Source organism: Lissotriton helveticus, chromosome 11 (assembly GCF_964261635.1).
Source record: "Lissotriton helveticus chromosome 11, aLisHel1.1, whole genome shotgun sequence".
NCBI lineage: Eukaryota > Metazoa > Chordata > Amphibia > Caudata > Salamandridae > Lissotriton > Lissotriton helveticus.
This window is the reverse complement of record NC_136072.1, coordinates 331,734,633-331,806,721: the sequence shown is the minus strand read 5'-3', so window position 1 is coordinate 331,806,721 and position 72,089 is coordinate 331,734,633.

Below are 72,089 nucleotides of genomic sequence, written 5' to 3'. Positions count from 1 at the left end.
GCTGTTAAGTCAAAAGATTTTGTAAGGCTGCAGTTTAGCTGTACTAAAGTGGGATTAAAGCACAGCATCACCGCCTGCCTACAGGACCTTACTCCTTGCTGGTTAAAAAATGGTTTTAACAAGGTTTTCCCTATGTCCCTTAGGTTGTTACAGATACAGATGATGTGAATGAAGTTCTCCGTGTCCCACACACACAGATGGCAAGGCTGCTCTTCTTTTCCCAAGGCGGTAAAAAGAGACTGATTGAACCGACTCCCAAGCGGGCCTTAAGAATTTTTCCTTAGTCACAATCTTAGTTCCGTTTTGAGATAGCGTTGAGGTTTGAGGACGTCATAATTATTGAGGACAACCCAGCTGTGATCTTGTTTGGATATTGCTTTCTTGTTCTCTATGGCTGATAAGAGTCTTGTTGACTTTGTTAGTAATTTTATTAAAGGATGTATGTCAGTACAACACGATCTTTTAGATCGCGGTACATGACAAAGCTGCCATTACAACGCAAGTCGTTACAACGACTTGCGTTGTGGGGCGTGGATTGTGGAATATTATAATTTTATATTCCAACACCAGTCCACGTAACAGTAGGGAAGGTGTTGGAATATAAAATTGCAATATTCCTTATACAACAGCGCCATCCAGCGCAAGTCGTAGTAATGACTTGCGTTGTAATGTCATGGTTGTAAAGGCATCGCGGTGTTTTCACCGCGTTGTAAACGATGTTCCCCTTTTTAAAACCTTGTGGCTCATTGAGGTGTTCCAGGCATCTCTAAGACCTAGAGTGTAAATAGATTCCTCGAGGTACATGTTGGCTGGCAGTTTTCCAGTACGGGTCAGCTCAACCCAAGGACCCTATGTCAGCAGCTCTAATTTTATGCCAGCTTTTTTATAAAGGCTCCCTTTCTTTCTATGCCTGATTTTGGAGGCCAAATTCCAGCCTATTTTGGGCTGATGAAACATATTTGGGAAGCTGGAAAATCGTTTAGTAAGAGGTTGCTGTTACGCTATTGAGGATTGCTGCGTCTCTTCCAGTCAGAGATTCACTCCCATAGGTGATTGTAGGCTGCAATTTGGCTCGCAGGACTTTTAAAAAGGGGTCTAGTGTTAGCAACTTCTTTAAAGGTTTTAGTGCTAAATAGGTCATAGCTCCCTTCCTTCATAGGAATTCAAATTGCGGTTTAAAGGAGTTGTTTTGATCTAAGAGCACGCCCAGATATTTATAGTTTGTTACTTGGTCTAGACGTTTACCGGCCAAATACCAGTGAGGGTTTGCCTTCTTATGATGGTTTACTGCCATAATTTTGGATTTTTTGAAATTTATTTTTAGAGCATTCCATTGCAAGAATTTGTAGGTTGCATCTAGGAGGTGCTGTAGTCCAACAGGAATTAGACTAATCAGGACTAAGTCGTCAGCATATAGCAAGTTAGTCAATATCATGCCACCTTCGGGGCTTGTGAAGAGCAATTGTCCAGTTCTGCCGGTAAGTCAGCCTGAAAAAAGGCTAAAAAACAAGGGAGCTAAAACGCATCCTTACTTTAACCCTTTAGTTGTGGTGATTCTGCTTCAAAGATGCTTTCCTGCGCCTAGTTTAATTCTGACCCACGTATTATTATGCAGTTGTATAAGTTGGTCTAGGAGGAGTGATGGTATCCCCCATCTTTTCAGCTTGTGCCAGAGCCTGAAACGGTCAACGTGATCGAAAGCTGCTGAGTAGTCTATGAAGAAGAGGTATAGGCGGTATGTACCCTGCATCGCATCATCCATAAGCATTGTTAAGGCCATAATATTAGTTGTAGTTCCATGCCCTTTACGGAAAGCTGTTTGAGTTATTGGTATAATGTGGTTCATGGAAGACCAGCTAACCAGATCGTTTAATATAATCCCTGTGCTGTATTTGGCCTCAGTATCTGTAAGGGCTATCAGGCGGTAGTTGTTCGGAGCAGACCTCGCTCCTTGCTAATGATTGAGCCTCTCTATGACACCGGGAATGTGGTGGTTCTTAGAGCACGTCCTATCACAGGAGCTAGTGCATTGCACCAAAATTCAGGATCCTGTTTGTACAATATTGGTGGTATGATGTTTGGGCCGGGTGGTCCCGCCCGTCTACCTCTGGCTATTTGTTTCCTGACTGCTGTATCCAAAGGTCTGTTTTTCTCATCTGCTGCACTTAGTTGGCAGTGTGGGCTTGATGGTAGTGCCGTCCCCAGCTGCGTGGGCTTAAGTTGCCTACTGTCGACATCGCTTGGCGGTGCTGATTTGTTCCTGCCCTTGCTAATTTGTTGATATAAACGTTTCCCAAATAGACTAGGGGAGTGGCTGTTTTTGGTTACTGATCGTTAAAGTGATTGAAGAGATATTCAACCCAGGTAGCTTCAGTGATAATAGAGTCTATGTCTAGGTGATTAGGCTGCTGCAGTTTGTTAGCTGATTGCCAGAATTTGGTGCTGTTTTTATGGTTTGCATCATGGAAAAGTTTTGCCTATTATTCGTTTTCCTTTGCTTTTTTGTTTATCCATCCCATCTCCTCCATTTTAATGATGTCTTTAGTTTGCAAAGAGTTCCTTGCAGACTCTGGTTATTTGGAGATTTACATTGTAGCTTTAAGGTTCGGTTTATGGTTCGCTTTACGTTTTTTAGAGACAGGGCTCTTTGCTGCCTTGGTTGGAGTGGCAATTACTTTCCTCTTTTTCCGGCCGTGGCTGTTTGAGAATTTTTCTCCTAGGGATGTTAAAAACATTTCCTAGCTTTCCAAAGGCTCGGCTAGATTACCACGTCCTTGTCCGTATAGAGCTTTAGCTGTTGATTTTATTTCCTCTACATTGCTAGAGTTGCACCTTATTCTTTTAAGATTACTGATTTCAAATAGCACAATAGAGTTTCTAGTTTCTGGTATTTGGCAAGGTCTTGTTTGAAGATACAACTCTTGTGGCAAAGGATCGCTAAATTCGTTATTGTCAATCTTGAAGGTAGCAATGTTACTGAACAGAGTTAGAGTCGTAAAGGTGTAATCTAAATGAGATGATGCTGTAGTTGAATGATACATAGCTACTGGAGGGTTGTCATAGGTAAGCCGATCATTTATAGCTCTCATATTTAAGTGCTCCAATTCCCGGAGCAGGCTCTTTGCAATTCTTGAAGGCTTAATGGTCTCTATTAGGCCTTGCGTTGGGATACCCCATGCGCCTGAGAGCTCCTGCGTTGGATCATTGTTATGAATAAACCCTAGGAGATGCATGTTAAAATCTTCAGCCAGGATGATGAGGTCAGTTTCCTCCTGTTCCATTACTCTCTGTAGCGCCGTTAGCAGCTCCTTCACTGCTTTTGATTTTTGTTTAGGGTGCACATAAACATTTATTATTATTATATCCTGTTTGATCTGATTGAGCATGAGCGTTACTTTTGCTGCCTGGATACAGCATGGAGGTGTTAAATGTATTATTACAGGAAGAAACTCTCCTATTTCAGTTATTGAGGCAAGAAATAATAAGCCTCCCGAGCAGCTGCCAAAGACAGATCCCTTGGTCGCCGGAAGTAAGTGGGAGGTGTAACCTTGCAGATCAAAGGGCTTGTCTTCCCAGGTCTCCTGGAGCAGAATTATGTCAAAGGTTTTTAGATAGTTTAGAATCTCCTGATCGTTCATTTTAGAGGCTAAGCCATTAATGTTCCAGACAAATATGGAGGTTCCGTCTTGTTCTGTTTGCGGTAGCTGTGCTACGACTGTCGCCTGTCAGTTTGGACGTGCAAATGTTATTAGCCGATGTGTGCCTGTCCAGTTGTTACTTGTTGAGGGATGTGATAGGTCAGGGAGACCTTGAGTTGGTAACAGGGGGATTCTCAAGTTGGCCTCAGTTGTTGTGCCTGGTCACTTGCTCCTTGCTCCTTTCAAAACTGAAAAGGTCGTCCGACTTGGATTGTTTGCCTCTGTGCTAAGGAAAGGTGTTAGATATAATGGCTTTGCGATTGATTTCAGGGTTATCCCCCAGTTTTGAAATCTGTTTCTTTCCCGTAAGATTCTGCCTGCAACCTCTGAGGTTTGCCATCTTGTTCTGGTCTCTTCAGGGCTCTGGATAGTGTTGGATGGCAAGAATTCTATTGACAGTAAATCAAAAGTTTTGATGTTGGCAAGGGGTGTGATGGAATGTACGAGCCGTAAAATGTCCCCTCTATTCAATATGTCCACGCGACCTCGTGATTTATGATGAGAATGTAATATTAGAGTGTCGGCCTCTTCTGCCTTGGTTGAGTCCTGATCTTGAAGCTCTGTGCTGTCACTGCTAGTTGCTGTGTGGGGAAATGAGTTCCCATTTTGGTACGGTGAACCTGTGCCTTTTTTTGCGGTGTAGACAAAAGGCCCTTGATGAGGAGAATGCGCTTTGGTTATTTCTGGGTTTTGATTGTATGTGGAAATATCAGTTGGCCAGATAAAAATTAAGCTGTGTCACGCACTCTTGGCATCCTTCTCTTGATTTTGAGTTGAGAGCAGTGGGTGCTCTCTTTGAACGTCCTGCGAATCTAAGCCTTATTTTGGTGGTATTACTTGTGTTCCTCCAGTAGGCATCTTTTTATCTGAGATAGTTGTTGGTGGCTCCTGCCTTGGGTTAGTGCTTGCCAGAGTCTTCTTCTGAATAGAGGGACTTAAGGAAGAGATACTGCCAGACGGTTTCCCTGATAATTCATTCTCGACCTCTTGCTTATTGCTAACACTGTCTGGGGGGCCAGCACTCCTTAATTGTGGCTTTGTGAGATTGGGTCTTCTGATCGAGGCCCTCGTGTGTTTTGCCTGTGCTGGCACTACTGCGTTTGATATTTAATTGCCTGTTAAATCAATTGTGGCTGGGCCAGGCTGGAGATAGGTGGCTGAATGTTAGACTTGAACTGTTGGTTTCTTGTTCCTACCTTTCCTTTTTTAAATAAATCATTTTTGTTTAATGATTCGGTTTTTATGCGCTGTGAGAGACTACTTCCTTCTAATGAAAGTTCGCTGCTTAATGATGTCGGCCCTGTTGGTTGTGGTCCCAATGCTGTCTAATCAGCCGTCAGGTTGTCATTATTGTCAGTGTTCTGGGTTATAGCTGTTAATTGCAGGGCAGTCAGCAAGTCACCCAGTATTGTCTGGAGTGTTTGTAATGTATCCACAATTTGGGTGCAAGAACATTCTTGTTGCATGGGCAGTGTTTTAGAGGTCGCTTCCTGCCCTCTCTTTATTAGGCCATTCAAGTTGCCTAGCTTACTATCAATCCCTGAGGTGAAGTTAGTAAAACTGTGAGCTGAAGGTCTAGTTTATGAGACTGATATTGCAAAGCCGCAGTGGAATATTGCATGGTGCTTACTAACGATTCCCAAATTAGAGTTTTGGTAATGTGACTAATATTGCTTCTTCCTGTCTGCACGATTTTTGGGAGGTTACAAGAGTCATGTCTGTAAAAGGTGACTAGTTCCTTCCACTCTTGGGAGGCTAGGAAGGACATGTCGCCATTGGAAGCAGACCGGCCTTCGTTTTGGAGCGGCTATCCTTGCACTGAATGTGATGTTTCATTAGGTTTGCCAGATACCAGCAAGCCTGCCACAGGGAATATTTAATCAGAACTGGTGGGTGATAAGGGTTGTAGGAGAGAGTTATTTGGTTGTAATGCAGGTTTCCTTGGTTTATGCTCCTCCAACTGGTCTACTGCCAGTGAGAGGCATTGATGAAGCTTTTTAGGGCAGGTCCCATGTCTGACCTCGTTTGTTGGTTGAAGTGAAGTGTAAGCACCCTCGCCTACAGTAGACCCGGCTGCATAGGGGGAAGTTTGAGGACTCTGGGTGTCTGAACCTGAGGTTGATCCCCCTTGCTGGTCAGGTATTGAAGTTGCTGACTCTAATAGGTCCTCGGATGCTGGCCTGACTACTTGAGAGTACAAGGTGGTATTTTGAGGATTGCATAAACTAACCAATGGATTATTGTGTAAGGAGGTGGTATGCTCTTTGTTGATGTCCATCTGATGAGCAAGTTGGTGTTCCAGTTGGTCACAATCATACTCCTTATTTGTAACTGGTGTGTTTGATTATTTGACTGCTTGCCTTGCATCGTAATTCTCCTTGGATTTGGATTGCGGACTTACTTGAAGTCTGTCATTAGGATGAATGTGTGCAGCGGTTTCCTTCATTGCCAGTGGGTGTAGTTTTTTATCAAGGCTGCGTGGTTCTAGGGGTAAAAGAGGAGATTGCAACCCTTCTATGGTGGCACTTTTTGAGAATATTACTGGTCCGGGATCTTTCAGAAAGGAGAACTTTGTGTATATTTTAGGCTGGAACAAGTTTTCCTCCTTGGTGGTGTACCTACTGCCCAGGTTAGATCCTGTACTTCCAGACCCAGCCTCGTGATGACTTTGTTGTTCCTTGCTGCCACATTACTGCCTTCCAGGGGTAATAAGACGTTGTTGGCGGCGCTAGGATGCAGGCTGCTCTGTGGATTATGTGCTCTATTGGCCGTCGAGTTGTTTTGCGTTTCATCAAACTTTTCATGTTTTATCTTGTGACTATCAAGGTCAAGATTCAGTGGGCAAGTGTCCCTAGGACCTCTCCTGCCTTCGTTCTTCCGTTTGGTTTCTTTGGATTGTGGTTGTGTTTTTGATTTCATTGGGGCTCTTCTTACTCTGCCCGATCTTGTGGCTCCTAGCCCCGATGTCCGATTCGTCTGTTGGTTTACCTGTATGGACTGTATGAGGCTGTGGGCTGAAGACTGTAATGGCACTGTTGTGCATACCTGGGCCCCCTTTAGCTTTCCAAGTGAGGGCTGTGGCGGCAAAGCTACCAGAACTACTGAGGTTCAACAGATACCATATGCATATGCTGTGAAATCCTGCAAGGGAACAATGGTAGTGGTAGCGGAGCTAGAAGGAAACTGCTCGGGCCCCCTACTGTTGCTCCAGAAGTTCCAGATGCCCCAGGATGGTGGGCTGGTCCGGTCAGGGAAGATGTAGGTAACATGAAGGGGGATGAGGCAGCGGTGGAGCAAGCGGGGCTCTCGAGGCCAGTTCGAAGGCTGCACCTGATGTAATCAGGCCGCCTCAGCGATCCCGTCAAGGGTCACTCTCATAGCAGCCGCCGTGCTAAAGGCAGCTGCGCTTGCATTTACCAGAGCTGTTAGAAATGGAATCCCCACCTGGCTGAGGTTTGCGCCCCAGTCCCGTAGGAACCCCACTCCCACGTACAGGAAGGGAGGGGCCCTTCCCCCAATGATGCCTGCTACCCTTGGGAGGATGGTAGCGAGGGCAGGCAGGCTTTATTCTCTAGTTAGCGGGCCAAGTATTTCGGGTTATAAGTAGTAGTCGAGGAGACCCCCAACAAAATAGACATGACACAGAGTTCTAGTAAAAATATAGGGCTCTTTATATAACTCTCTTAATAGGTGAATAACCATACAATCCGCACAGTGCCTCCGATGAGGCAGTGTTTCTAGTCTCTGGGTTCGTGGCGCACCAACGGTGTGGCCGGGAGTATGCTTCGTACTCCGGGCTCTGTCCTCAAAGTTCGTGGCGCACCAGCAGTGCGGCCAGGAGTACACTGGGTACTCGGGGTGGAGTTCTCACAGTTCGTGACGCCTTCAGCAGTGCGGCCAGGAGTGCGGAACACACCCTACGTTGCTGCTGGTCAGTACAGGTGGAAGACAGGCGTGAGCCGCGACAGGATCTGCAGGGCTCGGGTGATGGTGAAAGCTTGGAGCCGCGACAGCATCAGCAGGGCTCGGGTGATGGTGAAAACTTGGAGCCGCGACGGCGTCCGCAGGGCTCGGGTGATGGTGAAAGCTTGGAGCTGCGACAGCGTCAGCAGGGCTCAGGTGATGGCGAAGGCTTGGGGCCACGACAGCGTCAGCAGGGCCCTTGTGGATAGCGAAGACTTGGAGCCGCAACAGCGTCAGCAGGGCTCAGGTGATGGCGAAGGCTGGGGGGCGCGACAGCGTCAGCAGGGCCCTTGTGGATAGCGAGGACTTGGAGCCCCGTCAGCAGGGCTCAGGTGATGGCCGAGGCTTGGGGGCCGCGACAGCGTCAGCAGGGCCCTTGTGGATAGCGAGGACTTGGAGCCGCGACAGCGTCAGCAGGGCTCAGGTGGTTCCGGGCAGAAGTCCTTCTCTGCCAGGTAGGAGCTGCGACGATGTCAGCAGGGCTCAGATGATGCGAAGACTTGGAGCCGCGACAGCTTCAGCATGGCTCAGGTGGTTCCGGGCAGAAGTCCTTCTCTGCCAGGTAGGAGCCGCGACGACGTCAGCAGGGCTCAGAAGATGCGAGAGGCACACTCGTCGTGCCTTAGGAGGGCTCCCGGGGGTACCTCTTTGGAGGTTCCCCTAGCAGATCTGATCTCTAGTTCCAGTGTTCTTCTTTTATCCCTCAAAATGTCTTTGATCTCCTTTCATGTAGGCCGGGGGTTTCCCTCTCCCAGGCCCGGTTGGGGGTGGTCCCCGCCAGGGGTCACCTCATTCTTTGAAGCAGGAAGGCAGGGTCGCCAGCCGCCCAGCAGGAAGCGGTGCCGGCATTGTGGAGGACAGGACGCAGCCCCAAAACTACTCCTCCCCTCTAATCTAAAGGGCAGACAGCAGATACCAGATGGCGGAGTTTCCCCAGGCCCTGTCACGGTCTCTAGACGGGGAATACACATCCTAGCAGTATCGTCCAGCAAGAATGCCTGGAGGACAGTCCCGGTCCAGAAGTCCTATTTCTAGACCTAGGAGGTGAAGAGCACTCTTCCTAAAGAGTGTATCGCGTAATTCTGATTCTAGGGGTGTCAGTCTCATATTTTCCTCTGTTCCATGGGTCAGATAAATAATAAGGGGAATGGATCGGAAAGCTACTAAAACAAGATGGCTGCGAACCACTACGAGGTCAGGCCACCCGCACCTAGGCAGGGCCAGGTCCAACAAGATCCTTTTCTGCTCAAGTGCCTGCAATGACCTGCAATGGCATGTCCAGATATGCACCAGTAGTCAGGGAAACAGGAGTCAGGACTGTCGGGGTGATCAAGGAGAACAGAATTGGGGTTTTGCTACTGCTGTTGCAGGGGGATTACCTTATGCGCAGGGCTCCCGGCTCCACAATCCCTCAGCTACTCCTCCTCCTCAGCTCAGCTCCTGGCTCCTAGCTCTTGATTTGTTCACATTCGCCGCCGCTGCACTCCTGCGCAACACCGTGCACCTTCTCCAGACTGCTCCAGGCTGCTCCAGGCTTCAGACTTCACCAGCAGTCCGAAAGCCCAAATAGCCAGAGCAAGTCCAAGAGCTGGCTGTGGCCGGCAGTGGCCCGCTATGAGGCTGCACACTGCAGGGGTCACGGGGGCCGCGGGGAACTTCAGCGAGGCTCAGCGGAGCTCAGCAGCTCCTTGAAGGGTTCGGCAGGGTAAAAACAGATAAAGCAGCGAGGAGTGGCGTGGCTTCTTCCACCTCCTTGCTCGCACTGCATCTGCAGCAGGGAGGGAGCATTGAGGAAAGGGGGGGCCGCTCAGCCCTCCCGCATGTATGGCGGGGTGTCAGACCCCCTTTCCCCCGCACCCTCGGTGGTGGGGCCGGCCCCTTCACTGCGTCTTGATGACGCGGCAGGCGAGCCCCACCCCCCGATTGGTGCCGGATACCCCGTTTGACCCGGAAGCAATCTGATTGCTTCCGGGTCAAAGATGGGGAGCTAGGGGGGGGCGGGCCAGTGAGAATTGGTCCGACCCATTGGGGTTTAAATGGCTGGGAGAGCGCGGGAGGCTCCCTCTTGTTCCCGCGCTCTCCCAGGCCTGCACCGTGCCGCGGAGGGCTCAATAATCGTCCACACCCACCAGCCCCTGAAGCAAATGTTTTGTTTTCTGTGTTGTTTGGTCTTGCCAATTTGGTTCAGTTTTACTTTACATATTGTTTGGGTGACTTATGTCCTTAGACCTTTTTTCCTGTTTACAGGATTGTAAGTATTGGTGGTTAGCATTTGGTGCACATTGTAGTTGGATGTACATGTTTTCTCCTTAGGCCTTTTTTCCCGTTTGCAGGTGCATATTGTCGTATTTATTGAAGTATTAGGTCAAGCGGTAAGGTCATGATCGGTGAGCAGTTAATTTAAGGTCCTTAGGGGGCATCACCATTCTTGAAATGGGGTCGCCCAGGAGGAGGGGCCAATAGTCTCTCCCAGAACTCCAGGGGCAGGATATCCGCTTGGTTGGATGGGTGCGGGGGAAGCGGGAGTCATGCTTTCTTTGGGCTGGTTAGCCACCCTGCACGTACACTATGACATCATTAAACAGCGAAGTGAAAGGGCCCTCTTTGAGTAATGGAGTACATGGAGCGTACCGGGGTAACCGGGAGGGGGGGAAGTACTCTCCCGGTAAATGGGCCCTCTGCGCATGCACACTCGGACGTGAGTGCGTAGCTGGTTAATAAGGATCTGACACCGGTTAGCGACCTTGCCGTAGGCCCAAAAGTTAGGATATGCAAAAATCCATACGTAGGATGTTAGATTCTATTAGGAAATACGCTGTATTAGACATTTGCTAAGGTTAGCCCTTTTGATACCTGTCTACATTGCTTGTAATCTAATGTCAAATTTTTGCATATTAATGTTTGTAAATATTTTTTATTTCCACCATTTTTAATTTGTTTTCATGTTTTAATAAATATGGCCGGGGGGTCGCGAGACCCCCTGCCTTTGGAAGAAACTCCTCGCATGTCTATTTGACTTAATGGTTTGGTGTTGGTGGGGCACAAGACAGGGAGGGGGTGGTTGGTAGTCCCTGACCATACGGACATGCGGCCTGGATACTGGGTGACATGCGATGCAGACGGCGAGGAGAGAGATCGGCCGCATGGAAATAGTTACATTGAATCATGCGCAAAGAGGATAAGATTGCCAATTCAGTGGGGCTAAACAGCCTTCCTCCAGTCATTCTCATCAAGATCTCCCACCCAAGCTGCCCAAGTCTGTCTGAGTAGGTCGAAGCTGATAGAGGCATGAATGACCAGAGAACTGTAAATTGCAGAGATGGCCCCCTTTTTCAGAAGGCTTGAGAAAATCTTAGCCTCAAGTGGGCTATATTCGAGAATCAGGGTTTCCGGTAGAATGTGTGATCACAGGGCGTGCCGCAGCTGAAGATATTTTTTTTTTTTGCGGGAGCAGGGAAAAGGGGAATCATTTTGGGCACTTACATCAAATTTGCTGGTTAAAAGAAGTGCTGGCAAGTTGAAATTGGCGACACTGTCAAGAAATGAAACTCTGGTACCCATTAGTATTTTAAACAAATTATCCTCCTGGTGGGTGAAGAGGGCACCCCCACTCCTTTGCTTGATTCAGTCAAGAGAAATTATTTCTGCCCCACAGCACAAACCTTCATTCAAATAAGAGCAGAATAACTCATTCAGAAAAATAAAAAGACCAGTGCAAAGAAGCATGCTTGTCACGCCACCACATCTGCAGAGGCAAAAACATAAACAACCACAGTGCTTCAACTAGTGAACAGCATATACTCACCTACTCGACTTCACAGGCTAGCACCACTTAGAGCGAGAAAAAATAGAAGCACCTAATTTTCTCTAGAGAGCAACGTGGTCAGATTGCGTGCTTCCACAAATTAACTCATTATTTAATCATCAGTGCTTTGCAGTGTTTGGTAGTATATTGGACTAACAACGCGCCCATATGGCCACTCCGAAACTGTAAAATCACTAACTGCTATGAAAGGGGGCAGAAAGCGTCACTTTAGGCACATCTCCCAACTATACTTGGTACATCCAGCGATGGACTCAATTAGTTTACTAAAGAACAGAGCTAGAATGAGGGTCCTGGTGGTGTCATTCAGAGGATGTTCAACCCCAGGGTATTTCGGGTACGTGTTGTGATCCAGGCCAGGGGTCGAGCCCTATAGGTCAATTTAGGTTCAGGGGCGGGGTTTAATTGACAGTTTAGAGTCCCTGCAGCAGTTAGGGTTCCAAATATTTTAGCCCATGTGGTCCTGGAGGATGGCAGGTATTTTTTGTTGTCCCGTGTAGGCCATAAGTGGGTTATATACTTAGATATATTTCCTTATTATAATTATGGAGGATAAGGTGAAGCATGCCTTTCAAGCATCATGCATTGGGTGTGACACTCACGCATTTCAGTGTGGTGTTCCGCAACACCGCACTGAAATGCATTGTCACGCATTAATGCCACACTATGGAACTCTAGCTACCCAGGGTGCCAGCGCACGCTGCAGGCACCTGTGCCCCGGCTCTCAGTGCTTCTCCGAACGTGCTGCCAGCAGCTGCTGGGCTCAGCAAGTTAATAGTTAATTGTTTGTCCGCTCTCAGCTCGAGTTGCTGAGAGAGTGACTGCTACAATGTTGCGATGTTTTCCTGGCTGCATATTTCCTGCCGCCGGAGCCCGCTCTCGTGCCGCCCTCCTCACATCCGGGGGATGAGAAAGTGAGAAAGCCGGTGGGCCAGAAACCAAAGCAGCGGGGGATCCAAACTGAGTTGAGGCATTGGGCAGCCCCGCAGTAAATCCCCTCCTCCCCCGACTCCCCCATCCTCCCCCCCCGGCGTGCACGTTGCCACAGAAGACCGGGGGGACTCTCACCTACAGTACTGTGGACACTGAGGGCCGCCAGCGCTGCGCATTAGAGGCATCAATCATGATCGCGGGCGCAAATTAGAGCAGACGGACCAGGTTGACAACGCAGATACAGTAGACTCTCAACTCGTCATTAAGTTAAGTGTTAATTGGGCACAGTGCGTCATGTTGCCTCTCATGGTGCTCCGTTAGCAGGACTGCTGCTGACTCTCGTGCCTCGCACCAGCCGGGCCGCCGCACAGTGGGGCCTAGCTATTTTATGGCCATTGCTCGGTTGCCGCCAGGATAGACTCACATGGACAGGCTAACGCGGGTGCCGGCGGCAAACCAAAATGATTGCCGCGAGGGCTGCTCGAGTCAGCCTGAGCCTGCAGTCTGCTGCAGAGAGTCGCCGATGTCAGTCATGCAACGCTGCCTGGCTGAAGATCCATCAAGAAGAGTTGGTAAGTACTAGTAACCACTTGCCACCCACCGAGTGTCTGTCAGTGTATGTTAATGATATAATTGCCAATGAGCGCGCTATCAGGCACAGTAGATCCACGCCGACTAACTGTTCATTATGTTGTTGCGGTTGTTGGGGCCTGGCACCTGTTGGGACCGGGTCCCAAACGCTGGGAGAGAGGCCTAGCCTGGATTGATACTAAGCTGCCCCATTTATGTGTCCCTGTTGATGGGCGAGTTCCCTCTGCCTTTCTATCCCGTTTTTTGCATTAAGTTTTAGTGGCAGTCTCCCATGTCTTTATACCCCTGTGTCTTAATCTCTCAAGCCTGCCCCAGTGTCAGTTAATCTATCTCTTTCTGCCTCCTTGTCTCTCAGTTGGAGTGTGCACAGTACGTCTGCCCTTTCTCCTCTGTGTACCTGCGCTGATTCATTGATGGTACTTGCATTAATTCGCTGCTTGCCCCACTTTTATTTTCATTTCTGATCTTTACTGTGAGCTGTATTTTATCCTGCTACCTATTGAAACACGTACTGTTGTGGCATAGCTGCCAAGGTTTTTCAGATTAATATATGTGACAGTTTTTTAATATCACTACATTCGTTTGCATCAGTTTTAAGGTCTTTTAGAGTTTTTTCGTTACTCAAATGGGCCTTGTTTCTGATATTTTTGTTTCCCTGATCTTCATTGCTTGAGTTTTTTCATTGCAAGAAAGTGTCACTCCTAGTCGTTGAAATGTCACTCATAATTACATTTAAATTATGAAAATGTCACACATAGCAATCTGAAACCTTGGCAGCTATGGTGAAGGTTGTGAGAAAGGCTTGAAAGCATTGTGCGACGCACAGAGGGAAGATGTGATTCAGCCAGATGTTTTAGGGCAAGCCTGGTTCGGGTCAGGATTTTGTTCCTTTTCAGCAAGAAGGTTGACTTCTGTCACAGCCATTAAATCAAGAGAATGGTCTGAGTCACAGGACATTGTCACATCAGGGATTATGTGATGCACTGGTTCATGCTTTGTCTGTATGTTACTGGCCTGTCTATGGGTGATCTCTGAGATTGAACTGGCCTTACCAGAAAAAGAAAGCAAGGAGATGTTTTGGGTCTTGCCTGAAATTTGGGGTTCCTCAAAACGGGAGGGACACATCTCAGATGTAGCACCTAGATGTAATTTAGCACTAGAAGACAAAACAAAGGAGTTAGAAAATTCAGGATTCAAACAAATACTTTCCTTAACTGCACTTTGAGACATGTTACTATGGCTGTCCTGAGTGGAATCTGAGTGATTAGCCACAGGATTATTTACACAATTACTAGACCAGCTCTGAGGGGACCGCAAAAGAGCGAGCAAGGCTTCATTCTCCCTTTCTAAGGAGGCTAACATAGAAGCTGAAAAGTAGTCTTGTACCAGGGTTTTAGATTCCCACTTGAACTCTAGGTTATAATTTTTTAACAGAGTCTGAAACATTTTATTCTCCATTTGTAATTCCAAAATCTTCGCTTCAAATATATCCTGTGAAGATTGAAGATCTTTTTCTACAAGGACAGCGGTAGACTTTGAAACTTCACAACAATCAACAGAACTAAACCTTGGATTTTGTTTAAACTTGCTACTAGTGGTCTGTGTTTTAATAGGTCTTCTCTCTCTTTTGACAAACTGATCACAGTTTACTTTGAAAGTAGTATTTAACAAGGTTCCTCTAGTATTCGGTGTTGTGATCTGTACTGGACTAACAGACTTGGTAACATCATCTGAATGGAAAACAGAGGTTATGAAATTAATCTGCTCTTTCTTTGGCTGCTGTGTGGTTAAACATGCTTTAACTGGGGTCACTGAACTACCAGTTTGGTAAGATGTTGATAAATACGGTGTCTGGAAATTATCTTCAAAGAAAACATTGTCTTGACAGGGGGTCTCTGAGTTACAAACATCAGGAAAATGTCCCCTAATAGTACCACTCTCTAAATTACTATTTTGTCTTTCTGCTGCTAACAAGGTTTGCAGAAATTCGTTTTCATCCTGTAGGTCACAGGCTGACATCAGGTGAGGATCAGGGTTACAGATGGAATAAAAATCTAACATAGACGGATCAGCTGACCACAGGGAATAATATTCAGCATGTAAGAGTCTGTTTTGTTCAATGAATCAATCTCTAGAGTCTAAGGCCTTTCTACTAGGTTGTATAGAACTGTGATTTGGTAATGGATGTCTGCCAACCTGCGCAGACATTCTGGATCTGACACTAAACATCTTGGCAAGGACTGACTGGGAGAGCTCTGAGAAATAAAAGGAGGTAGCTAACTGAATGCAAAGAAACCTCAGAAGTGACCCTGGATATGTGGTTTGGTCATTCTGTCAGGGACTGTCCGGGACTATGTGGGGAACACAGTCAGGGACTTGGACAAGGACTGGGAACTGGGTAGAAGACTTACACAGAAAGGAGGAGTACAGTGCTGCCCAGGATCATACAGGGAGTCAGAGGAGAAAAAGGGATCCAAAGGGGAAGCCTGTACAAGTGAACAAGATGGGTAAGACTCAGAAAGGAAGGGCACTCACAAGGCAATTTAGCATTCAGACTAACTACACCCAGGACGGACGTGCAAGACATATATATATAATACAACATTAACAATAAAGGGGGTGTGGGGTAAAGCACTCAGGAGCTCCATATGGTAAGACTGAAGCTCAGTAAGTTTCTTACCCGCAATTGCTGTTACAGATACTGACTGCAAATACCCACATGTAGGCTATGCATGCAAAGGCAGGGTCTGTGGAGCTTATACCTATAGTGATGTTATAAATGTAACTCAAAGACAAAACTCACAGTGAACAAGAAACACCACCTAGGTAGTCAGATGAGCCCACCGATCCTGGTGATCAAACAGGAACGCGCAAGGCAGTAACAGCAAAGGGGTAGAACTAAACACAAGCACAATAGACAAGGAGCTAGCAAGGAGGAGTGCTTAACAGGAAAGGAAGGAAATGACAGGGCACACTTGGCAGAAAGCAGGTAACAAACATACAAGGTAACAGAAGTAAGACTGCAGAACAGAAAGGCAGCAAACTAGAACTGGAACCAAGGAAATGGGAAGCAAGGCAGGGACTGGAAACGGATATACAGAAGGGGAGGCTACAAGGGTATACTAGGATAGTGCAGGTTAAGGAATCAAGAAAACAAAGTAGCATAGAAGGCAGTGCTGGGGAAGGAACAAGAAGTGAGCTAAGGCTCAGGAGTCAAGGCAGCACTGCAGACAGTGCTGGTTCAGCAACAGGGAACTACCAAAGCTTCAGGAGTCAAGGTAGCACTGCAGGCAGTGCTAGTTCAGGAACAGGGAAATTACTAGAGCTCAGGAGTCAAGGTAGCACTGCAGGCAATACTGGTTCAAGGAAACAGGACATCGCTGCAGCTCAGGAAACAATGAGTCAAGAGAACACTGCAAGCAGTGCAAATCAGGAACAAGAAATAGCTAAGCCCAGGAACAAAGAATAACTATAGCTCAGGAACTCAGGAACTCAGGAAACAAGGTAGCACTGCAGGCAGTGCTAATTCAGGTACAGGGAATAGCTATAGCTCAGGAACCCAGGACACAAGGTAGCACTGCAAGCAGTGCTAATTCAGGAGAAGGGAAACTGCTGCAGTTCAGGAACAAGGAATACTAAGGCTATGGGGTCAGGGTAGCGCTGCAGGCAGTGCTAATTCAGGAACAGGGAAAACAGCAGCAGATCAGGAACAAGGCATAATTAAAGCTCAGGAAACACTGGAAACAAGAATAGCAAAAGCTCCGGGAACTCTGGAAACAAGGATTGGTCTCACGGGTAAACAGCTACAATGACCAACCTTTGCCTGAAGGGAGCTGGGGCTTAAAAGAGCTCACAGTAATCACATGCAGCTGGTGTGAGCAGGCTTGCAGCAGCCAGCCACAGGTGAGCTGAATTCCTCCACCCATCCTTGGCCTGCAGGGGTGGAGAGAAAGCAGTGAGCAGGGAATTCTGGGTAATGGAGTTTCAGGCATGAGTAGGCTGGCTTTAAGTCTAAGCAGGCTGGCTTTCACAAAACCTGGCATGGATTGGGAATGGATGTCAATTCCCAAATAGTGTACAAATGGCTGGAAGTCAAGATATGCATGCAGGGGAGTGTCAGGAAGCATATTAGAACACTGGAGAGTCCCACAGTTCAGCCCCCTGGTGGTGGACACGAGAACACAGGGAGCGAATCGTGACAACTTACACTAGGGGGCGCTGAGGTATTGGAAATGAATTCCAACACCTTCCCTACTGTTGTACAAACTGGAGTAGGAATAGTAATTAATACTATTCCCAAGTCCAGCGCGCCCCCTTATGCAAGTCGTTGTAATGACTTTGCAATGTAAATGCACGCGTACTAACAACGCGGTCATTGTAATGACCGTGTTGTAAAAACATGCGACGTAATGCATCGCAATGAAATGAGACATATTCCAGCAGGGTCCGCATTCTGCCACTGTTATAAAGGAAGGCGGGAAATGGTCAGGCACAGAGAGGAAACGCACGCGCTGCATCTGCGCCTCCTGCACGTGGTGCATTGTCTACGAGTGGGCGGCAGGGGGCAGCAGTGTGCTCCGATGACATCAGCGCTATGTGTGCAAGCAACCAAATTGCTGGCAAAACTGAGGAAGGCCTTGCCCAGTAGGCTTGTTAGTTCCTCCTCAATACGGTCTTGTCTTCATTTGTACCCTACCATGGCGACTGGCTCTTTTACTTTGGTTGTTACACCGGACCTGTTATTTAGACGGTAGCACTAGTCAAGTCAAGTCAATGTATCTTTATTCAGCATTTAAAAAATACCATAAAAGTGCATCAAAACAGTAAGAAATAGTTACAATACAATTCATTGACCCATGATTATACAGAATAAAAACAGTACTTTCAACACCGCCCTCTCGAATTCCTAAGCCTTACAGAGATCCTGATAAAATTCATTATACAAAACAGGGTGTAGGGATCATTAGCCCTTTGCAAAAACAGTAGTGCAACTGTAGCATGGTTGAACTTTGCTTGTTTTAAAATACCCACTAAAAACTTATGCCTGGGTAAGGCATAAAATGAACATAACAATACAAAATGAACGGTATCCTGCTGAGACTTATTGTCGCAGTCGTAGGTACCCTTCTGCTCAACCGATGGCGTAAAACCTGAAGGATCGGCCAATATGTGGTGTAAGAGGTTGAGCCTAAAACGGGTCATATAAAATCTGTCCTGCGCGTTATGTCAGAGCATGATAGGGTTCCATTTCTACCCCTGTTTTCAGGAGTCTGTAAGCACTCACTGTGGGTTTTCGTTCCTCCATGGCAGCCCTACGTGCGGCAGCCCATTCCCCAAATAATTTTTTAACTCTCAATTTGTCGTGGGCGGTGATTTCCTCAGGATTGGTAAAAAGGTTCATGCAGCCAATACCCTCAAATGTGCCCTTTACATATTTGAACCAAGGAATACTCAGCCCTTTATCCCTTTTCAGGCAGTCTGTGATGATGTGTCTACTTAGATCTGCCTCGTTGTTGGTCCAAATCTTTAGCCAGACTATAAGACGTCTGACCTTTATTAGGTCTTCAATGTACTCCCCCCCCTAATTCATCGTGTATAATAAGGGCAGAGACACTTTGTGGGGTTTTGAGTGGTACACAGTCAAAATATCGAGTCTCTGATGTCGACTTGCAGTAATATCGAGTTCCAGATATCGAAGGTAAGAAATGTCGATGTTGTAAATATCGTAGTAAAAAATATCGTTTTGATCTATTGTTTTTAACATCGAGTCAAGTAATGTCGAGATAACAAATATCGATACATAAAATATCGAAATGTCAAAATATTGTTGTTTTATGTTTTATAAATTAGAAATGTTTAATTGTTTAGAAATAATTATTTATAGTAATTAAAAAAAGTTTAGTAATGTATTATAAATTTTTAGGAGCGGGATGTTGGGTTTATAGGGGATAAGGGTGGGGAGTGTTCTAAATATATATATTTTGAATGTAATTTTTTTGAAAATAAATTAAATTGAAATAGGAATTTGAAAATTGAAATTTAAAATTAAATTTAAAATTTTAGGAGCGGGATGTTGGGTTTATAGGGGATAAGGGTGGAGAGTGTTTTAAAAATATTTAAATTTAATAGAAAAATTGTAAAAAATTAAATTGAAATAGGAATTTGAAAATTGAAATGTAAAATTAAATAAACAAATTTAGGAGCGGGATGTTGGGTTTATAGGGGATAAGGGTGGGGAGTGTTTTAATAATATTTAAATTTCATAGAAAAATTGTAAAAAATTATTAAATTGAAATAGGAATTTGAAAATTCAAATTTAAAAATAAATTTCAAATTTTAGGAGCGGGATGTTGGGTTTATGGGGGATAAGGATGGGGAGCGTTTTAAAAATATTTACATTTAATAGAATATTTGTAAAGAATTATTAAATTGAAATAGGAATTTGAAAATTCTAATTTCAAATTTAATTTTAAATTTTAGGAGCGGGATGTTGGGATTATAGGGGATAAGGGTGGGGAGTGTTTTAAAAATATTTAAATTTAATAGAACATTTGTAAAAAATTATTAAATTGAAATAGGAATTTGAAAATTCAAATTTAAAATTTCATTTCAAATTTTAGGAGCGGGTTGTTGGGTTTATAGGGGATAAGGGTGGGGAGTGTTTGGAAAATATTTAAATTTAATAGAAAATTTGTAAAAAATTATTACATTTAAATAGGAATTTGAAAATTCAAATTTAAAATTTAATTTAAAATTTTAGGAGCGGGATATTGGGTTTAAAGGGGATAAGGGTGGGGAGTGTTTGAAAAATATTAAAATTTTATAGAAAATTTGTAAAAAATTATTAAATTTAAATAGGAATTTGAAAATTCAAATTTAAAATTTTATTTAAAATTTTAGTAGTGGGATATTTGGTTTATAGGGGATAAGGGTGGGGAGTGTTTTTAAAAAAATATTTAAAATGTAAAAAAAAATTTAAAGTAATTAAATTGAAATAGGAATTTGAAATTATAATTATAAAATTTGATTTAAATTAAGGAGCGGGATGTTGGGTTTATAGGGGATAAGGGTGGGGAGTGTTTTAAAAATATGTAAATAATGGTAAAAATTTAATAACATTTAGAAAATTGAAATATATATTTGAAAATTGAAATTTATATTTTAATTTCAAATTTTAGGAGCAGGATGTTGGGTTTATAGGGGCTAAGGGGGGGATGCTTTTAAAAAATTACAAATTGAAATCAATGTTTAAAATATTTAAACCTAAATATGTTTATTTTAATATGTTACATTTGTTCAAAAAATTTATGAGTGGAATGTTAGTGTTATAGGGGATAAGGGTGTTGAGTGTTTAGATAAATATTAAGGGCTCGATTACGATGGCGGACGGAAGGACGACCGCCAGCCTGGAGTAGGTGGAAAATGCCTTTTTACAGTCCGCCAGCCGCGGTCTGTCCGTCCGCCATATTAGGATGGGAAACACTGTCAAATGTCCGTACGCCGCGGAAGAGTACGCACCGCCACAGAACTACACCCGACCCCGCGGCGGACGTAACCAATCCAGAGACACCGCTGTACAGAATGACGTCTCCGACCGTCCTCTAAATCACGATGGCGGAAAACCCACATCAAATCGCTGCGGAAAAACAACCTGCCAGAACACGGCGGACTCAGCGGAGATACAACACATTGCAGAGATATCCACCACAAGCAGATCGCCATCATGGACCCAGCGCTACACGCATTTCCGATACTCTTCGTGCTCCACCACCAGCAAGTCATGGACCATCGCCGCCGACGACGCAGGTACGCAAACACACCAATTGCTGTCGGAAGGGGAGTACCCTCCGGGGCCGTGACGTGGGGAGTGGGAGGGCCATGTTGGGGAAACAGCATTTACGAGATCACCAATATATCAACAATGCTAGGAGACTACCAAGAATGACAACGACAAACCACTACACATGATTGACTTGTTTTATTGCATATAATAGGGGCATAATCCTAGAGTAGCCAAGAGCATGGGCACTGGGTAGAACAGAGCAGGTACATCTGAGGCAGCACATGAGAGGGCACAATGCAGTATCAGAACAGCAACAGGGCAGTGTTCAGAACAGAGCAGGTACATCAGAGGCAGCACATGAGAGGGCACAATGCAGTATCAGAACAGCAACAGGGCAGTGTTCATAACAGAGCAGGTACATCAGAGGCAGCACATGAGAGGGGCTAAGTGCATCAACAGTCCATGGCAAGGCACAGGTACATCAGAGGCAGGACATGAGAGGGGCTAAGTGCATCAAAAAGTCCATGGCACAGAACAGGTACATCTGAGGCAGCACATGAGAGGGCACAATGCAGTATCAGAACAGCAACAGGGCAGTGTTCATAACAGAGCAGGTACATCAGAGGCAGCAGATGAGAGGGGCTAAGCGCATCAACAGTCCATGGCAAGGCACAGGTACATCTGAGGCAGCACATGAGAGGGGCTAAGTGCATCAACAGTCCATGGCACAGAACAGGTACATCAGAGGCAGCACATGAGAGGGGCTAAGTGCATCAACAGTCCATGGCACAGAGCAGGTACATCAGAGGCAGGACATAAGAGGGCACAATGCAGCATCCTAAGAGCAACAGGGTAGTGTTCACAACAGAGCAGGTACATCAGAGGCAGCACATGAGAGGGGCTAAGTGCATCAACAGTCCATGGCAAGGCACAGGTACATCTGAGGCAGCACATGAGAGGGGCTAAGTGCATCAACAGTCCATGGCAAGGCACAGGTACATCAGAGGCAGCACATGAGAGGGGCTAAGTACATCAACAGTCCATGGCAAGGCACAGAGCAGGTACATCTGAGGCAGCACATGAGAGGGGCAACAAGCATCAACAGTCCATGGCAAGGCACAGAGCAGGTACATCAGAGGCAACACAAGTACGTGGGTCAAGCGCACCGTACCAAGGTCATTAATAATGCAAGGGGGGTTACAATGGACAATCTAGACACCAAGTCAAATGACATGTGAGTGATGGGAGCTACACCTCACAGCACAGAATCTGGTGGACTGCTTGACCTAGTCACCTCGGACACACTGCCAGCACCAGAAGCAGGAGTGTGAGACACAGCCACAGCTCTAGTGACTAACACATGAGCCATAGTCCCCGACACACTGCCAGCACCAGAAACAGGAGTGTGAGACACAGCCACAGCTCTAGTGACTGACACATGAGCCATAGACCCAGACACACTGCCAGCACCAGAAACAGGAGTGTGAGACACAGCCACAGCTCTAGTGACTGACATATGAGCCATAGACCCAGACACACTGCCAGCACCAGAAACAGGAGTGTGAGACACAGCCACAGCTCTAGTGACTGACACATGAGCCATAGACCCAGACACACTGCCAGCACCAGAAACAGGAGTGTGAGACACAGCCACAGCTCTAGTGACTGACACATGAGCCATAGACCCAGGCACACTGCCAGCACCAGAAACACGAGTGTGAGACACAGCCACACCTCTAGTGACTGACACATGAGCCATAGACCCAGACACACTGTCAGGACATGTCCCTGTACAGTGACCAACAAATACCATGCCAGCATCTGAGACATGAGAGTGGCGGACACACACAGTGCCAGTACCTGAAACAGGAGAGGGCACATCTGACACAGTGCTACTACATGAGGCATGACAGCGAACAACAGACACAGTGCCACTATCTGACACATGAGAGTGAACTGCAGCTGACCCACTAGGACCACTGAAATGATGAGTCACAGGGCTGTATGGGAGCTCGGGACAGCTGTACTGAAGCGACATTGGGGTGGTCAGGTGTCACTGGTGTGTGTCTCCATTTCTTTGGGATATGTAGGGGCACACAGGACATGACTGGACTGGTAAGTGGATTGGCCTCATCAGAAACATCACCCATCAAAGGTGGTTCATGTGCTGGTGGGGGTCTGCTCTCTGGGGACGTGCTGGACCCTGCTTGACGTTTGCTGTGGCCCTGCCTTCTGCCCTCTGCATCATGTGTAATGGGGGATGCAACAACAGTGTACTCCTTCCTCTGCCTCGGCGGGGTGTGGATGGGAGTAGAGGTATGGGGTGACTCCACCGCTGACACATGTGTTTTACGTTCCTTCAACAACATCAGCCTCAGGGCAGCCAGGGGTGATGTATGCCTGTCCTTGATGGAGCTCGTGTCCATGGGAGAACCCTTGGCCCTGGGATGTGCCTTGGCCGTAGGAGGTGTCCTGTTTCTGGAATGTCCCTGATCCCTGGGCGGTGTCCTGTCCCTGGGAGTAGGCTTGTCCTTTGTTATGTCCCTGTAAATTGTAGTGTACCTGTCCTTTGAAGCGACCTTGTCCTTGGGAGTGTCCCTGGCCTTGGGAGCTGCCCTTTCCTTTGTAGTGTCCTTGGGAGTGTCCCTGGCCTTGGGAGGTGCCCTTTCCTTTGTAGTGTCCTTGTCCTTGGGAGTGTCTCTGGCCTTGGAAGGTGCCCTTTCCTTTGTAGTGTCCTTGGGAGTTTCCCTGGTCTTGGGAGGTGCCCTTTCCTTTGTAGTGTCCTTGTCCTTGGGAGTGTCCCTGGCCTTGGGAGGTGCCCTTTCCTTTGTAGTGTCCTTGTCCTTGGGAGTGTCCCTGGCCTTGGGAGGTGCCCTTTCCTTTGTAGTGTCCTTGTCCTTGGGAGTGTCCCTGGCCTTGGGAGGTGCCCTTTCCTTTGTAGTGTCTTTGTCCTTGGGAGTGTCCCTGGCCTTGGGAGGACCTTTTGAGGGGGATGCTTGTGTTACATGTGAATCCCTGTCCCCCAACACCCCTTGAGGATCCTGTGTATCAACTCCAGGGTAGGTGATGTCGTGTTTGGTTATAGATTTCCTTGTCCTAGGGGATGATGTCTGTGCCCTCCGTGCCCTGCCTTGCTCCCTGTGGCTGCTTCTAGTGCAATAACCCAAAAATGAGGCCTGGTCTGAAATGTCACTCTCCCCTGAGATATCAGGGGGTCGATTCCGATCCGGTAAAAAGCACTCCAAATTGCCGTTCGGAGCGTTTTTCCCGTACGAATCGTACCCTGCAACATCCCCGGTACGTACGACGAAGTACGATCCGTACCGGGAGCTGGACTCCGTACGAATCGTACAGGGACCGTACAAATGAAATCCCCGTACGATTCTCCCTCGAAACCCGCTGTACGCGACATCTGTACGGTTCGCGGCTGATTTTTCCAAACCGGCAAGTACGATTCGTGTTGGGTACGCGCCGTATGACCCTTTTCCTACGGGAGCTGAAAACAGCCATAAAACCAGAGTTTGCCCCGAAACAGGTACGGAATGGCCCCTCCCGGGTACGGAGCGTACCCCCCATAATCGCAGGGGTACGATGCGTACCCCTGCGATCACTGGGTGTACGCACAGTACCCTGCGATCTCAGGGTATACGCACCGTACCCCATGATTTTGGGGTGTATGCACCGTACCCCATGTCCGCTGGGTGTACGGTGCATACCCCCCATGATCGCAGGGTTACGGTGCGTACCCCTGCGATCATGGAGGGGTTCGCACCGTTCGGTGTGTATGTGAATGTGCGCTTTTCTGTACGAATCGCCCTTACCTGACGTGGCCCGTACGAATCGCGTCCTGATACCCCGGCCCGGATTGTACTCGGCGAGTCGTACGGTGTGTGTACGAGTCGTACGGAAATGGCTCCGGATGCGAATTGTACGGACGGAAATTTTACCGGATCGGAATCGACCTCCAAGTGGTGTGGATGGGGGAACTGAAGTAGAACCTTGTCCATGCTACTGTAGAATGGCTGCAGACACTGTGTTTGCTAATGACTGAACTGTTCTGTGGAGACCAGCAACATCGCCTTGCATCCCCTCCATGAATGCTACCACCTGCCCCAACTTCCTATCGTGGTCTTGGAATGCATTGATCATGTTGGTCTGCCCTACACACACCTGTCGCAGCAGATCAACAGCCTCAGCACAAAGTGCACTTTGTGTCACAGGGGCAGGGACAGCGGTGCCTGCACCGAAGGCAACTCTGCTCCCCCTACTCTGGCGAGCACGAGCAGTACTTGTTGCTGTTGGTGGCAGTCTAGGCCCTGTGTGCTCTGTACCGACTGAAGGTGTTGATTGCCCACTCCCTGTGTCTACCAACAGTGCTGACTCACCAACACTGTCTGAAGATGAGGATGATGGTGTATCCACATGTGACTCCTCAGGGACAGTTCTGACCCCCTCTCCGGGGCTGCTCTCTTCAGTCTCAGTCTGCGTGTGTGTGATCTCGGATCCGGAAGCATTGGCACCACTCATCTCAGTCGTCTGTGGTTCAGTGCCCTCTGCCAAATCTGAAAGAGAGAGAAAAGAGGTTTAACTAAGTGCCACACTCATGTACTAAAGGTTACAAAATCACAACTTTCCTCACAGTCGACTAACATGTAACACCCATCCTGCACACAAACCACCCCTAACAGATATTCTCATGTCAAAGAACCGTGGGTGCCTGTGAAACATGTACATCAAACAAACATGGCAAGTGCATGCAGACCACCACACATGTGATGCCATGGGACCACAGACCTCAACAGCATGTCCTGGGACCCTGCACTACAATGCAACTGGTATGTCAACCTGGCGGACATGAATGCTAACGCTCACTCCGCTAATGGCACCAACATGCAATTGCAGCACAACATATACACCCCAGATGTCACTACTGTGTCTGAGCAGCAATACATGCATGCACTCACAAGTCACAAACCCATTCAGTGTGCTTACCGCTAGTTTGCTGTTGATCCCCTCTCAGCCGTGCGGACAGGTCAGGATGCGTCACAGCTATAATACGGTGCATTAGAGGGGTCATGGTACGTTGTGCAAGCCGGGTTGATCTTGGAATCAGCCCCAGTGTCATCTCCGCCACATTCTTGCTGAGCCTGGAGATGTCGTCCCTGCGCTTGTGGCAGTGTGTGTGTCGTCTACTGCACCCCCCCACTGCCCGTACATCACGTGCTATGGTCCTCCACACGTCCCTGCGAAGGTGCAGCTTGACCTACCATGATGGGAGACAAGAGGGGAACGTCAGTGGACAGTTGGACATTCACAAACATAATAGCAACATGTATCTTTCAGCAGCCATGCACAGTACAACACATGTGAAGGTCCCACAGCACACCGCCAAGCTAGCAGAAGCCAGGAGTCAGTGACCACCTCATGCACACCAACATGTCCCCCACTGCACTTACCACCTGTCCGGGGGCACCGTAGAGCCGTTCATAGTGGCGGAGCATACCGTCCACAAGGACATCCAGCTCCGCTGCGGTGAAGGGACGAGACCGGATCTCTCGCAATCTCGACATGGCAAGGTCCTGGACTGTGGTACTACAGCAGCAGTTGTTGAATAGCTCAGCAGCAGCAGGTCGAGGTGATGGGTGCAGGCAGCAGTTGTTGGATAGCTCAGCAGCAGCAGGTCGAGGTGATGGGTGCAGGCAGCAGTTGTTGGATAGCTCAGCAGCAGCAGGTCGAGGTGATGGGTGCAGGCAGCAGTGGCTGGAAGCAGTGAATGTGTGCTGGTGAAATTCACACATTTATAGGGCCCTGAGTTCACATCAGTGGCACACGTCTGCAGCAATTGGTTTTCCCGGGATGCCTCATTCAAAATGAACCAATGTCTGGCCCTGGTGTGGCGGTGCACGGCTTCCGCTATTTTTGAATGTGCTTACGTGGCCCGCGTTACCTGTTCCAATTGGCTACATGTGCACGGACCGTCACGGTCACACACCGGCAACCGCATGTGCGTGCTACCGCGATGATGCATCATTTGAAATTAATCACTCACTGGCGTCGCTATGGTAGAGCACGCATTCCGCGGGGGCAGGGCAGGCTAACACATACATTTGAATATGCAATTGGAAATGGCAGTTGGTACCGCCCTTCCGTCACATTGCAGCACCCACCGCAGACCACCGGCCCTGGCCGGTCACCCACCGCCGGGCCTGGCCGGTCACCTACCGCCAGGCCTGGCCGGTCACCTACCGCCAGGCCTGGCCGGTCACCCACCGCCAGGCCTGGCCGGTCACTCACCGCTCATTAAAGCGTATTTCACCTGGGGTAGTTGGATTCTGTAGGGGGCTTAGCAGCCACGGCCGGTTTGGGTACGCAGAGTCGCCTAGGTGGAGGGATGACAGACACATACATCATTACCAGGATTGTTGGGAACAGCATGGCACACATACAATACAATAGTCATCACAGCACACTCACCTACAAGCCACGCATGTTCTTGATGCAGATTGGCCATCAGTTGGGGGACAATGCTGCTCCGCAGAATGTCGGAGTCATGTGCGGACCTGGGAAATCTGGCACGCACATGGGAGATGATGTTGTCAGCCAGGCACACCACTTGCACGTTGATCGAATGGTAGTGCTTCCGATTGCGATATACGGGTTCACGTGCCTGGGGTGGAATGAGACCAATATGTGTGCCATCAATGGCACCCACTACGTGTGGAATTTGGGCCAGGGCATAGAAGTCCCCTTTAACTGCTGCCAACTCTGCCGGCCGTGGAAAAGGGATGTAATCATCCTTGTAATGCATCATGGCATCCAGCACATCCCGCAGTACCATGCTGAACATGGATTGTGACATCCCCCGGCATGACCAACTGTGTACTAGAAAGTGCCTGTTGCGAAGAAGTGAAGTGCCGCCATCACCTTTGCTGTGGGTGTAATAGCTCCTGGATATGTTCTGCGTGGCTGCAGATGAGGTGCCAATTGGGTTACAAGCTCCTGCAATCTACATCCGTCAAGCCGGAATCTGCGGATCACCTCCTCGTTAACCATGTCCTCCAGCACAGTGTAGGGTTGATGCACATTTGGAGCCCTCCTGTGTGGGAGTAGATGGGCGCAGATGTCAATTGACCAACACCGCATAGCTGTGCCACACTATCACATCTTGACCAACAAAATACAAATAATACATGTTGCAGACACTGATTGTATGTGTGACGTGACCGAAATATAAGGCACTTCAGCTAACTCCACACACAATGTTCACCCACAAACAACATCCTGTGTGCAAACATGTCCCATGTAACGTGCACACATGTTGAGAGAACAGCCAACATCACATGACTGAGGGCACAAGTGTGGACAAGCGTCCCCACAGACACACATGGACATGCACACACAACACGAACATGGAACACACCCTCCTTGTCTTCATGCACCCATGACCCCACCTAAAATGCTGGGCATCCTCACATGACATGCATGGGCACACAACAGGCGACACACATACGCATACACAGAATGCATGTATACCCCCATCATTGCTACTTGCACACACAAACAACACACTCACAACAGCTCCTGAATGTGGGTACACAGCCGTGATGTACTGTGTAGATGTGTACTAATAGAAACTTGTGTCCGCAAAACCAAGACGCAACACATCGCCCGGCACATCTTACACAACTTGGGTGCACATCATTGGCCTTTGTTAACCACTGGCAAGGTCAATAGTATGACCACACATGCAACAAATGGACATGTATGACACACGTGGACATGGGCCATTAACTTGACATAATGATTATTGATGCATCCCGGACATGTCCTGAAACCCATATACAACTATGAACATTACATGTGTGCGGAGACATGCAGTGTGTGCACACACGCCATCCGGGTACGCATACCCCCAACACAGAGGATGAACCTTGATACTGCAATTGTGCCTAACATATGCTGCATGGTCAATGACCATCACGGTCACACCTCGCCAAACGCATGTGCGGGCTACCGCGACGGTGCATCTTTTGAAAATCATCACTCACTGGAATCGCAATGGCAGAGCACGCATTCCGCGGGGGCAGGGCAGGCTAATACCTAATTTTGAATATGCAATTGGAAATGGCAGTTGGTACCCCCCTTACAGTCATATTGCAGCACCCACCGCAGACCGCCGGCCCTGGCCGGTCACCCACCGCCGGGTGCTGGCGGTGGATGAGCGCCCTGTGCATTGAGGTCACCCTGGCATGGATGGCCCTGGCCGGTTACCCACCGCCGGGCCTGGCCGGTCACCCACCGCCGGCCCTGGCCGGTCACCCACTGCTGGGCCTGGTCGGTCACCCACCACCGGCCCTGGCCGGTCACCCACCGCCAGGTGCTGGCAGTGGATGAGCGCCCTGTGCATTGAGGCCACCCTGGCATGGATGGCCCTGGCCGGTCACCCACCACCGGGCCTGGCCGGTCACCCACCGTTGGGTCTGGCCGGTCACCCACCACCGGCCCTGGCCGGTCACCCACCACCAGCACCCAGCGGTCGGTGACCGGCCTGGCCTGGTGGTGGGTGACCGGCCAGGCCCGGCGGTGGGTGACCGGCCAGGCCCGGCAGTGGGTGACCGGCCAGGGCTGGCAGTGGGTGACCGGCCAGGCCCGGCGGTGGGTGACCGGCCAGGCCCGGTGGTGGGTGACCGGCCAGGGCCATCCATGCCAGGGTGACCTCAATGCACAGGGCGCTCACCCACCGCCAGCACCCAGGGGTGGGTGACCGGCCAGGGCCGGCGGTCTGCGGTGGGTGCTGCAATGTGACTGTAAGGGGGGTACCAACTGCCATTTCTAATTGCATATTCAAATTTATGTGTTAGCCTGCCCTGCCCCCGCGGAATGCGTGCTCTGCCATTGCGATGCCAGTGAGTGATGATTTTCAAAAGATGCACCGTCGCGGTAGCACACACATGCGTTTGGCGGGGTGTGACCGTGATGGTCGTTGACCATGCAGCATATGTTAGGCACAATTGCAGTATCAAGGTTCATCCTCTGTGTTGGGGGTATGCGTATCCGGATGGCGTGTGTGCACACACTGCATGTCTCCGCACACATGTAATGTTCATAGTTGTACATGTGTGTCAGGACATGTCCGGGATGCATCAAGAATCATTATGTCAAGTTAATGGCCCGTGTCCACGTGTGTCATACATGTCCATTTGTTGCATGTGTGGTCATACTATTGACCTTGCCAGTGGTTAACAAAGGCCAATGACGCTTGTCCACACTTGTGCCCTCAGTCATGTGATGTTGGCTGTTCTCTCAACATGTGTGCACGTTACATGGGACATGTTTGCACACAGGACGTTGTTTGTGGGTGAACATTGTGTGTGGAGTTAGCTGAAGTGCTTTATATTTTGGTCACGTCACACATACAATCAGTGTCTGCAACATGTATTATTTGTATTTTGTTGGTCAAGATGTGATAGTGTGGCACAGCTATGCGGTGTTGGTCAATTGACATCTGCTCCCATCTACTCCCACACAGGAGGGCTCCAAATGTGCATCGACCCTACACTGTGCTGGAGGACATGGTTAACGAGGAGGTGATGCGCAAATTCCGCTTGACCGACGTAGATTGCAGGAGCTTGTAGCCCAATTGGCACCTCATCTGCAGCCACGCAGAACATATCCAGGAGCTATTACACCCACAGCAAAGGTGATGGCGGCACTTCACTTCTTCGCAACAGGCACTTTCCAGTACACAGTTGGTCATGCCGGGGGATGTCACAATCCATGTTCAGTATGGTACTGCGGGATGTGCTGGATGCCATGATGCATTACAAGGACGATTACATTCATTTTCCACAGCCGGCAGAGCTGGCAGCAGTCAAAGGGGACTTCTATGCCCTGGCCCAAATTCCACACGTAGTGGGTGCCATTGATGGCACACATATTGGTCTCATTTCACCCCAGGCACGTGAACCCGTATATCGCAATCAGAAGCACTACCATTCGATCAACGTACAAGTAGTGTGCCTGGCTGACAACATCATCTCCCATGTGTGTGCCAGATTTCCCGGGTCCGCACATGACTCCGACATCCTGCGGAGCAGCATTGTCCCCCAACTGATGGCCAATCTGCGTCAAGAACGTGCGTGGCTTGTAGGCGAGTGTGCTGTGATGACTATTGTGTTGTATGTGTGCCATGCTGTTCCCAACAATCCTGGTAATGATGTATGTGTCTGTCATCCCTCCACTTAGGTGACTCTGCGTACCCAAACCGGCCGTGGCTGCTGAGCCCCCTACGGAATCCAACTACCCCAGGTGAAATACGCTATAATGAGGCCCATGGGAAAACACGTCGGGTTGTGGAACGTACATTTGGACTGCTGAAGTCTAGGTGTCGCTGCCTGGATAAAACCGGAGGGGCCCTGCCATACTCACCCGGCAAAGTATGCAGAATAGTGATTGCCTGCTGCATGTTCCACAACCTGGCCTTATGCAACAATATTGATCTGATCATGGACCCTGCAGACCAACAGGTTGCTTCGCCTCCCATCGCACCCATGTCCAGTGATGAGGATAGTGGGGAGGAAGAAGGTGTGGACCAGAGGCGTGAGCTCATTGCTCGCTACTTTCCTTGAATGTGAGTAACTACCTCTTGTGCTGCTGTTCAATGCGTGACGTATGTCTGCTGTAGATGGTTGGATGTGGTGTGTGAATGCTGCCTGTTATGTTATGTTTGCCCATGGGTGTGGCTCACGGTGTATGAGCAATGCTCCCTGATGTGTGTCCTGTGATCCGCTGACTTTGTGATGATTGTGGTTTGTGGGATGGTGCAGTACGGGCTTTTGTGATGGTTGTGATTCAGTTTCCTGACCTGTGCTTGTTGTTCTCTGTTTGTCCCTAGGTCACTCACACCGAGCCAGGATTCAAAACAACATTGATCCCTGCACCTGCTGATGACAACAACTGAGACATACCTGTATATAAACATGGAGATCACACAGCATTGAGCGTTACAGTGATATTTATTTACAGGGTGTGGAAAAGTGTTTGTGCATATTTACAAGAAGGAGGTGGTGGGGAAGAGTGAGTTGAAAGTCATGTCAGATGAAGACACCGATGGGGACACCACATTGTGTGATGTACACCTAGTCCAACAGACGTGTGACAATGCTTGGCAATGTGGGACAAGATAGTTTGCAGGGTCAATGCCAGGCTCAAGGAGGGTAAAGTCATTTTCGGCCCCTCTTCGGGTGGGTGGATGGGGCACTGCCACTGCTCTGTGCTGGGTCCAGCCTCGGATGGCCCCTCCGTCTTGGAGCCGGAGCAGACCCAGCTGTGGGGGCAGGTTGTTCTGGGTCCACCTCCCTGTCAGTGGCCTCAGGTGATGGTGGCGGTGGTGTTGGTGACCTGTCCCGCTGGGAACTTGGGGGAGGGGGAGGTGGTGTGGCCCGGGATAACCACTCCCTCCAAAGTGCCGTTTGCTACCCCATGAGGTCCACAATTTGGCCACTACGTGTGTCCATGGACCTCAACAGCTGGCAGGTCTTCTACAAATCCTGATGTGCCCGATCAGCCTGTGCCTGCGACCGCCGGTAGGAGATTTTCACTCTGGCAATGGCTTCCAGGGTCTCATTCCCATGATGGTCTGGGTCTTGCCCCCGACCTCCCCTTACACCTCCACTCCTGTTGGTGAGCTGTGGCCTCACCTGTGTCCTCCCAAGTCCACTCTCCCTGCTTGCCAGAGACGTTGATGGTCCATCATTGTCCGATGGGTCAGGCAGGGTGGCACTGGCAGGGATGGTGGTGGTGGTGGTGGTGCTGGTGGTGGTAGCTGCACAGCTCACAGAGGCAGCTGTTTGTGTAGTACCACTGGCCAAGGTGGTGGAGGCAGGGATGTCCTGGGAGCCTGATGGCCCTGGAAGTGTGCTTGGCACAGCATCGTCCTCTGCACCCGAGGTGTCCTGGGAATCCTGGGAATCCTCTCCGGAGAGACCTGGCTGTGAGGGGGGCGACTGGTGCTGGCGGTTGCTGTTTTGCCGTGTCAAGTCGTGATCACCTGAGGGACAAGAATGTAAGAATCAATGCTGTGGACATGACAGGTTTCTTGTAGTTATATTTCAAATCTCTATGGAATCAGGACATGGTTGCTGGTGTCATCATATTGATTTTGCACACATGAGTGGACATTTTGGTGGTTTGGAGGTGGGGAGACAATACTTGGCTATGTGTGGTCCTGTCCTGCTATTGGATGGTGCCCCTGTGCAGATGGCTACCTACATGTAAGTTTGAAGGGGGAGATGCACTGATCACCAATTGGTGGGCGGACCACATCTTGCTCTGGGATGGGACATGTGGGCCTGTTGGGAGTTGTAGTGCTGGACCCCCACCACCACCCCCACCCTCCCAGGAGACATGTGGGCCTGTTGGGAGTTGTAGTGCAGGACCCCCACTACCACCCCCACCCTCACAGGAGACATGTGGGCCTAATGGGAGTTGTAGTGCTGGACCCCCCCCACAGTCCCACCCTCCCAGGAGACATGTGGGCCTGTTGGGAGTTGTAGTGCAGGGCCCCCCCCCACACAGTCCCACTCTCCCAGGAGACATGTGGGCCTGTTGGGAGTTGTAGTGCTGGACAACCACCACCACCCCCACCCTCCCAGGAGACATGTGGGCCTGTTGGGAGTTGTAGTGCTGGACCCCCCCCCCCCCACGGTCCCACCCTCCCAGGAGACATGTGGGCCTGTTCAGAGTTGTAGTGCTGGACCCCCACCCCCACCCTCCCAGGAGACATGTGGGCCTGTTGGGAGTTGTAGTGCTGGACCCCCCCCCACAGTCCCACCCTCGAAGGAGACATGTGGGCCTGTTGGGAGTTGTAGTGCAGGACCCCCACCACCACCCCCACCTTCCCAGGAGATATTTGGGCCTGTTGGGAGTTGTAGTGCAGGACCCCCCCACAGTCCCACCCTCCCAGGAGACATGTGGGCCTGTTGGGAGTTGTAGTGCTGGACCCCCCCACAGTCCCACCCTCCCAGGAGACATGTGGGCCTGTTGGGAGTTGTAGTGCAGGACCCCCCCCACAGTCCCACCGTCCCAGTAAACATGTGGGCCTGTTGGGAGTTGTAGTGCAGGACCCCCCCCCCACAGTCCCACGCTCCCAGGAGACATGTGGGCCTGTTGGGAGTTGTAGTGCTGGACTCCCACCACCACCCCCACCCTCCCAGGAGACATGTGGGCCTGTTGGGAGTTATAGTGCAGGACCCCCACCTCCACCCCCACCCTCCCAGGAGACATGTGGGCCTATTGGGAGTTGTAGTGCTGGACCCCCCCCCCCCCCACAGTCCCACCCTCCCAGGAGACATGTGGGCCTGTTGGGAGTTGTAGTGTTCACTGCTTGACCACATGCGAGCATGGGAAGGTAGGAGGCAACATTTGTGGTTGATCATGGTGGGTGCATTTGAGCCCTGGCATTCAGATTTGGGTGACTGTGTGATTCACATGCATGGTTTGGAGCCTGGGAGATGTGTCTTAGCAATTGTGCAAGGCAGAACATGACAGTGTGATAGTGGTCATTGATATGTACTTACCAGCCTCAAGTACCTCTTCTATTCCTTCCAGGCTCTCAGGGTGCAGTATGCCAAGCACCTTCTCCTCCCATTCGGTAAATGGTATGGGATCCGGGGAAGTGCCGCCGCCAGTGTGGTGTGCCCGCAGGTGGTTCTTGGCCCGGATGCCCTTCACCCTTATCTTGAGGTCGTGCCACCGCCTCTGGATGTAGTGTTTGGTGCGTGGCACGGTCCCTGAGGCATTGACTCTGGTCACTATCCTGTCCCTTATGGTGGTTTTAGTTGCCAAGGTGGTCTGCTGAACTAGGGTACCAAACAAATGTGGTTCCACACGGATGATTTCATCCACCATCACCTTCAACTCACTCTCTGTGAATTTGGGGTTTTTCTTGGGTGCCATGGTGTGTCATGTGCAAGGTTTTGGTGGTGTGGGGTGTGCAGGTGTCTGGTATGTAGGAATGGTGCTGTGAGGGTTGGTGTGGTGAGTGTGTTGGTGTGCAAGTTGTATGTGTGTTTGTGTGTCTCTGTTGTCTCTGATGTTGTGCCTCTTTGTTCCAGCTGTGCTATGATGCAAAGGATTGTGGTAATGGGAGGGATTCCTTTTATATTCTGTGTGGTGGTTGTGTCCCAATGGTTTATGGCGGTCAGGTATTTTGTGGGTGTGTTGACTCGGGTGCTCTTGTTTGTGCTGGGGGGGTGTCATTGGAGCGTGTAGTTGTTGGAGGTAGGTGTTCCAGGTGGGTGTGTCTTGTGTTATTTTTTGTTTGCTATTTACTACCATCCGCCATTTTTGCTTCGGTTTGACTGCAGGGGTGATGTTCGTTAGTTCCTTCCGCAGCCAAGCTCCGTTTGTTGATGCTTTTTTTCCGCGGCGGTCGAGGAAGTTGGTGAGTTCCGTTGGGATGGCGGGGTTATCGTAATCGTGTGTCCGGAACCTCCGAAGGTGTGGCGGCGGTTTAGCCTGTTTCTGCGGCCTTTGCGTCCGCGGCGGACGGTGTTATAGTGGTTCCGACCGCTTGCGGCGGTCTTTTGTGTGGTCCGTCCGCCGCGGTTGGTGAGTGTTGCCAAAAATATCCTAATCGCACCGGCGGTTTATCCGCGGAGCGGTCGGGAGTATTTTTGCTGCGACCATGGCGGATGGAACCCGTTTCCGTCCGCCATCCTAATAGGCCCCTACATTTTTTTAATTGTAGCAATATATTACTTATTAAATGTATAATTATATTTTCTAATTTTTACTAGATTTTAATGATTTCAATGTTATGATTATGTGTATATTTTTTAACAATATAACAAATGTCATTAAAAAAATTGTTAAATTATTAAAATTTTATTATATAACATATAAATATATGTCAAAATAATTATTATATAGATTTTTTATTTGTATTTAAAAATTACATAGGTTCAGTGTCCAACATCTCCCCTAATTAAATAGATCAGTGTCCAACATCTCCCCTAATTAAATAGATATAGGAGTTTGAGTAGTAAAATAAATAGGTTTAGTATCCAGCACCTACCCCAATTAAATGTAGATTGGAGTTGGAATAGTAAATTAAATAGGTTGAGTGTCCACCACCTACCCCAATAAAATGTAGATTGAAGTTGGAATACTAAATAAATAGGTTTAGTAGCCACCACCTACCTCAATTAAATATAGATTGGAGTTGGAATAGTAAATTAAATAGGTTCAGTGTCCAGCACCTACCCCAATTAAATGTAGGTTGGATTTGGAATAGTAAATTAAATAGGTTCAGTGTCCAGCACCTACCCCAATTAAATGTAGATTGGAGTTGGAATAGTAAATTAAATAGGTTCAGTGTCCAGCATCTACTTCTATTAAATGGAGATTGGAGTTGGTATAGTAAATTAAATAGGTCCAGTGTCCAGCAACTACCTCAATTAAATGTAGATTGGAGTTGGAATAGTAAATTAAATAGATTCAGTGTCCAGCACCTACCCCAATTAAATGTAGATTAGAGTTGGAATAGTAAATTATATAGGTTCAGTGTCCAGCACCTACTTCCATTAAATGTAGATTGGAGTTGGAATAGTAAATTAAATAGGTTCAGTATCCACCACCTACCCCAATAAAATGTAGATTGGAGTTGGAATAGTAAATTAAATAGGTTTAGTGTCCAGCACCTACCCCAATTAAATGTAGATTGGAGTTGGAATAGTAAATTAAATAGGTTCAGTGTTCAGCACCTACCCCAATTAAATGTAGATTGGAGTTGGAATAGTAAATTAAATAGGTTTAGTGTCCAGCACCTACCCCAATTAAATGTAGATTGGTGTTGGAATAGTAAATTAAATAGGTTCAGTGTCCAGCAACTGCTTAAATTAAATGTAGATTGGAATTGGAATAGTAAATTAAATAGGTCCAGTGTCCAGCAACTACCCCAATTAAATGTAGATTGGAGTTGGAATACTAAATTAAATAGGTCCAGTATCCAGCACCTACCCCAATTAGATGTAGATTGGAGTTGGAATAGTAAATTAAATAGGTTCAGTGTCCAGCAACTGCTTCAATTAAATGTAGATTGGAGTTGGAATAGTAAATTAAATAGGTCCAGTGTCCAACAACTACCCCAATTAAATGTAGATTGGAGTTGGAATAGTAAATTAAATAGGTTTAGTGTACAGCACCTACCCCAATTAAATGTAGATTGGAGTTGGAATAGTAAATTAAATAGGTTCAGTATCCACCACCTACCTCAATAAAATGTAGATTGGAGTTGGAATAGTAAATTAAATAGGTATAGTGTCCAGCACCTACCCCAATTAAATGTAGATTGGAGGTGGAATAGTAAATTAAATAGTTTCAGTGTCCAGCACCTACCCCAATTAAATGTAGATTTGAGTTGGAATAGTAAATTAAATAGGTTTAGTGTCCAGCACCTACCCCAATTAAATGTAGATTGGAGTTGGAATAGTAAATAAAATAGGTTCAGTGTCCAGCAACTGCTTTAATTAAATGTAGATTGGAGTTGGAATAGTAAATTAAATAGGTCCAGTGTCCAGCAACTACCCCAATTAAATGTAGATTGGAGTTGGAATACTAAATTAAATAGGTCCAGTATCCAGCACCTACCCCAATTAAATGTAGATTGGAGTTGGAATAGTAAATTAAATAGGTTCAGTGTCCAGCAACTGCTTTAATTAAATGTAGATTGGAGTTGGAATAGTAAATTAAATAGGTCCAGTGTCCAACAACTACCCCAGTTAAATGTAGATTGGAGTTGGAATAGTAAATTAAATAGGTTCAGGGTACAGCACCTACCCAAATTAAATGTAGATTGGAGTTGGAATAGTAAATTAAATAGGTTTAGTGTCCAGCACCTACCCCAATTAAATGTAGATTGGAGTTGGAATAGTAAATTAAATAGGTTCAGTGTCCAGCACCTACTTCAATTAAATGTATATTGGAGTTGGAATAGTAAATTAAATAGGTTCAGTGACCAGCATCTACCCCAATTAAATGTAGATTGGAGTTGGAATAGTAAATTAAATAGGTCCAGTGTCCAGCACCTACTTCAATAAAATGTAGATTGGAGTTGGAATAGTAAATTAAATAGGCCCAGTGTCCAGCAACTACTCCAATTAAATGTAGATTGGAGTTGGAATACTACATTAAATAGGTCTAGTGTCCAGCACCTACCCCAATTAAATGTAGATTGGAGTTAGAATAGTAAATTAAATAAGTTCAGTGTCCAGCACCTACTTCAATTAAATGTAGATTTGAGTTGGAATAGTAAATTAAATAGGTCCAGTGTCCAGCAACTACCCCAATTAAATGTATATTGGAGTTGGAATACTAAATTAAATAGGTCCAGTGTCCAGCAACAACCCCAATTAAATGTCGATTGGAGTTGGAATAGTAAATTAAATAGGTTCAGTGTCCAGCACCTACTTCAATTAAATGTAGATTGGAGTTGGAATAGTAAATTAAATAGGTTCAGTGTACAGCGCCTACCCAAATTAAATGTAGATTGGAGTTGGAATAGTAAATTAAATAGGTCCAGTGTCCAGCAACTACCCCTATTAAATGTAGATTGGAGTTGGAATAGTAAATTAAATAGGTTCAGTGTCCAGCATCTACCCCAATTAAATGTAGATTGGAGTTGGAATAGTAAATTAAATAGGCTCAGTGTACAGCACCTACCCAAATTAAATGTAGATTGGAGTTGGAATAGTAAATTAAATAGGTTTAGTGTCCAGCACCTACCCCAATTAAATGTAGATTGGTGTTGGAATAGTAAATTAAATAGGTTCAGTGTCCAGCAACTGCTTAAATTAAATGTAGATTGGAATTGGAATAGTAAATTAAATAGGTCCAGTGTCCAGCAACTACCCCAATTAAATGTAGATTGGAGTTGGAATACTAAATTAAATAGGTCCAGTATCCAGCACCTACCCCAATTAGATGTAGATTGGAGTTGGAATAGTAAATTAAATAGGTTCAGCGTCCAGCAACTGCTTCAATTAAATGTAGATTGGAGTTGGAATAGTAAATTAAATAGGTCCAGTGTCCAACAACTACCCCAATTAAATGTAGATTGGAGTTGGAATAGTAAATTAAATAGGCTCAGTGTACAGCACCTACCCAAATTAAATGTAGATTGGAGTTGGAATAGTAAATTAAATAGGTTTAGTGTCCAGCACCTACCCCAATTAAATGTAGATTGGAGTTGGAATAGTAAATTTAATAGGTTCAGTGTCCAGCATCTACCCCAATTAAATGTAGATTGGAGTTGGAATAGTAAATTAAATAGGCTCAGTGTACAGCACCTACCCAAATTAAATGTAGATTGGAGTTGGAATAGTAAATTAAATAGGTTTAGTGTCCAGCACCTACCCCAATTAAATGTAGATTGGTGTTGGAATAGTAAATTAAATAGGTTCAGTGTCCAGCAACTGCTTAAATTAAATGTAGATTGGAATTGGAATAGTAAATTAAATAGGTCCAGTGTCCAGCAACTACCCCAATTAAATGTAGATTGGAGTTGGAATACTAAATTAAATAGGTCCAGTATCCAGCACCTACCCCAATTAGATGTAGATTGGAGTTGGAATAGTAAATTAAATAGGTTCAGCGTCCAGCAACTGCTTCAATTAAATGTAGATTGGAGTTGGAATAGTAAATTAAATAGGTCCAGTGTCCAACAACTACCCCAATTAAATGTAGATTGGAGTTGGAATAGTAAATTAAATAGGCTCAGTGTACAGCACCTACCCAAATTAAATGTAGATTGGAGTTGGAATAGTAAATTAAATAGGTTTAGTGTCCAGCACCTACCCCAATTAAATGTAGATTGGAGTTGGAATTGTAAATTTAATAGGTTCAGTGTCCAGCATCTACCCCAATTAAATGTAGATTGGAGTTGGAATAGTAAATTAAATAGGCTCAGTGTACAGCACCTACCCAAATTAAATGTAGATTGGAGTTGGAATACTAAATGAAATAGGTCCAGTATCCAGCACCTACCCCAATTAAATATAGATTGGAGTTGGAATAGTAAATTAAATAGGTTCAGTGTCCAGCAACTGCTTTAATTAAATGTAGATTGGAGTTGGAATAGTAAATTAAATAGGTCCAGTGTCCAACAACTACCCCAATTAAATGTAGATTGGAGTTGGAATAGTAAATTAAATAGGCTCAGTGTACAGCACCTACCCAAATTAAATGTAGATTGGAGTTGGAATAGTAAATTAAATAGGTCCAGTGTCCAGCAACTACCCCAATTAAATGTAGATTGGAGTTGGAATACTAAATTAAATAGGTCCAGTATCCAGCACCTACCCCAATTAGATGTAGATTGGAGTTGGAATAGTAAATTAAATAGGTTCAGTGTCCAGCAACTGCTTCAATTAAATGTAGATTGGAGTTGGAATAGTAAATTAAATAGGTCCAGTGTCCAACAACTACCCCAATTAAATGTAGATTGGAGTTGGAATAGTAAATTAAATAGGTTTAGTGTACAGCACCTACCCCAATTAAATGTAGATTGGAGTTGGAATAGTAAATTAAATAGGTTCAGTATCCACCACCTACCTCAATAAAATGTAGATTGGAGTTGGAATAGTAAATTAAATAGGTATAGTGTCCAGCACCTACCCCAATTAAATGTAGATTGGAGGTGGAATAGTAAATTAAATAGTTTCAGTGTCCAGCACCTACCCCAATTAAATGTAGATTTGAGTTGGAATAGTAAATTAAATAGGTTTAGTGTCCAGCACCTACCCCAATTAAATGTAGATTGGAGTTGGAATAGTAAATAAAATAGGTTCAGTGTCCAGCAACTGCTTTAATTAAATGTAGATTGGAGTTGGAATAGTAAATTAAATAGGTCCAGTGTCCAGCAACTACCCCAATTAAATGTAGATTGGAGTTGGAATACTAAATTAAATAGGTCCAGTATCCAGCACCTACCCCAATTAAATGTAGATTGGAGTTGGAATAGTAAATTAAATAGGTTCAGTGTCCAGCAACTGCTTTAATTAAATGTAGATTGGAGTTGGAATAGTAAATTAAATAGGTCCAGTGTCCAACAACTACCCCAGTTAAATGTAGATTGGAGTTGGAATAGTAAATTAAATAGGTTCAGGGTACAGCACCTACCCAAATTAAATGTAGATTGGAGTTGGAATAGTAAATTAAATAGGTTTAGTGTCCAGCACCTACCCCAATTAAATGTAGATTGGAGTTGGAATAGTAAATTAAATAGGTTCAGTGTCCAGCACCTACTTCAATTAAATGTATATTGGAGTTGGAATAGTAAATTAAATAGGTTCAGTGACCAGCATCTACCCCAATTAAATGTAGATTGGAGTTGGAATAGTAAATTAAATAGGTCCAGTGTCCAGCACCTACTTCAATAAAATGTAGATTGGAGTTGGAATAGTAAATTAAATAGGCCCAGTGTCCAGCAACTACTCCAATTAAATGTAGATTGGAGTTGGAATACTACATTAAATAGGTCTAGTGTCCAGCACCTACCCCAATTAAATGTAGATTGGAGTTAGAATAGTAAATTAAATAAGTTCAGTGTCCAGCACCTACTTCAATTAAATGTAGATTTGAGTTGGAATAGTAAATTAAATAGGTCCAGTGTCCAGCAACTACCCCAATTAAATGTATATTGGAGTTGGAATACTAAATTAAATAGGTCCAGTGTCCAGCAACAACCCCAATTAAATGTCGATTGGAGTTGGAATAGTAAATTAAATAGGTTCAGTGTCCAGCACCTACTTCAATTAAATGTAGATTGGAGTTGGAATAGTAAATTAAATAGGTTCAGTGTACAGCGCCTACCCAAATTAAATGTAGATTGGAGTTGGAATAGTAAATTAAATAGGTCCAGTGTCCAGCAACTACCCCTATTAAATGTAGATTGGAGTTGGAATAGTAAATTAAATAGGTTCAGTGTCCAGCATCTACCCCAATTAAATGTAGATTGGAGTTGGAATAGTAAATTAAATAGGCTCAGTGTACAGCACCTACCCAAATTAAATGTAGATTGGAGTTGGAATAGTAAATTAAATAGGTTTAGTGTCCAGCACCTACCCCAATTAAATGTAGATTGGTGTTGGAATAGTAAATTAAATAGGTTCAGTGTCCAGCAACTGCTTAAATTAAATGTAGATTGGAATTGGAATAGTAAATTAAATAGGTCCAGTGTCCAGCAACTACCCCAATTAAATGTAGATTGGAGTTGGAATACTAAATTAAATAGGTCCAGTATCCAGCACCTACCCCAATTAGATGTAGATTGGAGTTGGAATAGTAAATTAAATAGGTTCAGCGTCCAGCAACTGCTTCAATTAAATGTAGATTGGAGTTGGAATAGTAAATTAAATAGGTCCAGTGTCCAACAACTACCCCAATTAAATGTAGATTGGAGTTGGAATAGTAAATTAAATAGGCTCAGTGTACAGCACCTACCCAAATTAAATGTAGATTGGAGTTGGAATAGTAAATTAAATAGGTTTAGTGTCCAGCACCTACCCCAATTAAATGTAGATTGGAGTTGGAATAGTAAATTTAATAGGTTCAGTGTCCAGCATCTACCCCAATTAAATGTAGATTGGAGTTGGAATAGTAAATTAAATAGGCTCAGTGTACAGCACCTACCCAAATTAAATGTAGATTGGAGTTGGAATAGTAAATTAAATAGGTTTAGTGTCCAGCACCTACCCCAATTAAATGTAGATTGGTGTTGGAATAGTAAATTAAATAGGTTCAGTGTCCAGCAACTGCTTAAATTAAATGTAGATTGGAATTGGAATAGTAAATTAAATAGGTCCAGTGTCCAGCAACTACCCCAATTAAATGTAGATTGGAGTTGGAATACTAAATTAAATAGGTCCAGTATCCAGCACCTACCCCAATTAGATGTAGATTGGAGTTGGAATAGTAAATTAAATAGGTTCAGCGTCCAGCAACTGCTTCAATTAAATGTAGATTGGAGTTGGAATAGTAAATTAAATAGGTCCAGTGTCCAACAACTACCCCAATTAAATGTAGATTGGAGTTGGAATAGTAAATTAAATAGGTTTAGTGTACAGCACCTACCCCAATTAAATGTAGATTGGAGTTGGAATAGTAAATTAAATAGGTTCAGTATCCACCACCTACCTCAATAAAATGTAGATTGGAGTTGGAATAGTAAATTAAATAGGTTTAGTGTCCAGCACCTACCCCAATTAAATGTAGATTGGAGGTGGAATAGTAAATTAAATAGTTTCAGTGTCCAGCACCTACCCCAATTAAATGTAGATTTGAGTTGGAATAGTAAATTAAATAGGTTTAGTGTCCAGTACATACCCCAATTAAATGTAGATTGGAGTTGGAATAGTAAATAAAATAGGTTCAGTGTCCAGCAACTGCTTTAATTAAATGTAGATTGGAGTTGGAATAGTAAATTAAATAGGTCCAGTGTCCAGCAACTACCCCAATTAAATGTAGATTGGAGTTGGAATACTAAATTAAATAGGTCCAGTATCCAGCACCTACCCCAATTAAATGTAGATTGGAGTTGGAATAGTAAATTAAATAGGTTCAGTGTCCAGCAACTGCTTTAATTAAATGTAGATTGGAGTTGGAATAGTAAATTAAATAGATCCAGTGTCCAACAACTACCCCAGTTAAATGTAGATTGGAGTTGGAATAGTAAATTAAATAGGTTCAGTGTACAGCACCTACCCAAATTAAATGTAGATTGGAGTTGGAATAGTAAATTAAATAGGTTTAGTGTCCAGCACCTACCCCAATTAAATGTAGATTGGAGTTGGAATAGTAAATTAAATAGGTTCAGTGTCCAGCACCTACTTCAATTAAATGTATATTGGAGTTGGAATAGTAAATTAAATAGGTTCAGTGTCCAGCATCTACCCCAATTAAATGTAGATTGGAGTTGGAATAGTAAATTAAATAGGTCCAGTGTCCAGCACCTACTTCAATAAAATGTAGATTGGAGTTGGAATAGTAAATTAAATAGGCCCAGTGTCCAGCAACTACCCCAATTAAATGTACATTGGAGTTGGAATAGTAAATTAAATAGGTCCAGTGTCCAGCAACTACTCCAATTAAATGTAGATTGGAGTTGGAATACTAAATTAAATAGGTCTAGTGTCCAGCACCTACCCCAATTAAATGTAGATTGGAGTTAGAATAGTAAATTAAATAGGTCCAGTTTCCAGCAACTACCCCAATTAAATGTATATTGGAGTTGGAATACTAAATTAAATAGGTCCAGTGTCCAGCAACAACCCCAATTAAATGTCGATTGGAGTTGGAATAGTAAATTAAATAGGTTCAGTGTCCAGCACCTACTTCAATTAAATGTAGATTGGAGTTGGAATAGTAAATTAAATAGGTTCAGTGTACAGCGCCTTCCCAAATTAAATGTAGATTGGAGTTGGAATAGTAAATTAAATAGGTCCAGTGTCCAGCAACTACCCCAATTAAATGTAGATTGGAGTTGGAATAGTAAATTAAATAGGTTCAGTGTACAGCACCTACCCCAGTTAAATGTAGATTGGAGTTGGAATAGTAAATTAAATAGGTTCAGTATCCACCACCTACCTCAATAAAATGTAGATTGGAGTTGGAAAAATAAATTAAATAGGTTTAGTGTCCAGCACCTACCCCAATTAAATGTAGATTGGAGGTGGAATAGTAAATTAAATAGTTTCAGTGTCCAGCACCTACCCCAATTAAATGTAGATTTGAGTTGGAATAGTAAATTAAATAGGTTTAGTGTCCAGCACCTACCCCAATTAAATGTAGATTGGAGTTGGAATAGTAAATAAAATAGGTTCAGTGTCCAGCAACTGCTTTAATTAAATGTAGATTGGAGTTGGAATAGTAAATTAAATAGGTCCAGTGTCCAGCAACTACCCCAATTAAATGTAGATTGGAGTTGGAATACTAAATGAAATAGGTCCAGTATCCAGCACCTACCCCAATTAAATATAGATTGGAGTTGGAATAGTAAATTAAATAGGTTCAGTGTCCAGCAACTGCTTTAATTAAATGTAGATTGGAGTTGGAATAGTAAATTAAATAGGTCCAGTGTCCAACAACTACCCCAATTAAATGTAGATTGGAGTTGGAATAGTAAATTAAATAGGCTCAGTGTACAGCACCTACCCAAATTAAATGTAGATTGGAGTTGGAATAGTAAATTAAATAGGTTTAGTGTCCAGCACCTACCCCAATTAAATGTAGATTGGAGTTGGAATAGTAAATTTAATAGGTTCAGTGTCCAGCATCTACCCCAATTAAATGTAGATTTGAGTTGGAATAGTAAATTAAATAGGTCCAGTGTCCAGCAACTACCCCAATTAAATGTATATTGGAGTTGGAATACTAAATTAAATAGGTCCAGTGTCCAGCAACAACCCCAATTAAATGTCGATTGGAGTTGGAATAGTAAATTAAATAGGTTCAGTGTCCAGCACCTACTTCAATTAAATGTAGATTGGAGTTGGAATAGTAAATTAAATAGTTTCAGTGTACAGCACCTACCCAAATTAAATGTAGATTGGAGTTGGAATAGTAAATTAAATAGGTCCAGTGTCCAGCAACTACCCCAATTAAATGTAGATTGGAGTTGGAATAGTAAATTAAATAGGTTCAGTGTACAGCACCTACCCCAATTAAATGTAGATTGGAGTTGGAATAGTAAATTAAATAGGTTCAGTATCCACCACCTACCTCAATAAAAATGTAGATTGGAGTTGGAATAGTAAATTAAATAGGTTTAGTGTCCAGCACCTACCCCAATTAAATGTAGATTGGAGGTGGAATAGTAAATTAAATAGTTTCAGTGTCCAGCACCTACCCCAATTAAATGTAGATTTGAGTTGGAATAGTAAATTAAATAGGTTTAGTGTCCAGCACCTACCCCAATTAAATGTAGATTGGAGTTGGAATAGTAAATAAAATAGGTTCAGTGTCCAGCAACTGCTTTAATTAAATGTAGATTGGAGTTGGAATAGTAAATTAAATAGGTCCAGTGTCCAGCAACTACCCCAATTAAATGTAGATTGGAGTTGGAATACTAAATGAAATAGGTCCAGTATCCAGCACCTACCCCAATTAAATATAGATTGGAGTTGGAATAGTAAATTAAATAGGTTCAGTGTCCAGCAACTGCTTTAATTAAATGTAGATTGGAGTTGGAATAGTAAATTAAATAGGTCCAGTGTCCAACAACTACCCCAATTAAATGTAGATTGGAGTTGGAATAGTAAATTAAATAGGTTCAGTGTACAGCACCTACCCAAATTAAATGTAGATTGGAGTTGGAATAGTAAATTAAATAGGTTTAGTGTCCAGCACCTACCCCAATTAAATGTAGATTGGAGTTGGAATAGTAAATTTAATAGGTTCAGTGTCCAGCATCTACCCCAATTAAATGTAGATTGGAGTTGGAATAGTAAATTAAATAGGTCCAGTGTTCAGCACCTACTTCAATAAAATGTAGATTGGAGTTGGAATAGTAAATGAAATAGGCCCAGTGTCCAGCAACTACCCCAATTAAATGTACATTGGTGTTGGAATAGTAAATTAAATAGGTCCAGTGTCCAGCACCTACCCCAATTAAATGTAGATTGGAGTTAGAATATTAAATTAAATAGGTTCAGTGTCCAGCACCTACTTCAATTAAATGTAGATTTGAGTTGGAATAGTAAATAAATAGGTCCAGTGTCCAGCAACTACCCCAATTAAATGTAGATTGGAGTTGGAATAGTAAATTAAATAGGTTCAGTGTCCAGCATCTACCCTAATTAAATGTAGATTGGATTTGGATTAGTAAATTAATTCTGTTCAGTGTGCAGCACCTACCTCAATTAAATGTAGATTCTAGTGTGAATAGTACATTTAAAAAAAAATTGTATAGTTCTTTACATTTTCGAATATCTAGATCTATAAAGATTTTACAAAAACAGTTTTTTATAGATTGGTAGTAATATTTTATAATAGGTAGTAGACAAAAATGACACAGTTTTTGAAAATAATATTCTTTATTTGTTCATATAGTACATAAATCAAATAATAAATTTGTTATAAATGAATGTATACAATTTTAACAAATACATATAAGTACATTTTAAATAAAGTATTTAGTTTTTGTATAGTTGTTGAGTAAAGTACATTTTAGGTATATATAAACAATATAGTAAATGAAAATATATCAAATATTAGAATGTATATAGTACATACAGTTGGAAAAAACATTTAACATTTAAAAAAATTTATTACTGTACATTTTAGAACATTTTTAACATATAAATTTAGTGTTGAAATTATGTTATACATGTTGATATATTTTTCAAAAACAACAGTGATATTATATATTGTTTATATTATACAATATACATTTTTGTAATAACATTTTTGAATTATAATGTGTTATATTTTTTAATTTCATTAATATTATTTTTTTATTATTAATATTAATACATTTAAAATGTTTGCATTTTTTAAATTAAATACATAAACATTATACATTTTATTTTGGAATTTGTAACAGAAAATGTTTTAATAAATATAAAATTAAATATTAAACTGTGATAATATTTAATTTTATATTTTTAAATATATGAATATAATAATATATATTTTTTTATAAACATACATAAATTGCATACATTTGGAAAAAAAATGTAATAAAGTTTTACTACATTTTTAAATGTTAAATACTTTTTTAAACATTTATTTAACTATTTCTGTGGTTATATTATTATTTGGGTCTTTTATTTTGTAACCGCTCTTAGTCTTTTTGTGTCATTTGGGAATATTCAAGCTCGCGGTTGGATGCTACTTCGCGTCTGAGAAGGTAAGAGTTCTATTCTTTATATTTTAACTATTTTAAGTAACTTTGGAAGGTAGTAGTTTGTTATTTAGGTTTTGTGGACTTCTGTATTAGACTTTAGATTGAATGTAGTTGGTTACGTTTTTATGTTTTCTCGATTTACGGCCTTGTTGGCGTTATTGTGTTTGTGTGTATTTATTTAGGTTTTAATATGTATGTAATGGTGATTATTAATGTATGGTTTTAAGTTTTTTGTGGGTATGTTTATTTTTCTATTTTAGGTTTTTGGATACAGCGTTTACGTTTTTGGAACTTTTCCCGTTTTTCTTTCAAAGGAGGTGTGTTTTAGTTGTTTCAACTAATACGTATTTTACACTTCCTTTATTTTTTGGGGTTCCTGGAGCGTTTCTTATTATTTTTAAACTTTTTCGGGTTTTTCATGGATTCTGGATTATCGATTTATTTGGATGTTCGATGGATTTTGCACGGTTGTATTTTTTCATTTTATTGGGGTATTTTTTTTTATACTTTGCTATTTACGTTGCTGTGAAAGGTAAGTGATTTTATATTAATATTTTTGTGGGTTGAGAAATGTTCAATTTTTATACTGTTTTTGTTTATTGAGATATTTGTTTTTTCTACATATTTTTAAATATTTAAATGTTTTAGACAAAATAAATATGTAATAATTGGTTAAGGAAATGTGTTTGTTTATATTTAGGCATTTTTAGGATTATTTGACTTTTATATGGTTTGTGTTTTTAGTTTAGTGTTTTGGCAATCATTTTAAGTATTCTAGTCCTCATGTTGTAGGATAAAGTTGTACTTGTTGTTGTAAATATTGGTACATTTGGGCAGTTTGTCTTGATAGTTTAGGTTTTAATTGTAAGACAGATTGCTCCATTCTTAATTCTTGAAAACTTTTTTCTTTTTGTATTGCTATTAGGAGTTTTGTAGTGTAGGAGTTGTTCGGCCAGTTGAAGATAGGAAGGCATTATGCCAAACCTCCACTGCGTTGTTTGTTTTGGCTTCTTGGTTTAGGGTTGGTAGATATACATTCCACCAAGGTATTAGGAATTTGGGTTGGCGTCTGTGGCCTGACCTGTGTAGTCTCCCCACCCAGGTGTCTTCGAAATAATCGAGAAGTGGAGCTAGTTTTTGTTCATTTTTTGTATAGAACGGACTTTCTATTAAAAGGTTATAGTGCTCAGCCACATCAGTGATTGGCACGTATGCTAGGGCTATCAGGTGTTTTATTTGGTATGCAAATGTAATATTGGCTGCATATTCAACACTAAGGGGGTCATTATGATGTCGGGCGGATTGCCTCCGCCAGGCTGGCGGTGGCCACCGTCGGCCTGGCGGAGCCAATCCGCCTGACATCCACGTCCTGATTCCCCCCGCCAGATTAGGCTGGCGGAGGGGACAGCGGCGGACGGAAAGACCGTCCGCCGCTAGATTATTATGGTGGCGGTGTCCAATGGACACCGCCAGCCATATTACAATGGCAAAATGTAGGGTCCTTTCCGCGGCGGCAATGCCGCCACGGAAAGGTCGGCGGTGATTGCTGCGAGGGCCCCCTGCGGGGCCCCCAGGTGATGGCAGAGGTGGAGGGGACATGGGGGGCACCTATGGTACCCCCCACATTTGCATATGCAAGGCGGCAGGCACCGCGCGGTGCCTGACGCTTTGCATATGCAAATGCGTGCTGTCATGTTTATCATTTTGGCGTGCGGTGCTGAGTGCACCACCCGCCACAATGATATACATGTAGGATGTGCCCGCCACTGTGGCGGGCACATCCTAATTCCTCCTACGGGATCCCCGACCTTATGGCGGGCGGTCCCGATCTCCGTTAGGGTGGCGGGCGGACAAAATCCGCCCGCCATCCTAATGACCCCCTAAGTGTTGATTTTTGCAAATGTCTCCATAGACATTGGTTAAAGTGGAAGTAACATCCTTGTATGGATGTGTGAGGATATATTTTAAGGATGGAAATTATCATGGCTTGTTCAAAGTCTATTATAATTTTTAGGGGAAAGAAGTCTATTGTTTCTTCTTTTATTTTGTTTAATATTTCTGTGTAGGTTGAAGTTTGTTTGTTTGGTAACAAACAATAGATAAATGGTATGCATGTATTATGGTATTGCCCATGTATCGTATATAATTGATAGAATGGTTTAGGGCAGTGGTTTCCAAACTTTTGACTCCTGAGGACCCCCATAGAGTCACCACTGGAAGCCAGGGACCCCCAAGGAATTTGTAGGATTTAAATTTCAAATATGAGAACAGTAATTCTGAAAAATTTAACACACATGTGCACACAAAACAAATACTTAAATTACTAATGATTTTAGTGGCATATTTACAAGCCCCTATCACCATGGGAACATCACTTTCTGAGACGTTCCAGTGTCGATAGGGGCTTTGCCTTATTTACAAGGTAACGTTAAGCCACTTAACGTGGCTTAACAGTCCCTTGTAAATTAGACCCCCTTTGACACAATGCTTGGCGTGAAAGGGTTGGGCAGTGCGTGTTGTGGTGGGCGTTTCCTCTGCAACACCCATTGATTTTGACGCTGCCTTCTATTTACAAGAGCAGCGTAAATGGGAAGCAGCGCCAAAATTAAGGCCAGGGAAAACCTGGTCTTAACTTGGCGAAACAATGAGAAATGCTTCATTTCTCCTTGTTTTTGTAAAATACCTTGGATTGTTTATGTTCAGGAAGGCGAGCCTTCCTGCACATAAACAATCTTTAAAAAAAAAAAAGACATTTTGTAACTTCCATGTGTGATGCATTAAGCAGTACACACAGAAGTGAGAAAATGACATTTAAAGATTGTTTATGTGCAGGAAGGGGGACCTTCCTGCACATAAACAATCTTCCCCTGTTAAATGTAGCGCCAGCGCATGGGAAACGCAGGGCTGCACCATATTCTTGTAAATATGGTGCAGCCTTGCGTTTCTGAAGTAGTAGAGTGTGTTGTTAGGCCAAGGAGGCTGGTCTGGAGAAGCACAAACTCAAGGAGTGCTGGTCTGGAGAAGCATAAACTCAGGATTCAGAACATAACACAGTGGTTAGCATTGACTTTAACAATAAAAATGTATTTCCACCCAAAGGAACCTTTTTAGAAGCAGCAGGATACTGAAAGAGTGAACAAAAACATGTCACTAACTTGTACCTTGCAGTTTGCAAGCAGCTGTTTGATGACAGTTTTTTGGTCACTGTGCTAGATTACAATTGTCACTTAGGAACTGCACTGTAACAAAAGAATCTCTCTGACAACAGCAGTAACCCACTGAACGATGCATATCAAATACTGTTTTTTAAAATGCATGGTACACTTCTTTGCAGTAGGCATATTATTGTTACATTAGTTCAGTCACAGCTGCCACTGGACAAAACTCTCATGTCTCTCCAGCAGGGAAATTATTCACTGTTGTTATCTTGACACTTTTATTGTTCTTTGAAAATGCTAATTAAACAAGATAGTTTGCAGTGCTTTTAAAAATGCTGCCTGCGGACCCCCTGGGAATGTGTCAGGGACCCCTGGGGGTCCGCGGACCACAGTTTGGGAAACACTGGTTTAGGGCATATGGTAAATGTGCCATCCATCATCCATGTTTGGCTTTCTTTTATTTTTTTAATGTTGTTGTTTGTAGCAAACATGATTATCCTTTTATCTTTATTGTTGTTATCGTAGAAGATAAAAGGTTCATCGTTATGAGTTATGGTAAGGTCAGGTGTGGAATTATGACCTCTTCAAAAGTTTTAGGTGTTGGTATTGTTGGTCTTGTGGATTTTTTTGTCCTAGCTATGGTTCTTTTTATAGCAGCTATTGTTGGTAATTGACCTCTTGCTTCTCTAGGTACTTTAGGTAGTAATTCTTTAAGTATTACGCTTGTTGGTAGGTCTGAGGTGCTGCTTAATTCTTTAATATTTTCTAGAGTAGATCTAACCTCTATTTCTGAGATATTAGGTGGATGGTTGTGTTCAGTTGTATTAATTACACTTGTTTCTCTGGTTGTTGCACGCCCATAGCATTTGTTAGAGTCATACTTAGTACATTTCCAGTTTACTTTAAGGTCTTTTTGTATTTCCTGAGTATAAGTGTACCCCATATAGCATAACAAAAATCTTCCTTTCTGAGATGTAACAAATTTTGCTTCTTCAGTCATTGTTGGTTTCTTAAATCTAGAAAGGATGCATTAAATAATACTAGAAAATGTATTTTAATATACGAATAATTAATCATATATGTACTATTGTTAGGTAGTTACCAATTGTAATGTAGTTGACTTTGAATGTAGATGTTGTCTTTTTTCTTTGATGCTCTTCTGGATTTTAGTGGTCTGTGGAAAGAAAGTTCAGTATATTTTAGCAAATGTTTACATGTGTATTTTGGTTAAACATTTTGTAGGGTACAATATTTTATTATAAAAAAGTTCTGTTGATTTTATATAAAGAAAATACTGGTTTAAAAAAATTATATATATTTTTAGTTAAGTGAAGTATTAACATTGTGGGTTTTTTAAGATAAATAATAGTACATGTGCATGTCTTCTATACTTACCAAGTGTTATTTATTTGTTGTTTAATGTAGATATTTTCTTGATATATTGCTGCTTTTCCTATTTAAGTTGTCTCTGGAAAGAAATAAATGTATGTTTAATATTTTGTTTTTTATTTATATGTGAAGTTGGTTTACTTCAAACAAGCTTTTTACATTTTATTTCTTTTAAACATGTGTTTACAATTTTAAATCATTTAGAAAGTAAAGTAGGAGTTTTTTAGATGCTTATAAAATGTGAGCATTTTATTTAGCTTTTACATAGTATTTGAAAAAAACATTTAGTATACTTACATTTTCAGTTGGTTGTTTTAGTTTGTAGAAAATGTTCTTATTTTTCTTAAAGTTGAATCTGTTGTGGAAATATGTTGAGATAGAAAGATAATTACGTTTTTAAGTTCTGACTATAAATAGTAGGTTACATTTAATTTAACATTTTATTCAGAAACCTATGATTACTTACTTTTTGTTGTCTGTACTTTGTTGGTTATCAGATGATTCTTTAAGGTTGTCGAGCATTGTGCAGTGTTTCTTCAAGCTGAATATTTTCTGCTGGTTTTAGAGTATTGAATTTACTTCTTTATATAGTGTGTTTTTAATGAGTGTTTGTATGTGATTGGTTAGATACTTTGACATGTGTTTCTATTGGTTAGTTTGAATTTTTTTAAGTAAAATAATTATGTTAGTTGTATGTGAAATGGTTATTTAGAGATTTTGTGTGTTTTTATGTATAGTTTATATATTTTGTATTGCTTTTAAAAATGTATTATGTTTATTAAAAAATGTGTATATTTTAAATGTGTTTGTTTAAATTGTTTAAATTTATGTAGTATTTTTTAATAATTATTTTAGGGAGATATCTTTTTTTAATTGTGTTTGGTATGTATATATATATATATAGTTCAATGAATGTATTTTTAATAGTTTAAAGGTGTAGTGTGTTTAATAATATTTTTTGATTAGTTTAGAAATGTCGATATTTAGGTAATGTCGATAATCTTGATGTCCATATTTTTGTTTTCGATAAATTTGTAATGTACTATATTTATTTATAACTGTATATTTTTAATTTCGATATGTGTGTGTTCGATTTTTTAGGGGTCGATGTTTTTGTATTACGATATTGTTTGATCGATGTTTTTGTCGTTTTATAAATAAATATAGGGTGTCGATTTATTTGTACTCGATATTTGAGACACGATATTTGTGTAGGTCGAATTTTGTGAAATCGATAATTTGTCAGAGATTCGTTTTGAGTACCTTTCTAAAATATTTGTTTGCCTCTGCCTGTAGCTGTTGGATGTTTGTGAAACCCCAAACGTCTGACCCATAGGTCACTTTAGAGCAGCAAATTGATCTGTATAGGTTCATGACTTGTTCAGGTGACCACCTTCCCAGCCTCCGACCATAGTTCATTATTGCCCCAGTCGAGGCCACCAGTTTGGAGCGTTGCTTTTCCACTAGGAGTTTGAAATTTAGCAACCCATCAAAGAGCAGACCTAGATAGGAGAAGGACTGGACCAGCCCTAGTTTATGAGTACCTATCTTAAATGAAAAATTCTTACAAGGTTTGACCCCTGCCAGCATGACGTGGGATTTGTCCAGGTTTGCAGATAGATCTAGTGAATACATAAAACTGACAAACCCATCAATCAACCTCTGGAGGCCCTTAGGGGTACGGGCCAGCAGTACCGTGTCGTCCGCGTACAACAAGACGGGGACCGGGCGGGAGCCTACCTGGGGGGAATCTACTCCTAGTTTGCTTAATTCCATGTCTAAGTTATTAATATATAGGGAGAACAAGAAGGGAGCTAAAATGCAGCCTTGCCTGACCCCACTATTGCATGGAAAAGGTGATGTAATACCTCCTTCTGGGTTAAAACGCACTTTGGCAGAGGTATTCCAGTGCAACGCTTTCAATATGTTCACTAGGTCGGGTTCGACCCCAAGAGTCGTCATCAGGGCCCACAGCTTCTCTCTGTTGACATGATCGAAAGCAGCAGAGAGATCCATGAACCCTAGGTATACTGCCTCGTTGCTAGCTACGGTGTACTTGGCAACCAGGAGATAGAGGTTCAGGCATTGGTCCGTTGTAGGCTTTCCCTCCCTGAATCCATATTGTGTGTCAGTGATGATGTTATGAGTATCAGCCTACTCCATGAGGCGGTTAAGGACCACGCGACCCAACACCTTAGCCGTTACGTCAATCAGGGATATAGGGCGATAACATTGGGGGTCGTCCCTATTCCCTTTTTTGAAAATGGGGACTATTATTGCTGTGGACCACAAGCGCGGGAGATCTGTTTCGGCCGCTGCATTCAAAACCCTTGTCAAGATGGGTGCCCACAGCTCCACCTTACTTAGGTAGAGGTCTGGTGGTATGCCATCTGGGCCTGGTGCTTTATTTTTGGATAGGCCTTGAATAGCCCCTACTACTTCTTTCAAGGTAAACTCAGGCTTGGCAACCCACCGAGGGCCTGGCCCGTCGCCATCATAATTTTCACCCATATGATTGTATAGGTCTTTAAAATGGGTGTTACATTGTTCTGGGAGAATTGTGTTACATATATCAGGGGCATTTGCGTCCTGAAAACAAGGTTTATTTATGATTTTCTAAAACTCTGTCAGGTCCCTTCTCTGCGCAGCCTCCCTAAGATCCTCCCAGGCTTGAGATTGAAGAGATTGTTTCCTAGTTTGCAAAGCCTTCTTGTATATAAGCCTACATTGGACAATGTATGACTTATCACGTGGTAGGGTTTTCAAGCTATCTTTCAGCTTCTTATCAAAACATCTTGGGGTGATATCTATACTCGCCTTCTTAGAGGTCGTTAAGAATCCGTCAATCAGGGGCGCTATATCCTCAAATGCATTTACAACAGCAACACCCTCTAGGGAAAGGTTGAGAGACACCTTAAAGGCGTCTCCCCCTTTCTCCATTACTGATTTATAAAAGGTGTCCCCGTCTATTGTGGCCCACCTGAGACGCCGCCCCTGGTCAGTTGCCCTCTCAATGTTGCCCCCCCTCGAGTCACCCTTTTAGTGGGCGGAGTTTTTAACTCCAACACTAGGGGGTTATGGTCACTGTGCATACTCCATTCAATCTCTGCCCCTTTCACCCAGACTTTAAGTAGACTAGAGACCATGATGTAATCAATAAAGGAGCGGCAGCCTCTGCCCTTAAAAGTGGGGTTGATCTCCTCTCCCTCTTCCACTGCCACTAAGTCAATGGTGTGCACCAGTTCATGGCCTTTCAACAGCCTATCCCATTCTATTCCCTCGGGTGAGTGCAGGAAGTGTGGACCGTCCTCCAACATACAACGGGACCAATCCTTATTTTTAGGTCTAAGGGTCGGGCAAAGGTGGCAGTTAAAGTCGCCAGCAATAACCAATAGTGGCGCCACCGCCCTTTTCCCGAAGGCTGGTTCTGCATTAAGGCGGCTATCCAGTTCTTGTATTGTGCGTCCCTTCCCATTTATTCCCACAGCATTATATAAGTTGATCATGGTGATATTTAACCCTTTTAAATGTAACCCCAGGGCCTGTATTTTATGGGATGGCCAGTTGAAGTCAGTCCACACTCCTTCTGCCTGTAAGTCCACATATGTAATCAGTCTTCCCATGTCTCTCCCCGATGAGGACTTCTGGGCAGGGACTTAGAAGCACTTATATCCCGGTAGAAAAAAAGGATTACAATCGATCGCCCAGGTTTCCTGCAAACAGATTACCTGGAACCTGATGATGTATTCCCTCCAGTCCTGGTTATTAAATTTCGCTGCAAGACCGGCTATGTTCTAAGATAACAGCTTTAGCCCCTCCTGCTTTTGGGTCATACTTGAAGATGTAATTAAATTATTATTTTCTGTCCTGTCCCCAGTCTGGGCTTCCTTAAATTCTGATGAGGTGTACGAGTTCAGTTGCTGGGGACACAAGGCAGTAATGTCAGACCCCATTATTTGAGTATCATCTGTGAGACAGTCTTGTGGGCTCTCTCTAATTCCGCCCACCAGATCAAAGGGAGTATCCAGTGAATCATTAGGTACGGGGTACAGAGATAAAATTGTGGACTGTACAACATGTATATAAGGACCATTTTCACAACAGCCTCTCTTTTGGGGGGATCTGTCCTTCGCTAGTCAGTCTAATTCTTCCAGGGACATCAAGGGATCAAATCTGTTCATCAGGTGTATCACTCCTTGGTTCCTGATAGGGGCTTGTAAAGATGGAATAGACCAGGTGAGAATCATTGGTGGAGTAGTTGGGACTGGGTAAAAGACAACTTTCAAGACAAATCATTAGTGGATGTGAGGGTGGGGACTTCAACAGTGGATAGAGGGGTTGGTCCTGATGGTAGTGACACAATGGTAAAAAGGGGAAGACATTATATAGCGACACAAACCAGTCGGGGGACGTCACAATAAAAGGTAAGGATAATGATGAGAGAGGGGAGGCCCTAACAGAAAAGGAGACAGGTTTAAGGGGACACTGATGAGAAAGATAAGAATTAAGATGTTAAGAGATTACCGTATATGGAATTTTCCATGCTTTGGGGTTCTCTTTTATCGAATGCAACAAAGGAGAAGATTTAGAAGGGAGGTTTTGTGGATGTTATAAATTACTCCACAGGGAATTGCAATCTAAAGAGGGCTCAAGGGAAGAGGCTTGGGAGCTTGCCAGGAGACCAAGGGTACCAACCACCATTGACAATTGGACGTCTGCATTTTTAGGTCGAGACTAGCGGCAGTGTGCATGCGCTGTCCGCACTGCAAGACGGCTGTAGTAGAGTGTGGGAGAGAAGCTGCGCCCACTCTCCTAAAATATTTTTCATTGGCTTGTCTTTCACAAATGCTGCCTTTGGATTTGTTAATAGGCTTGTTAGTTCCTCCTTAATACGGTCTTGTCTTCATTTGTACCCTCCCATGGCGACTGGCCCTTTTACTTGGGTTGTTACACCGGACCTGTTATTTAGTCGGTAGCACTATTTACTTTGAGTTTCTCTTACTGCAGGCCAGACATGGGCTGCTTCAGCTGATACCACTTGTATTTTTTTAAGCAGCAAGGCCGCCCCGTATCACAGGTGCCTGCTTCCTATTACTTTAACCCAGCATTATCTCGTGTCTGTTTCAATCCCCCGAGTAAAATGGATTTAGAAATGATTCGCAAATTGAGTCATGTGAATTCCAGGTAGCAGATAATCCTGTGCTAATGGGCTAAAGCTGCAACAGCACATCTGTGTTACATGTCATCTGTAATAAAGCCACCTGGCTGGTTGTTTTCAAAAGCCTTTTTTATCAACAACATCTCCACCACCAATACCACTACCATCAATTCTGTCAGGAACTGTGAATAGTAGATTCCCTATTGTCAATATTGAAATCTTCACAGTTCCTTCGCTCATTAAAACACACACGCTTTCTTCAGGATGGCTAAGAATACTGCTTACCTTAGAGTCTCTGATGACCAGAATCTCTTTATCATTTTGCAGTTTACATGTCTTAGAGTATACCGGTCAGAGATCCCTTGGTCTTTGGATATTTTTTCATTTTCTTCTGCATTACTAGGTGATACAGGTGCATCAGAGCAGAGATTATAATTTCCTGATGTTTCAATATGTGGTGTGCTTGAAGGCAAAACAGCAAACAAGGAGTCAGGAGTTTGTTTCTTCTCAGCGAGGAGGTTGACTTCACTCACAGCAGTTAAATCAAGAGCATGGTCTGAGTCACAGGATATTGTCACATCAGAGATTATGTGGGTCACTGGTTCAGGTTTTGTCTGTATGTCAATGGCCTGTCTACGGGTTATCTCTGAGATAGAACTGACCTCACTGCCAGGAAAAGAAAGCAAAGAGATGTTTTTTGTTTTGCCTGGCATTTGGTGTTCCTGAAAAGTGGAGGGACACATCTCAGATGTAGCGCCTGGATGTAATTTAGCACTAGAAGACAAACACCAGAGGAGTTAAAAAAAATCAGACTTCAAACACATACTTCCATTAACTGCAATATGAGAAAAGGGAATGTCTGACAAAATATAGAAAGACCAAATATCGACCTACAAAAATATCGGAGCAATAATATTGATGTCAACAATATCGACATCCTATCTACAAAAAGGTAAGTACAAAAATATCGAGAAAAAAATATCAATGTCAAAAATATAGTTTTTTTTAAAATAAAATTTTTTTAAATAAAAGAAATTATGTAAAATTAATTACAAAATACTTACAAATATAATAAACATAGTACAAAATATATTGTATTATTTAAAATTAATAAGTAATATACATAATTAATTATTAGAATTTTTTAACATATACATATAATATATAATGGGGCCGATTCCGATTTGGGATAAAAATCCGTCGTACGATACGTAATCGTAGCCGTCTCCGTACGAATGAAAAAAGCCCGTCCGAATTGCGTAGTACGATCCGAATCCCGAAAATACGTCCGAATATCAGGAAAACGTATGAACCACAATCGAAGACCCGTACGAAATGTCATCGGAACTCAAACTGTACGATTTGTAAACATGCCGTACGAACTAACAAGTACGATCCAGACCAGGGACCAAGTACGCCATTTGTATGGGCAAAAGTAGTCGCGCATGAAGCATGATTCGTACGGAAAACATCGCGTATGAGTGAGCCGCACCAACAAATCCGAACCGCACACCCCTCAATCAAGCGTACACGAACCGCCACCCCGAAAATGGACCGTAAAAGCCAGCCGCACCAACAAGTACGAACCGCACACCCCTCAATAAAGCGTACACGAACCCCCACCCCGAAAGCGGACCGTAACAGCCAGCCGCACCAACAAGTACAAACCGCACACCCCTCAATCAAGCGTACACAAACCCCCACCCCGAAAACGGACCGTAACAGCCAGCTGCACCAACAAGTACAAACCGCACACCCCTCAATCAAGCGTACACGAACCCCCACCCCGAAAACAGACCGTAACAGCCAGCCGCACCAACAAGTACGAACCGCACACCCCTCAATCAAGCGTACACGAACCCCCACTTAGAAAACGGACCGTAACAGCCAGGCGCACCAACAAGTACGAACCGCACACCCCTCAATCAAGTGTACACGAACCCCCACCCCGAAAACGGACCGTAACAGCCAGCCGCACCAACAAGTACGAACAGCACACCCCTCAATCAAGCATACACGAACCTCCACCCCGAAAACGGACCGTAACAGCCAGCCGCTCCAACAAGTACGAACCGCACACCCCTCAATCAAGCGTACACAAACCCCCACCCCAAAAACTGACCGCAACAGCCAGCCGCACCAACAAGTACGAACCGCACACCCCTCAATCAAGCATACACGAACCCCCACCCCGAAAACGGACCATAACAGCCAGCCGCACCAACAAATACGAACCTCACACCACTCAATAAAGCATACGCGAACACCCCAAAAACGTCCCGTATGAGCCAGCAACAACAACAAAAACGAACTGCACACACCCCAATAATAAAGTGCACACAAACCCCGAAACCAGCACAAGGAGGGTGCAAACGAGTCGTACAACCCACAAAACATGTCTCCTGTGTACACACCATAGGAAAACAATGTCCTGGCCACAGCCAAACAGGCAAACAGAGTGCCGAAGTCACACCCACCCCTTATAACACACCCACCAAAAATTCAAAATAAGCCACACCCACAAATGGACCTATAAAAGGGCCCACACATTCAACCCATCATCCTTTGCAACATACCTATTTGCGCAAAGACACTGATAGCACACCAACAACTGCAGCCATGCACCTTCACACATACACCCTATCTCATTCACACACACACCACCCCCTTCACAATCAGATCCACACACCCTCATCCATACACACCACCCCCTCCCAATCACATACACCACACACCATGACCACACCAAAGAATCCAAAGTTCACTAACCCGGAGATGGAGATCCTTACAGATGAAGTCATCAGAGTTGAGCCACAGCTGTTTGGTGCATTAGTCAGACAGACCAGCATAGCTGAAAAAACACCCCTGTGGGAGAAGATCGTCGATAAGGTCAGTGCTGTTGCAGCCATTAGGCGCACCAGGAGGGATTGCCAGAACAGGTGGTACGATCTGCGGAGGATGGACAAACGCAAGATGGATGAGGACTACGCCAACGCTCATCACACTGGAGGTGGCGGTCCCTGTAGACCTGCACAATACCATCCCTGGAAGGAGAAAGTCATGGCCTTGCTACCACCTGTGGGAATCAAAGGAGCCGTGGAGCCTGGTGAGTATACAAACAACTCATGTAACATGGGGGGACTACCAGCAGTGCCTAACAGTATGGGGGTGGTGTGGGGGGGTGTGGCTGACTCCCAGCAGTGCCTAACAGTATGGGGGTGGCCATGCCTTCCAGCAGTGCCTAACAATATGGGGGTGGTGTGGGGGTGTGTGGCTATGACTCCCAGCAGTGCCTAACAGTATGGGGGTGGCCATGAGTCCCAGCAGTGCCTAACAGTATGGGGGGGTGGGGTGTGTGGCCTTGACTCCCAGCAGTGCCTAACAGTATGGGGGTGGTGTGGGGGTGTGTGGCTATGACTCCCAGCAGTGCCTAACAGTATGGGGGGGTGGCCATGACTCCCAGCAGTGCCTAACAGTATGGGGTGGTGTAGGGGTGTGTGGCCATGACTCCCAGCAGTGCCTAACAGTATGGGGGGTTGGCCATGACTCCCAGCAGTGCCTAACAGTATGGTGGGGGTGGCCATGACTCCCAGCAGTGCCTAACAGTATGGGGGGGTGGCCAGGACTCCCAGCAGTGCCTACCAGTATGGGGGGGTATGGGGGTATGTGGCTATGACTCCCAGCAGTGCCTAACAGTATAAGGGTAGGTGCAAGGGGAGTGCCAGAAGGCTGCAAGGGGGAGGGTGAGAGGGTGCAAGGTATAGGGTAGGAGGCTGCACTCAACCCATATGGCCCAGGTACACACCCATGCACCATGCTCAATGCACAGGGAGTGTGAAAGTACTGACAAGATAGCTGACGCTGGGCCCTGGTGTAGGCAGCACAAGGACCTCCTGTGACCAGTACAAACACTAACACCAGGACAAGGTCAGATATCCTGCACAGGAAATCACAACCACTATCATGGCAGCATGCTTCATGGGGGAACAGACACACCACGAGGGATGCCCACTTGTAAATCACACTCAAAGTACTAGCATGGCCTGTCACACACACCCCTTACAGAAACTGAGCCCCTGGGGACAGACAATGGAGTGCACCACTGTCACAATCGTCATGTAACACAACCTAAAAAATACTGATCTGATGACGCATCCAAGCAAATAAAGCACAGTGCTGAATCACAAGTCTATTGTGCCTCTCACACAATGCTGTTGCCACAGCTTTGGGACGCTGTGGATGCACTCAAGTAGCACCATGGACCTGGGTATTGACAAGGTAATGCATCTTGGAGAAGTGCCACGTTCTAAAGCCCTGTGCCAGAAGTGGGTGTACTGGTCCTGGGGGGTTGGCAGTGGGTGGCCGTCTTGGCACAGCAACACCTCTCAAAAGTTGCTGAATTAAATCTGCAAAATTCCACTCAGTCTCCATCATAAACATGCTGCATTAAAACCCTGTGCATGCTTGAACCAGGCATAAGGATTGACGCTGCATTGTGCAGATTGGGCCACACACACCACAGCTGGATCTGTGTGGTGCTGGCGACACAAGCCACAGCAATGGCTGTGCCTGTCATCGTAAACAGTACCCAACATGTCAAGCACCCCTGAGCACATGTCAATCTCATCCCACAACATACCCATACACAAGTGAACAATTACAATAATCCAAAGCAGGTGGAACAATGCTAACAACAATGGATATCAAAATTTGAGGTGGCATGATAGTGCATTAACAGTGTTTGTCTCTCACACCCACAGGGGAACGTGTGGAAACTACCCCCAACCAGGGGGGAGATGGATCCCAGTCCCAGGCTCAGCATGACCCTGACCCCACCGACAGCGATGCCTCTCAACACACTGTGCATGACCCCAACCAACCTGGCCCCTCTGGATCCCAAACCCGTGCAGCAGCTGGAACAGATACATCTGTGCCAACCACCACACCCATTCCCGCCACATCCCAGCAGACAGCTCAGAGCCCTGCCCATAATCAACAACAGAGCCAGTCTGACAATGAGGGACAAGGTTCGTCGTGCGCTCAGGAGGTGGCAGACGACACCACCACTGCCAGCACTCATGGGTCCCGTCGACCTGATGTGCCCACAAACGCAGGCCCGGCTTGTGTGGGCAGGGGTGGTGGGAGTGGCGCAAGGCGGAGGCAAGAACCTGACCAGCCAGCTGCAGGGCCCGGTATGGCAGAACTCAGAGACATCATGGATGTATAACGGCGGGACACCAGGGAGTTCAGCCTGGTAGTGGAGACCCTCAACAAAATGACAAATCAGCAGGCCCAGCTACATGCCAGTCAAGAACGACACCAGGGACGGATGGAGGCAAGACTGGATGAGCTCATGGCGGTGCATAGGGAAATTAACCAATCACTGCGTCTGATCGCTGTCAACATGCAGCATCCTCCCTGTGTCACAAGGCCAGAAACATCTAAGCAAAGACCAACAACAGGCACAGGGAGGGAGGAGGAGGAGGAATTGTCAGATGGAGTATCCCAGGCATTGTCAAGGCCTGCACGTGAGGGTCCCCCAAGGAAGGAGGGTCATCCACGGACAAGACATTGAGAGGCATAGGGCCATGCACAACTCCCAGCTCACCTGGTCTGGCATCTTGCCTTCGTGTGCAACAGCATCACCTAATTGACTTTCGGACTCTCCCACATGGACTTGCTGGTCGCAGTGTGCCCAATGATGCCAAGCACTGTGGCCTGGACTCTGTTGACTCCTACTGTAAGGCATCACATCTCCCGCTGTGAACTTTGGATTCCCCCCTTGTTATACAGCACCTACTCACGCTACACGCATAAGAGTCAAAAATAAATCTAACTAGCACATTATGCATTGATGTATTTGTATGTACCCAGATTCAAATACATTTGTGAAGTGATATGTCTTTAAATGCCACAGTCTCCTGCAAACTCTAGCCATCCACACACTGGGATCTGAGTCCGGCTGTGGACACACATAGGTCACAAGATTTCCAAAACTACATACATGGATGGCAATACTCACCCGTGATGGTTACTAACTGCAGAAGGGTGGGTTTGCTTGAAATACTGCAATGACAGGCAGTCATAGAAGAGTGTGTGAGGTGTCAAGAGCATGGCTAATATGTAGATCTCCACGGAGGGAGCACCAGGATCTGTTTAATGAGGTATGAGAACTATCAGCCACATGCTGTTGTACTGTGGATGTGAGGATTGTTGGCCTGGCCAGGGGTGGCAAGACGGACTGTGGCCAACGAGGTGTTGGATGGTAGACGTCCATATCTTTTATTTTGCCTGGGTCTGTGGAGTGCCTACTAAGTGTGGCTGAGGAGTATGAAGGTGAACCTGCAGTTGACTGTGGGACTATTGTAGGTATCTCAGGTGGATGGTCATGTGACAGTAGCAGGGGATGTTGAGGATGAGGTGTGTGCATGCACCCTGGATTTCTACAAGTACTCCTGGAGTCAGGTTCTTGTTCCTGTGTAGAGGTTGTTGCTGTAGTTGGGCTGGCTGGTGTTGTTGACGGCAACCAGGCTGAACACCCCCTTGCCAACAGACATTGCCATAGCCATACCAGAAGGCTATGACATCTCCCGAAAAACACTGCACCAACAGAGTGGTAGGAGGAATTGCCATCATCCACATTAACACTCCCAGAGTCACTACCAACACCAACGACACCCTCCCCACCGCCTAGCACATGCACTTACAGATCCACACCGACACCAACACCACCCTCAGAGGAACACTCATCTACAGACTACCTGGAGTCCTACCACAATTCATCAACTCCATCGCTCACCTCATCAGCACGCACGCCCTCTCCTACACAGATTACATCCTCCTTGGGGAACTTAACTTCCACCGTCATAACAACAATGACGCTAACTCCACCGCCCTGATGGACAACCTTGCCAACCTTAGATTACAACAGCTCGTGACGACACACACCCACACCGCTAGACACACACAGGACCCCATCTTCTCAGAAACTCCACACGTCTCATTCAACCACACCACCTAACACCACTGGACAGACCACAGAAGCGTCCACTTCACTTTCAGGAAACCCACCACACCCCCTGGCACACAGAACATTCCACGCCGCTGCTGGTGCAAGCTCACCAAGGACTAACTGACAGCCACCCTTGCACTGGGACCACAAGCCTACCCCACCTATCCCCACACCACTGCCATCTGCTTCAAACAGTGGATCAACGTCTGCGCAGACACCTTCACCCCAATCAAGACCTCCGCCACCTATCACAACAACAACATTGCCGCATGGTTCACCAAAGACCTCAGGACCTCCAAGTGCACCTATCGGTAGCTGTAGAGGAGCAGGCTCTGCAAACAAACACCAGAAAGCTACAACGCACACAAGAGGGCCACCCGCAGACACCACCAACTCATCAGGACCGACAACAGGACAGCCATCAAGGACCGCCTAGACAGCAACACACACAACAGCAAATAGCACATCAACATCGCAATTCAACTCTCAAAACCCAAATACAGCACCAACGACATTCCACCATCACAAGACCTGTGTGACTCACTGGCCAACTTCTTTCACCGTAAGATCATCGACATCCATAACAGCTTCTACTCCGCTAGCCCCACATCCACAACCGAGACCACCCCCCCGCACGACCAACACCCATACAAATCACCTGATTGCCTGCTACAACGTCAGCAATGAAAACACCATCATGACCATGGACTACATTCACTCTGGATCCCCATCTGACCCATGGCATATCCACATTTCCAACAAAGCCAGATAAGCCATCTCACCCCTTCTCCGTCAAAAAATCCTACATCTCCTCCGAGACAGCAACCTTCACTGGGAGCTGGGAGAATGTCGTGATCAACGCCTTACTGAATAAACCACAGGTGGACCACAAATACCTCTAGAACTTCCGGCCCATCTACCTGCTCCCCTTCCCAGAACAAGTCACGTAGAAGATTCTCAACAGACAGCTGACCCGCTACCTCAAAGACAACAACATCATAGAACCAACCCAGTCTGGATTCTGCATCAACCACAGCACGGACAGCACCCTCATTGCCGCCACCAACAACATCAGCATCCTCATGGACAAAGGAGAAACATACTCCCACATCCTTCTGGACCTATCAGCAGACTTCCACACGGTCTCCCACGGCACCCTAACAGTACTCATCCATGACGCAGGAATCAAAGAGATTACCCTGGTCTGGGCAACATCCTTCGCCACCGGCAGAACCCAGAGCATCTGCCTCCCACAGTTCTGTTCCAAGACCACTGACACCATCCGCAGCGTCCCACAGGGATCATCCCTTAGCCCGACGTTGTTAAATATCCACATGGCACAACTCACCCATGTGGCATAACAACATAGCCTCAACATCATCTCCTACGCCGATTACACCCTGCTGATCATATCCCTCACCAAACACCCACACACTGCCAAAATCAACCTCCACAGAGGAATGAAGGCCGCTGCAAAATGGAGGAAGGACAGCAGGTTGATGCAGAATCCTGACAAATCGGAGGTATACATCCTCGGCCCCACCAGCTCAGCCTGTGATGACTCCTGGTGGCCAACATCGCTAGGAACAGCCCCAGAACCCACCAACCAAGCACACAACCTGGGGGGTATCCTCGACTCCTCACTCCCCATGACCAAGCAGGACAACGCCATCACTGCTTTCTGCTTCAACACCCTCTGAATGCCCCGCAGGATCTTATAATGGATCACCTCAAATACATAAAAAACAGTCACCCTGGCCCTCTCCACCAGCTGACTTGAGTAAGGGAACGCCATCTACGCAGCTACAACAACCAAACTCCTGAGACGGCTGCAACGCATCCAGAACACCTCGGCACGTCTGATCCTCGATTGCCACAACACGGCCACATCACACAACACCTGAGAGGCCTGCACTAGCTCCCTGTCAACAACAGGATCACCTTCAAACGCCACATACACGCACACAAAGCTCTACACCACGCAGGACCAGCATACCACAACGACAGACTCAGCTTCTACACACCCACCTGCAGCCTCTGCTCTACCAACCTTGCTCTCGCCATTATCCCTCACATCCTGAAAAACACCGCCAGTGACAGATCCTTCTCCTACCTCGACTCAAAGACCTGGAACACCCTCCTACAGGTCTACGACAGACCCAGGACCTTCTGCCCTTCACAAGACTTCTCAAGCCAGGGTGTTTTGATCAGTAGCAGCCCCCCCCCAGCGCATTGAGACCGTCACGGGTAGGTAGTACGTTTAACAAATTAATAGATTGATTGATAGATGGCTTAGCCAAATTGTCTGTGTAGGATAGGAGAGCTGTAGATGAGAGTTACAATGAGGCTGGTCAGGATGCTGGTGTAAAACTGGATGTGCAGATGTTTGACAATGCAGAGTGTGTCCATGGTGTTGGAAGGGACTCTGAGGGTGTACCCCGTTAAGTTTGACCAATCATAATCCTGGATTGGGTGTGTGGTCCCTGTGGGATTTTGACAATCTGTCTGTGATGGATAGGTAGAAGTGGTGTGCTGAGGTTGCGTACTACCACGTTACAGCATTGGAGGCGATGTATGGTGGTGTGTCAACGAGGTAATACACTACAATGTGGTGCTGCTGGAAGTAGTGTGTGTGCAGTACGAGGCACATGACGTGGTTGTACATACACGCACTGTTATGCGTGGCTGCGTCGTGTTGTCAGTATGAGTTGCACACACAGCCTGAGAGGCTGTCATGGGTGTGTTTGTGGTAGCGTGTTACCAAGTGGATGATTGTCTGGTGTTCACTGTGTGGAGGTTGGCTGGGGCATGAGTCTGTTGTGTCACATGTGTCATTAAATGAGCTGAGTGTCTTGCAGTGTGCATGTTGCAGGTTCTGACTGACCTGCCTTTGTCATGGCGGTTGTGCAACGGTGGCACAGACAAGCTGCGGCATGCTTCAATAATGGATGGATGGATGGAGGAGTATCTCATAGCCGTGTGTGTTGCTGGATTGGGCCATGCGGTGCAGCGTTGTGGCTGGGGATGCAGCAGCCGGGATGAGTGAACACATGACGGCAGAAGGGGCAATAGAACATGCTAACCAAGCACACAACTCAAGTATTCTTGCTAGGCAATAAATTACATGTGTATGTGAAGGTAGGAGTGGCTGGTTACCCATGGGTCACTGCGTGAAAATGTGTGAACATTCACCAAAGATCACGGCCACAGGACGAGTCACGATAATGCCAAACGGGGCACAGGACACACTGCGTCAGCAGCTGTTGCCTGCACGTTGTGTGTAGCAAGCTACACAACACATACACAACCATGTAAATCATGCACAATATGGTCCATTAGCCATTACTAACAGCATGCTTGTTGTCACTGTACACATAACCACATATGAACAATCATTGTAAATAATGCCATATTGAACACATGCAGACTGGTAAGATATCGGCGGTGACAGCAATGAGAAACAATGTACTGTGTGAAACACAGTTCCTACACAATAGGATGAAGTTTGTTGCAAGGCCATGCTGCCTCAGCCAATTTACATGCCCAGTGGCATTTTCTGACGACAATAACACTCATGCAATGATGTTACCTGTAATGCTGGTGAAACACTCTCCACACGACTGCCAGGGACTGTCCGTACCTGTGATCATCAGAGTGGTGTGATGCTGGAAGGGTTCCATCTCCCAATATCCCCTTGGTCTGACTACAAATGACAGACACATTAGGGCGATCAGGCGAGGGAAGGGGAGGATGGGAACTGCAGGGAGAGAGATCTGAAACAAAGGAAAACAAGCATATTGATTCCATACTTTTTGTTACAGATCCACAGATTACCTTGGCACCTAGACTGTACCACTCACACCTGTGTAGTGTAACCACTGCCACTGTGTCCTATTACTGATCACAGATCTTGCAATGAGACAAGATCAGATGCTTGAACACGGACACATAAAAGTTAGTAGAGGTTGTCACCAAAATGGTGCATGTGTGATGCTCACTAGGCTGCTACAATGCAATTAGATCCATGCAGTCATCAACTACATCACAGTGTATGATTGATGCTCGCTATCTCAGATATTGTGATGTATAGCAGTGCAAATGACACAAAGCCAACAATCCGTAGTTAGCCCTGTGAATCAGTAAGGGTCATGAAGGGAAAGTAGACATCAACCGCAAGAGCCGTAAGCAGCTCCTCAAATGAGGAAGGAAATCACCTAAACACCAGGAAGCCCCATAGGGCAGTCATTACCTCTTGCAACTGTGCCTTACTATGCTATACATGACAAGCATGTGTAACCAAACTCAACAGCGAGTAAATAGGAACAAAGCCACAAAAACAACCCTACCGTGACCAGGATATGCTGCACGGCACAAGAGATTTCGGGCAATAACCTCACCTGACTGGTGCCACGTAAGTGTGAACATTTGCCACAGCCCAACGCTGTGATGTAATCAGCGCAACATACCTGGCATCATGAGAATGGAAAGTTAACATCAACTTACTGAGTAGGCTAGCAAAGCAGTGTTCTCCACCGACACTGAGGTAACAACATGAGAGTGACATGACATACTGCCACAAGGGGCAATGCATCCATGCAAACAGACTCACAAGACAGTTGACAGAACATGTGGGACATACACTGGCCCACACCGACACAACATGGTTTTCTGGAAATCAAACTGTACTGGCCCACAAGGTTGAGGGGATGATTCAGACACATCCTGCTGCACACAGTGAGGCTGCAATTCTCCACGGAGCCTGTGTTTGTGATGTCGCACACAATGGCAACCCGTGGTATCCGCAATGTGTCAGGGTCAATGTTAACACACATTGATGCATTCACCAAAGTCAAAACTCAACTACAGATGACTGTCAAGAAAGGTGACTGTCTTGTCATGGGAGTGGCGCAACATGAAATTTGATACATGGTAATGTGACATGTATGTATAGGCCTACAACATGCGCATGAACAGTTTCCACACATTTAAAAAGCATACCAACAATAAACTGCCTGTTTGGAATCCTTACCCAAACTGACATTTCCTCATGTCCGTGCTGGGAACGCAGATTCATCCGACGTTGCTATCATCAAGAGGAATTGCAGGAGGACCAAGATGACACAAACAGACAACACGCAGGGCGACCTGGAAAGGACAGGCACACAAGGGGTCACGTATTGAATATATTCATTCAGACATGGTCATGTACAATACACTAACAATGTAGTACACTTGTACATTCAAAGTTCACTCATTGCGCTCATGTGTGTGGCATGACATCGGCACTTGTGTGACACCGCACCACAAACATCAAAGTGACATTGTATACAGTATGCTGGACACACAGTATGCTACACATGTCACTCTATGGTAGTAGCTTGCACACTATTTTACAGGTACTCACCGTTATGAGAAGAAGTTGCGTATGAGCTGACTCCGGATATCATCATCCTCCTCCTCATCGCTAGCATCCTGGCCAAGGCCTTCATCCTCTACGGGTGGATGTTCCTCATCATCAGGATCCAGGATGAGTGGCACGTCCTTCTCCACTGCCATGTTGTGCAGCATGCAGCACACAGTGAAGATGTTACACACCTTGAGCGGGGCGTATGGTAGGGATCTGCCTATCTTGTCGAGACACCTGAACCGGTTCTTCAGGAGTCCAAACGAACGCTCTATCACATGCCTGGTCTGCCCGTGTGAATTATTGTACCGCTGGTCTGCAGCATTCTGGGGTTGCGTAGTGGAGTCATGAGCCATGGCATGTTTGTATATCCGGCGTCTCCTACAACAATACATCATGGCAACGAGTGTGTAATGAAAAGCCGTGAGAGAGATAAATTACATTGAGACATACATGAGAAACAGTGTTTACCCACCAACAAGACACGCCCGATGGTTGCGCAGCTGCAGCATCATCTGTGGTACCCTGCTCCGCCTCATGATGAATGCATCGTGGCATGATCCTGGAAAACGTGCACCAACATGGGAAATCATCATGTTAGCAAGACACACCACCAGGGCATTTATGGAGTGGTAATGTTTCCTGTTGCAGCAGGCCTGCTCCTGAGCCTGTGGTGGCACCAGTCCAACATGTGTCCCATCAATGGACCCAATTACATGTGGCATGTGGCCCAGGGCATAGAAGAACAAGTTACTTACCTTCGGTAACGCTTTTTCTGGTAGATACAATATGTGCCTGTGGATTCCTCACTTTGTGAATATCCCCTTGCGCCAGCAACATTTGGAAATTCTTTTCGTAGCTTCGCGCCGACGTGGACTTGGACGTCATAGAGGCACGGCACCGCACGCGACTCCGCTGACGTCACCGACGCCTATAATAGGCCCACGCCGGCGTGATGACATCAGTTCGGCCCTTTTTTCCGTGCATTCGAGGCACACGGACGGACCAATGACAGTAGACATATACCCAGTATACGCAGTACAAATATCAAGGTAACACACACAGTGTGAAGCAAATGCAACAAAACATTTGAAATAAACAAATACATAATAGAAACTCTGGCATAGAAGAGTTGACAATGGGGAGGCGGGTGGGTCAGTGAGGAATCCACAGGCAGATATTGTATCTACCAGAAAAAGCGTTACCGAAGGTAAGTAACTTGTTCTTCTGATAGATACATCTGCCGTGTGGATTCTTCACCTTGTGAATAGAGTCCCACAGCAGTCCCCACTCATGGAGGAGGGTGTCCACTCTTCTAGACCAGGAAATCCTGAAGGACAGAGCGTGCAAAGTGACCGTCCCTCCTCACTTCGGAATCCAAGCAGTAATGCTTCGCGAATGTGTGGAGGGAAGACCAAGTTGCCGCTCTACAAATATCCTCTACAGGCACACCTCTAGCCAATGCTGAGGTCAAAGACTTAGCTCTAGTAGAATGAGCCCTTATACCCTCTGGTGGTTCCTTACCGGCCAAAGAGTAGCAGATCTTAATATAGAGGGCGATCCATCTTGACAAAGTCCTCTTATGGACCGCTCTTCCTCTCTTGCAGCCAGCAAAGCCAATGAAGAGCTGGTCATCCAACCGACAGTCTTTAGTTCTGTCCAGGTAAAAAGACACCGCCCTCTTGGGGTCCAGACGGTGTAATCTCTCCTCCTCCTTGGAAGGGTGTGGGGGAGGATAATAGGTAGGAAGGGTAACGGATTGGCCAAGGTGGAAAGGAGTCACCACCTTAGGCAGAAAAGTAGCCCTGGTCCTAAGAATCATTCGATCAGCATGAATGGTCAAGAAAGGGGGCTTGTAACTAAGAGCTTGAAGCTCACTTCCCCTCCTTGCCGAGGTTATCCCAATGAGGAAAACTGTCTTAAAAGTCAAAAGCCTCATAGGATATTTGTGAAGAGGCTCAAAGGGAGCACCCATCAGAAAGGTCAAAACAAGATTTAAGTCCCACTGAGGCACAATAAAAGGAGTAGGAGGGAACTTATTTATGAGGCCCTTCAAAAACCTTAAGACTACAGGAGATTTAAAAAGAGAGGGCTGGTCAGGCAAACAGATAAAAGCCGACAGCGCTGAAAGATAGCCCTTCACCGTGGCAACAGCAAGCCCCTGCTGTGCCAGAGAAAGGGCAAACTGGAGAACATCAGATAAGTGGGCCCTCAAAGGGTCTATAGACTTCTCCCTGCACCAAGTAACACATTTTGACCACCTATAAGAATAGAT